General features: G+C 46.0%; 1 protein-coding gene across 1 annotated transcript; it reads right to left on the bottom strand.

The window, feature by feature from the left end:
• Positions 1-13,626: 13,626 nt before the first annotated feature.
• Positions 13,627-47,272, bottom strand: LOC144138029 (fatty acid synthase-like). The gene is made up of 25 exons (XM_077670079.1): positions 47,206-47,272; positions 46,602-46,742; positions 44,082-44,408; positions 41,682-41,882; positions 40,413-40,535; positions 39,461-39,694; positions 39,067-39,368; positions 38,282-38,668; positions 35,464-35,653; positions 35,022-35,251; positions 34,241-34,444; positions 32,503-32,760; positions 31,195-31,411; positions 30,526-30,783; positions 27,567-27,740; positions 25,826-27,050; positions 24,890-25,044; positions 23,296-23,505; positions 21,373-21,702; positions 20,843-20,962; positions 19,892-20,247; positions 17,810-18,163; positions 16,994-17,237; positions 15,622-15,858; positions 13,627-14,737 (listed from the first exon to the last, which is right to left on the bottom strand). The coding sequence occupies exons 2-25, from the start codon at positions 46,732-46,734 to the stop codon at positions 14,493-14,495; spliced, it is 6,714 nt and encodes a 2,237-aa protein (XP_077526205.1). The 5' UTR covers positions 46,735-46,742; positions 47,206-47,272; the 3' UTR covers positions 13,627-14,492.
• Between the last annotated feature and the right edge of the window lie 24,817 nt (positions 47,273-72,089).

Below are 72,089 nucleotides of genomic sequence, written 5' to 3'. Positions count from 1 at the left end.
ATTCACAAGAATGTAAAACCGTGTAATGCAACAGGCTACAGCGGGAAGCAGACAACGTTGCATGTGCACCTGCATTAATCGATCTGTTTATTCGCAACAACTGTGTAGGTAGACTTGATAAAGATGTTTAGCGCATTACTAGTCCCAGCGAGGTTCATTTATTCTTCTTCTTTGAAATGTCCGAGAAAAATTACACATGGACCACTTGACCACTTGAAATACCTCCTTCTTTGTTCCTATATTCCTGTTAAGATTCAGAAATTGAGGCATTCCCCTGCCTCGATCTTCGCCGCCGGAGTGTATAAAAAAGAAACAACAAAGGGTTGCAAGCTCGAAAACACAAGCAGAAAATTATGGGAAGATTAAATAGCGCAGCAGCTGGAGGTCGTAACCTTGAAACGTTCGCTTATTATCTTGAGCAGGACGTACACAATAAAGAGTTTAGTGAACTGTTTTCGCTGGTCCGCTCCGGCATCGGCGGTACGCTTAGCGCAACCGGAGCTAATGCCGTTTGCGGCCAAGCGAGCCACGGATGCGCAATGGCACTCCCGCATGCTATCATAGCTAAACCGACCGGGAAAAACGGTCAGCTAAAACTCGAGCGCTTGGCGAAAACTGCCTCTGCGCTGTTGGAAGCACGGGGCCTGCTCTCGAGACTGACGCGGCACTCATGCGCGTCGTTGCTTTTATCGCAGGCACGCGAGTTCTCTCGCTTCGGCTACCGCGCCACGATTAGCTCCACAACGCGACGTCTTTGCAGCATCCGCGTCGCAGCGACGACCAGTGTAAGGCCAGACGGGCGAGTTCGCCGGCTTTTGGTCATGCGTTCTCCATGTTCTGACTTATCCTCCCGCAGAAAAGTTTTTAAATGCAGAGCATTTCAGTAACTCACGATGTCACCCGCGTTGGCGTCCGTAGTCCGCACGCTCACTGCGCATGCGCGTCGGGTCGAGGCGATAGCGAACACTCTCTCGCGAGGGGCATTGGATTGGATTCGAACACTCTCTCGCGAGGGGCATTGGATTGGCTTGGCTTGGATTGGATTGGCTTGGCTTGGCTTGGCTTGGCTTGGCTTGGATTTGGATTGGATTTGATTGGATTGGATTAAAGTGGATTGTGTTGGATTGTGTTGCATCATAGCCGCGGCAGACACGCTGGGGCCGGCGCATGTGCAGTACTCTCTCTTCCGCGGTTTCCTCTCCTTCAGGCGCGCTGCGCATATAACCGGTGTGCCGTTCTCCGGCGAAGCAACATCCGCGCTTGGCTCAAACACCTAGCGTCCACGCCGCTTTACAAGTACGCCAACGTCGTCGACTGGGACCGGCTTACGCAGTCCCCTCAACGTATATAAGCGGCGGAGCGCGCGTTCTGAATTCAGTCAAGGGCGTCTTTGCTTGGCTTTCGCTTGACGTGACGCTTTGCTTGACTCGAGTAGATGCGACGCATTTACTCGAGTTCCCCCCGTGGGAAGATGCGGGCGGCTTTTTTAGTTTCGATTCAGTTCGGTTAAACAAAGCAAATAGAAAAAAAAATGGTGATCATCATGCTCTGAGGAAGTGGATGTCGAGCGGAGCTGCTGTAAACCACACAAATACTGATTGCAGAGGGTATGAAATGTTTTTTGTCGTCTCGGCGGGCTTGACGCTTGCGGTCGCCTTCGCTGGCGGCAAAGCCTGGGTCCTGCCTAGCTGGACGCATGGCGTCTTGGGCTCTATTAAGGGACACTAGTCCTGCCTAGCTTTCAAACGAAATCTGCCAACGTTATCTTTACAAGGAACGCAAAGGTCTTATTGTTCACCGCAATCATCCACAATACTTGTCTGGGGTTTCTTTTAAATGCAGAGCATTTCTTAGCCTCGCCTCTTCCTGCGTCGGACGGCGTCCACAGCTCCGCGTCCGCAGCAGGTGCGCCTCTCCTCCTTCCTTCCTCTCTCTCAACAGCAGCTGGCGCGCGCATGCGTCGTAGTCAGCCCGTTCTCTCCGTCGCGGTCTCGGCGTAACAGGTGCGGGATAGCAGCGCGGTGGGGCGTGGAAGGGCGTGCGCTGCTTGCGCATGCGCGCTCTCCCCCCTCGTACCGCTCTCCCTCTACTGCGCGCGCTGCAAATATAAAGCGGCTAGCGGTCGCTCGTGCTTCAGTCACTGCGTTGCTCCTTCCTTCCTTGGTTGACGCTCGCTCCCACGTTTACTCGTGTCTGCTACTCTAGCATCACGGAAGAAGCGATGGAAGCAACACTGCCTTCAACCAGTACTGAGGCCCCAATGCTCTGCATTTACTCGTGTTCCCCTCGCGGGAAGGCGCGGGAATTTTTTTTAACGAATACTGATTAGACTGACGCATGCGCTCGGTTTCTTCGGTGAGAACTGCCGGGTACTGCCCGTGGTTTTAAATGCAGAGAATTTCTTTAACTCACGATGTCACCCGTTCTTGGCGTCCGTAGTTGTCCGCATCGCTCGCCTCGACATGCCCGGCTCAGACGTTTCGCTATCGGCGCGATCAACATTCGATAGCGCGCCCAGGCACGTTTCAAGGACACTCTCTCCCCTCTCTCGGACTCAACGTGCGCCGGGGCTGCCAATTTTACTGCTGACGAGCGCTCTCTCGTCAGCAGTTGCCACAAGTGCAACAACATTAACGTAACGCAAACTACTTAACGTCGTGCGCCCCCGGAAATGCTCTGCATTTGATCGTGCCCCTCGCGAGGGGGATGTTTCACTGCGTCGCCATGCGAACAGTTTGCCACGCTTTAGTTTCAGTTTCGTATCTCCCCGCCGCGGCCGTGGAGAGAAGGCGGCTGGCCGCGACTCTCGCCACCGCGGCGCTGCGGTTGCGAGTTGCGCTAGGAAAGCGAGCGTCGTCTGCTAGCGGGGAGCGGAACGCGTTCCGCTCGGCATCTCCGGTCTTCGCCACTTCTGGCTGCGCACTGCAAAAGTTTCTTGATGGCACAATACCTCTATGTGACGAATTCCTGTATGTAATGAAGTTTGTCAATTCCCCATTTCCAGCTCCATCGAAACTTACGTGTTTGCGACCTCTACGTAACGAAGACGTTGCGGCGGTTAACCTTAATGTAACCAACTCGCTAATTTTTTTGCTTGCGCCAAGAAGGCTTCCGACCAAGTAGAGGCTGACATCTTTGCTGTAGAAGGCAATTCTGGTTATCAAAAGATCAACAGGCAAGGAACACACGTGCGAAGGCCGCCGCAATCTCGGCACGCACACAAGGCTTCAGATCAGTAATGGGAGGGCACGGAAAGCGGGAAAACTTGAGGGCACCCGCTTGCGGGTCGCGTTGGTCTCGACACCCGGTGCCTTTCCTCCAGAGTGCGCAGCGGCAGGTTTTGCTACGCACTCGCGTTGCCCCGGAATATTGCGTCTTCACCTGTATACAGGTGGAGACGCAATATTCCTATGTAAAATGTCCTTGACATGGGCACGCGTTGAGGGGTGTATTTATATATGGGACATTTTTCACTGCCAAAGGATCGATAAAAAGCAGAGCTGAAGGTGGTTTCTCCCAGCTGAAAAACATGACGGTGTACCATTCTATAAAAAATGACAGGATGAAAGTGGATGACGGGGAGAAATAATTGAAAAATAGGTAGCCTTTAGTTGCAATAGACTTGCAGTATTATCAAACTTGTTTTTTTTTGCTACAAGGCTGCGCAGCAAGTGCGGGTGGGACTGCGATTTGTGCGTGTTATTTTACCCTCTCTACTGCTGCTCTGTAGATGGTAATGTCGAAGTTCAATGATGCCGCGAAGTCACAGGCTGTACCCCTTATGAACATTGAAAGCGTAGAAAAAAATGTACCTTGGAAAAACCGAGAGCCTTAAAGGGACACTGAAGTGAATTTGTCAAGCTCCCGTTTTTGCTTGCACTGCGTAGACTGGCTCAAATTAGCTCACTTTTCATCGTTTATCCGGTTGACAAATCGGTAATTATTTTACAAAGCGCGAAAGAAGAAAAACTACCATGCGCGGTTTGCGGCGGCCGCACCAACTAAGGCTGTGACGTTGGGAGGAGGGGGGCACCGTGATTGGACGATACCCAAGGTTAGCAATCAAACAAGTTTCGGTTTCGGTTCTGTAAAACACAACCGATGGCGTTGTTGGATGGGCATTCTCAATATCTCAGTAATCATCGTACCGCGCTTGTGCCATGTTGTCGGCTGTAAAATGCGTAAGATAAGCCTCCCAGGACGGCTTGGAATCGTAGCATTCACTAGCCGAGGCCTACGCAGTGCATGAACGCCCTCTGCGTCCCCGCAGACGCTCAAATGCCATGCGCTTTTCCCCCACATTTGGAGCTTTCCTCACTCATGCCTGTATCGTAAAAAGCGTGTTCGCACCAGGCCAAGGGTCTGTTGATTCTGGCCTGTGCCCACTGCCCGCAAGCAGTCGGTGCTTATGGCAACAGCACGCCAAAGAGAACTCGCCAGCGCGCCAGTGCCAGCCAGCCTGCGCGCGTTCTGGGAACTAGTTCGTGGAGCAATGAACGTTGCGGCCCAAAAAAAAGGTAAACTCAGTATAGAAAACATCGGCGGAAAACGAAAAAGTTAACTTATAAAAAAAATAAAGCACGTACCCGCGGGGATTCGAACTCGCGACTTGCAAAACACTTCCGATGACATACGTAGCGCTCCAGCCCACTCGGCCACGGAAAACATCGGCGGAAAACGAAAAAGTTAACTTATAAAAAAAATAAAGCACGTACCCGCGGGGATTCGAACTCGCGACTTGCAAAACACTTCCGATGACATACGTAGCGCTCCAGCCCACTCGGCCACGGAGCAGGCTCAGCTGTTCTTGGTAATATAAGGTATATATTGTAAGTGTGTTGCGACGATAACTGGAACACTTTAAAAAATGTTCCTGAGCGATCCGCCGCTCTGTTCGCGCTCAAACTTCACACAAAGGTCGCATTTTGTGGTCTATTTTGTTTGACATCGGGAACAACAACGGTAGTTACCTGTTTATTCTGAAAATAAATAAAAACGATTTTCGCCTATGGGAAAATGGCGGCGATTTGGACGTGCGAGCCCGAAAACCGGGTTTTCGGATCGTCTGTTAGCTCATTTCTAGGTGCATTTTCTGATCGTCTGCTGCACCATTTGGCTCCGTACGTGAATCCCAAACGTGCGTTTCACTCTGCAGGTGGTTCCGTCGTTCCAACATCAACTTGCGCTGGCTCGCACGTCCAAATCAGCGGCCATTTTCCCATAGGCGAAAATCGTTTTTATTTACTTTCAGAATAAACAGGTAAGTACCGTTGTTGCTCCCGGTGTCAAACAAAATAGACCACAAAATGCGACCTTTGTGTGAAGTTTGAGCGCGAACAGAGCGGTGGATCGCTCAGGAAAAAATTTTAAAGTGTTCCAGTTATCGTCGCAACACCCTGTATAACCAGTTTACACTTTTATGTAGTTTAAGCATTCCAAGCAGCTTAGGTGACTATTTGTTGTTTTGCGCTCGTGCAGTAAGCATCCCCCAAGTTTCCACAATATCTCACGTCTAGCAATTGCATTTCTTAGACGGAAAAGCGTTCGTACATGCGTAGTCGTGCTGCTGGCCGCTGTGCTTGTTCGCCCAGCGCAAAAAAGTGCTTCCCGCACCCTAGTTTTACGCTGTACGGTAATAATATCAGTTGATTTTATTTCATTAGTACCTGTATTGACTTTGCTGACTCTTCTCCCGCCTTCAAGAGGCCTTATATTTTCCTACTGGCGTACCAGTCAGCGAAGCGTCGCTTGTGCGCTTGTGCAGCGCTTGTGTGAAGCGAGCTTGACTTGGAGCTAGATGCAGTGTACAAACTAACCAAGTAAAGAAAGGCACATTCTTCCATTCACAAACGTGTCCTGGCTTCTTTTCAACTGAGCGAACGAATTGCGACGACCCGTCGGCGGCCGGCGGACGAAACGCTGGGCCAATTGGCTCTGAAGGCCGGGGAGCCGTGCAGTAGCGCAGCCGATTGCGAGCTCGGCTCCTCCCGACGTCCCACGAAAACGCCACAGAAAATGGGCAAGCGTATAGAGAGGAGGACAGCATTTTCGAATTAATTTTTCTACTAAATAAAATCGCGTAAACGCGCCCAGAGTGGTCGAAACATGGCCTGGGGACTCCGGACTACAATTTGCGCTAGTAATCCCGCAATGTTCACATATCACTTCAGTGTCCCTTTAAGGGTGCTTTTTTTACCCTTTATTTTTCTAGCGTTTATTTGAACGTAACGACCAATGAACTGGTTCAACAGTTCACTGAACAAACAACGTAAGATTTACCTTGAACCAGGTTTCAACTGTGCGCTGATTTAAACGTCAGCGGCGGGAGTCGTAGCGGAACCAATCCAACCGCACTGAGTTTTATGGGAGGAAGACGTGGAGACTGTAATGAATGGGCCCAGGATTGGCGTGAAAGTCACGAGTCAGTGGCCAGTGCGTGCGCAAGTAACGTTGCTTTATGCATGACACGAAAGAAGCAGAAGTTAGGGCACGAAAGCAACTACGCGAGACGAAAGATACAAGCGTTACGAAAGGCAAGAGGCTAACGGCAAAATGTCCGCAATAAAGAAAACAAACGTCCTACGGGGTTTTGTCCAAGCCCCTCGAGGTGTTGAAGTCGCGAGCGTGCGGAGTCGACGAGGACGTCACGGCGAGGCTGGCTCGATGACTGGTTCTAGGCCCCGTCGTAACCAGGCGCGGGACGTCGGGCAGGCATCGTCGACCTTTCCGATGAGTCACGGCTCGAGGGCGTAGCAGCGGGTGTGAGCGGAGGGTTCCACCTCCAGGTGAGTCCGGACCCGCGCTCTCTCGCCCAGCGCGTCACCAGCTCCAGGCACGCCCAGCCCACGGGTTCTCGGGATCAGCGGCGGACGGCTCTCGGGAACAGCAGCGGTTGCGCTCCGGGTCTTCCCCGAAACGATCACAGGGCCGCGCTCTCAAGCCCAGCGCGTCGCAGGCGTCCCCTGATCACCGGCCTGGTTCGATTTTTTTGCACGCACTCCTCGCAGCCGCGCGCTCGGTCCTCTCTTCCTCTTCGTCCACGGGCACTTCATCACACTGACCCCGGGTCTAAGAAAGTTGTTGGGGAGCCACAACTATTCTAAGAGTTAAAAAGGCACGATGGAGTCGGGAGAAGTTCACTGTACCGACGGAAAAGATTTTGCGCACAGTCCACAGAGCACAGTCAATCCTATCGGCACACTTCACCGCACAGCACACGCGCGAAGGGTATAGGAAAATACACTGAAGCAAAGGTAGTTCCACAATTACGCGTTACACACAACTGTGGACCGCACACTATGTACAAAAGAGATGGCGACAGGCGAGGATTAAACTCCAATCGTGTAGTCAGCCGCCGGATTGTCGATGCCCTTGTATTCGCCAGAGGTTTCGTGCGGGCGACCCTCTGACTTGCTATCGATGATTCTGCTGCAGGCGATCGCTTCATCACCGCGCCGACGGTGTCGCTTGCGGTCAGGTCGCTGCCCTTGAGGCAATGGAGCATGGGGTTCTGCTGGGACGGTCTTGCCTTCTCCTGTGACTGCTCGGCGGTAGTTCGGTTTTCGGGCCGCATTTAAGTCTTTCAGGCTCGTCGACCGGTAACTGGGCAAACTTTTGTGAAACGGTGGCGACTCAGTGAATGCTGTGTTTAATGCGGGTTGGTATCCTGGTCGTTGGTCCCTCGACATGCTGCTAGGTGCCGCGTTGCACATGCGCGATGGCGTTTTGATCTTGAACGCTTCTGGGTCTGGAAAGTCTTCGTCTTGGTTGCAGCATGTTGGCATGCCTCGTGGTAGTGCCCAAGATCCTGTCTTTCTTTTCTGTACATTATGCCGACAGGTTCCGCACGTTCTGACAAAATGTCGTACGTCTCGACGCAGGTCTGGCCAGCAATAGTCTTGTAAAACGCGGTAGGTCGTCCTTCGTACTCCTTGGTGCCCCGCCATGATGCTCTCATGGGCCGCTCGAAGGATCGGCTCCCGCAGCTTCTTGGGGACAACGACTTGTTTAAACGCTATGCCCGTGGAAAGCTTATAATGACGGTACAAGACGTCATTTGATTTCCCGAAAGAATATTTCTGTCCTTTTCTGGAGGTGAAATCCTTTCCTAACTTGCGAAAACAACGTCGGAGAGTTGGGTCCCCTTGTTGTTCCCTGGCCAGCTCTTGTCTTGTGATGTCTGCGCAGCTGATTTCGGGTACCTTTAAAGGTGAAGCCTTCACCGAACTTGACTTGGCGACAGCAGACACCAACACGTCTGAGTGTATCTCTGTGGCATTTCTGGTGAGGGCTGCGTTCGGGATATCGCTGTTTTTGAGCTGCCAGTCGGGATCTGGCATGTGGGGTTCCCTCACACCAGGAATGTTACCAAGCACGAGATCATAGATCAGTTGATCCACGCAAGCGGCGATAACCTCGCCCACAAAGTACGGGGTTTGCACGCAGACTTTGGCTTCGGGGAACTTCTTGCCTGTTTCGTCCAAGAACAGTACTTGGGTAGCTCTTCCCGTTAGCTGGTTTTCTGCGACCAAGTCTCGCCGGACAAGAACGGTATTGCTCCCAGTGTCTCTCAAAATGGTGACGGGCTTTCCGAATAGTCTTCCTTTGACTACCGGCATTCCTTTCCCTAGGCAAGAATGTTCCTTTACGATGCCACACGAATACTTGATAGCAGGATTCTCATCGTGCGTGTCGTCGAGCTTGATGCACTGCTGTTGAGCTTCCCGGGGCTCAGTGAGGGCACAAGCAGCAACCTGCTCTGTACCCCTTAATCCATGTCCGCAGTGCTCAGTTTTATGCCCGTGGCTACCACAAGTAGCGCATCTTGCAGGTTCTTTCATGGAGTAACGGCACTCTTGTGCACGGTGTCCTGGTCGGTTGCACACAAAGCATTTTGGTGGCGCTTGCTTCCGCGAGTCGATTACGACTTTCGTTGTATCGCGGTCGTCTTCGGACAGCTTTCCAAGGTTCGAGAGGTTTTGCGCCTCTAGGAAACGATCTCTAGCCTCGGCCAGGTCGTTCAGCGTCTTACACTCTCGCTCCTTCAGGAAGAATACGAGCTTGGGATGGCAGCAGCGGATGAATTGTTCGCCGATCATTTGATCGCGAAGAGCATCGAATGTTTTTTGCACATTCGCCATCTCAATCCAGTGATCAAAATAACCGGTAAGCCTTGCGGCTAGTTGTTTCCCGGTTTCTCCATCCTCAGCCCTCGCCTTCCTGAACTTTTCTTGGTAACCTTGGCCTGTGAACCGAAACCGCTGCAGCAACGCCCGTTTGACCTTGACGTAATCAAGGGACTCTTCGGCGGTCATACGGCCTATGATTGTAAGAGCTTCCCCGCTCAAGCACATGCTTACAGCTAGGGCCCATTTGTCCTGAGGCCACTGCTGTCCGGTTGCCACGCGCTCAAACCTTTGCAGGTACGCGTGCAGGTCGTCGCGTTTCTCATCGAATAGGGGAAGAAGTTTCTGCGGGTTAATTGCAGGCGGAGTTGCAACAACTTCCCCTCCCGCGGCGACATTTGGTTGGCTGGTACCACCACTCTCTTGGAGTCGGATCCTTAGCAATAGCAACTCCTTCTCCCTTTCTGCAGCATCTTTCGCTCTTTCAGCGGTTTCTCGGCTGGCTTCCCTCTCGGCGGCTCTAGCGGCGCGTTGCTCTGCCCGTTCGCTCTCTATCCACGCCCTAAGCTCTTGTCCCGAGAGTCCCAGCTGAGTCCCCATTGCCATTAACTTCTCAAGATCCATGCTGTTGCAGCTAACGTTACAGGCACACTCGTGGCTCACTGACTCCTTTCAGCGGATGTTAAGAAATCCTGGCAGGCTCGCCACTTTTTGTAATGAATGGGCCCAGGATTGGCGTGAAAGTCACGAGTCAGTGGCCAGTGCGTGCGCAAGTAACGTTGCTTTATGCATGACACGAAAGAAGCAGAAGTTAGGGCACGAAAGCAACTACGCGAGACGAAAGATACAAGCATTACGAAAGGCAAGAGGCTAACGGCAAAATGTCCGCAATAAAGAAAACAAACGTCCTACGGGGTTTTGTCCAAGCCCCTCGAGGTGTTGAAGTCCCGAGCGTGCGGAGTCGACGAGGACGTCACGGCGAGGCTGGCTCGATGACTGGTTCTAGGCCCCGTCGTAACCAGGCGCGGGACGTCGGGCAGGCATCGTCGACCTTTCCGATGAGTCACGGCTCGAGGGCGTAGCAGCGGGTGTGAGTGGAGGGTTCCACCTCCAGGTGAGTCCGGACCCGCGCTCTCTCGCCCAGCGCGTCACCAGCTCCAGGCACGGCCAGCCCACGGGTTCTCGGGATCAGCGGCGGACGGCTCTCGGGAACAGCAGCGGTTGCGCTCCGGGTCTTCCCCGAAACGATCACAGGGCCGTGCTCTCAAGCCCAGCGCGTCACAGGCGTCCCCTGATCACCGGCCTGGTTCGATTTTTTTGCACGCACTCCTCGCAGCCGCGCGCTCGGTCCTCTCTTCCTCTTCGTCCACGGGCACTTCATCACAGAGACGACCAGTTACAAAATAAAATAAAAAGGTGAGCGTGAAAAGCACTAGAAAAAGTATCACGAAACCAGACTGAGAACTACGATATACCTGTTCCTTTGGTACTGCACTCTAGTAGCGTTTTTTTTATCGCTTAAGGTTTATCATTTTCTTCGAGAATCGAGAAGTGTTCAGGTTAGGTAGCGCAAGAAGGTTAAGAAATACACTTGCTGCGTTTATTTTATTCTAAAGTGTCAGTCCAAACAGACTCAAAAGAACGCCCGCTGCCGTGACGACTACTTAGGCCTCTCAGTGGCTAAGGCGTTGCGCTGCTGAGCACGAGGACGCGGGTTTGATTGCAGGTCGCGGCGGCCGCTTTTCTGGTGGAGGCGAAAAGCAAAAACGCCCGTGTGTACCAGATTTCGGCGCAAGTTAAATATCCCCAAATGGTCAAAATTTATCCGGAGCCCTGCAGTACGGTGAGCCTCATCGCCTGCGTTGCGTAGGCGCGTTAAACCCTACAATCAATCACTACTTAGGCCCGTGCTATTGTCAGTCTCGCTTGTTCAATCTTGTCTCTATGACATAAGTGCAGTTACGTAGTAGGTCCAAAAATGCTGTTTTAAATAAAGATAATCTAGAACCACTAATATTTGTTCCAATTTTTTGTGTTATGAAAAAATTGTTATGGAAAACAACCCATAGTTTGATTGATTGATTGTAGGGTTTAACGCGCCGACGCAACGCAGGCGATGAGGCGCGCCGTAGTGGAGGGCTCCGGATTAATTTTGACCACCTGAGTATCTTTAACGTGCGCCGAAATCTCGTACACACCGGCGTTTTTGCTTTCCGCCTCCATTAGAACAGCGGCCACCGCGGCCGGGAATCGAACCCGCGTCCTCGTGCTTAAACAAGCCATAGTGAGAGATCGACGTCTCCTCACTTCAGGCTGGTGGTTAAATGACCACTAAAATGTTTGCAGTCTCCTTTGTTTTGATGTCATCTAATACTCGACAATCACACACTAGTGATTACTGTGTCCACGGTAATCCCGCGCGACTATAACGACGGTAGCGAAAGCCAGAAGCGAGTATTATGTGAAGCTAGAAGCATACGCAGAGACTGCTGAATGTCTAAAGGTGGAGCTATGGGTGTGGACGGACGTCGACAAAGGCTTCACGGCGAAGAGAGGAAACATCATATTAGCAAACGCAGCGCGTGCTCAGTGAAGCTCGTTCTTGCCGCGTCGGTACTCGCGCCGATCAGGCAGTGCTCCTTCTGTTACGCCCTCTTTTCTCACCACGCTGATAAAACCTTTCATGATATCTGTAAACTTACTGTGTCACGTGTCTACTCTACAAACTACACAGGCGAAGAGGAAAATATAGTAAGTCAAGGGGGAAGGTGATAATGGAAACACGCAGCAAATAGAAATAGATCGCGGAAATTTCAGGCCGGGAGAGCTTTTCAATTTATTGCATGTTTTTGTGCTTAGTGCGGGGTATGCTGAAAAAAATTACGCCCACCTCCCCTCGCGGGAACCCTGGTGTGATGCGACGCTGAGGGGGGTTCAAGCGCGAGCGGAGAGCAACCGTCGACCGAAAACTCGCCGGAGAGCGGCACACCGGTTATATGCGCAGCGCGCCCGAAGGATAGGAGACCGCGGAGAGAGAGTGCCGTGGCTATGACGCAACATAATCCAACACAATCCACTTTAATCCAAACCAATCCAATCCAATCCAATCCAATCCAATCCAATCCAATCCAATCCAAGTCAAGTCAAGCCAAGCCAAGCCAATCGAATCCAATCCAAGTCAAGTCAAGCCAAGCCAATCGAATCCAATCCAATGCCCCTCGCGAGAGAGGAGAGGGGGAGAGTGGCTGCGGACAACGGACGCACGCGGACAACAGCGGACGCACGCAGGAAGGACAGGGCCGCCGACAAGAGATGCTCTGAGCGTCGCATTTAATAGCGATTATTATCTCCTCTCAAGCCCCCGCTCACCCATGTAAACACACACGTAATTGCGCAGAGCACGGGTGTTCGTTTTTTTTAAAGTAGAGTTCTCGGTGGGGCAGTGCAAAATTGCGTAGAATGTATACTGCAGGTAATGCGGCTTGTGTGATTTCGACCGCATTTTGAGCCTTAGCCGGCAAACGTAAGCCGGCACAGCATAGCGCACTGCACCCGTCTCAGGTATTGTTGTTGATGCATTTTGTGACAGTTTTCGAAAGATAAGTGAACCTATGGTGTTAGGACTTCAAGTGTTTGTAAGTCATAAAATACATTTCCATCGGCTTTGAGCTACGCGTGTATATAGCCAATACAACTCACCATGGTAGAATAGGTTTCCCGCGCTTCTGTAGAATGTTCACACAGAACCGAAGAATTCCAAACTTTAAAAGGGGTATCTCTGGGCAAATAAAGTTGCCCAATCAATAAATGCTGAAGGATTGGTTGAGTCTCTTTTGAATACGTTAAAGCCACCGATTTAGCAAAACTTCAAATATCGCGACGATTCACGTAATGGGCATTCTCTTTAAAACGAAGCCACTAGGGACAGCTGAAATCTTCTCAGCCGCAAGCGCGGTACATCAGACAACAACGCGAAACAAGGGGTGTTGGCTGCAATATGTGTCTACGAACGATATCTCTCCGGCTGGAGGGCTATGTTTATAGTTGTAAGGCGGCCTAAAACGTATATATTTTTTTAAATTTTGCAGTGGGGCCAATGTTCTTTTCACTTCATGTGTTACCCTTAGTCACAGCCTTCGCGGTGGAACAGTGGCGAAGGCGTTGTGCTGCAGAGCCCAAGGACGCGGAGTCTCTCCGGGCCCCGGCGGCCGTTGTTCTGATGGAGGCAAAAAACAAAACAAAAATGAAGCGCTCGTGTGGAGGATATTTAAGCCTGACACTTTCATGTAAGCCTGCGTTTCGACACGCAGTAGGGTGCTTTGCCCATTATATATATAGGCAAAGATATTCTGCTTCCGCAGGGGAGCTTGCGCAGACGCCCTGTCGCACGCTGTGTACCTTTCCCAATTCGGAGAGTACCATTCAAAGCCTAGTTGCGCTACTTTGGCTTACGCATTCCATGTCATGGGTTTAAGCAAGTGAAGGACCATGGCATACCATGTTAAAGCTGGTGAATGTTTATTGCGAACAAAAAGACAGACTCGATACAGCAGCATCATCACCACTAAACGGTGTATAGTAACACAGAGAATAATAAAAATTCACCATCGGAACATAAAATGCATTTAAAAACATCTCGAAGCAATACAGCAGCCAATAAAAACTGAGAAATGCCTTACTGCTGCATATTTTATTTGAGCTGCTGAAAGAAAAAAAACACTTCTTCACGTTATTATTATGTACCATAAATATGTATGCATAAATATATAGATAGAGCTTGAGACATGCGTGAATATAGGTTTTGCCTGCGCACCGACGGTATTCTAGACGCTACCTTTGCCATTCAGGGTTCCGCCAATTAGGCTGATTTATCGGCCTTGTGCGCACAGTCAGTTCAAAGCTTGCGAGAAATATTTTGCCTTTCTAATACAACAAACCTTTGTTGGGCATAGTGGCATATATTAGGCACGAAACGAGCACAAAACTAAAAAAAGTACGATACAACAGAGTTAACTATAGTTTATGAAAGTCCAAAGGTTTTTTTTTTGAACTAGGAATCATGCAACTTTGTAACAAATCACCGGATCACGCTCATTACACAGCTATAAAACAATATCATAACGGAACGAGATATCCTTGCTCAACCAGTGGTTAAAAGTTGCCGTGACAAAACAAATATTTCTTTGTTGTAAAATCTTCTTGAACATTGGGAGAGCAACGTAGAAGCTGTTGAAAGATTGCAGAAACACTGTCAGGTTGCAGGTATCACTTCAAAGCAGAAAAGCACCTGCCGGACATTGTGCATCCCCATACTAAGTTCACGGCATCAGCAGTTGCGGCCACATGAGCAAGATTGTCATTGGTGCATCACGCCGACGCACGCGGGACCAGGGTTTTCTGGGCTGCGGCTTCTTCTCTTGACGAGGCCGCCTCCGCGGCGGCTTCGCTGATCTCTCTCAGACGGTTCACGGTGAGCTGCCGGACCTCTTGCATGGACAGGGCGCGGTCGTGGTCCCTCTCGACGACCTCCTTAACCTTGACGCTCATCAGCGAGTCCATACCCAGCTCGCCAAGGCTCATGTCTGGCTTCAGGCACGACGGGTCTTTCACGCCTGCAAGGTTAATGCCGAGATTTACTACGGTCGTAATACGAACTGGAAGCGTCTCGGACAACGCAGCACAATTAGTGAGGACGTTCTGTCCCTAGACTGGTCCATTTACAAGGTACACTAAGTCTGCACCCACAGACCCACAAGAGCAGCGTTACCGTTGCTCTTGTCCATTCGACTGACAATATGCATTATCAGTTTTTCACGTCGAACGGACGGTCCCGTACGCGCCTGGTCTTTCGTTTTACATTCGTACTCCATAGGCGACTTCTTGTCGACAAGATTCGCAGGTCTGCTACATCCGAAAAGTTAAGGGATGTCTAAAGGATTGATTGAAATTCAGTCTTTTGTTTTATTGAACGCGGGTCTGTCACTGCCCATGAGCTCATAACCAATCATATTATCCGGAACGTGTTGTTGCCACCCCAGGTTGAGACAGCAATTAAAATTACTGCAGGTGTAAATTTAAATTCGTAACTCAAATTTAATCGTAAGGAAACCTGAAATCCGAAAATGAGGTAATAATGATGGAAACATTTACTAAACTTGAATATCGAGAAAGGAGTACACTTGGGAATAGAAAACCTTTGGTACACGGAAATTTTTTTTCCTTAACGTAACTTCTTCACCCGGAATTTCTTACGCTGCTCTGAAGACTTTGCTGAGCATTTCATACGTCAGCATTTCTTTCAAGAGTTTTATAAGCAGTTTTAGGTATTTTTTCTGGGTGGTAGCTCGGTGGTATAGTGAATTGTGTCGACAAAACTTTTTTTGAGACTGCGGAATCAATTCATAGGCAACATCGCGCATTAGAGTCATCCCGAATTTCACCCGCGAGAAAAAGTTGCTGTCCTCATGAAGACTGCAGCGTTAGAATCTCAGCTCACCGAGGATGCTCATGATGGATAAGACGAGGTCATTCTTGTCCTTTGTTTCCGCTTTTGAGGTCAAGTCTGCCTTGACGAAGCTTGACACTATCGGGTGGCTCTGCTTCAGGAACCGATCCATCACCTCCAAGCAGGACCTCATTTGTTGCGGAACAGTTCCGCCGACCACAACGTCAGCACCCATAGTGTCGTGGAGCACTCCGACATCACCGATGGCACCCCACTGTATCGCGAGACCTGTAATATAAAACGGAACAGGCATTTTGAATCGACTGCGGAAGAAATCTTTACCTTCTAATGTGTTAACAGACATTAGTCTTAGATAAAGCGAATTGAATGCCATTTTTTTCTTAGTTTGTGCGAGGCTATTGCACAATGGCAGAAGAACTATAGGTGAGTTTCAACCGTAAATTATAAGCAAACAGTTTCGCAGCAACAGTGACCAATGACTTCATTCCGTAATTCTTCTCAGCTGTTTAAATGCACCTAACCAAGCGTCGCATGTGTACGGGGAGGATCAGTTTTGACATGGAAGGATTTTTTTTTGAAAAATACAAGAATAGTAAGTGTTGATGAGAATAATCACAAGGCTAGCAACAATAAGATGTTATAAAAAAACTGGCGCAGAAAACGGGTCGGTGGTGAGGTAAGAAAAAGGGTACTCAAGGTTGACAAAATATGACTGGCTCAAGCATTGCTTGAATGGTAAATTAGGAATAGAATCTCTCTAGTAATTGGCAACAAACTACTTCAGACCTCTAAACCTCGCGGAGGCACTTAAAATGGAAACAAGCTGCATGACTTTGTGATGTCGTTAAAGGCAGTTAACTTTGCGATGCGCGGTGCCCACGGGCACAAATAAGGAAATCCCTCAGGCAGAACGCCCCAGAGGGACCAGGGAGTGGTTTGACAAGCAGTATTCTTATGGGTTTGAACGTGCTGTTTTTCGCCGGTGACATTGTACATGACGTAAGCATAATGTTTTGATAATCACCCACAACATTTCGGCCCGCAAAACATCAACCCCCGAAAAACACCAACCGAAAGAATACGAACAGAGACTTTACACTTTGGTTTGTGTAGACAAGCTTATTCAGGCTCAACTATTAACCAAGTGCTGTGCCCAAGCCATCTTTTTTTGTGTTTTCGGCAAAAACTCATTCTCGAGCATTGGGTGTACGATACGCATCCGTCATAGTCGAAGTCAAAGTCATGTCTATTTCAACATGGAATATGCTGAGGACGCAAGCAATAAGACATCTTGGGCTTGACGAGGCCTGTACCTCTTATTTACAGTTCGAACAGCAGTTGCAATGTTCTAAAAGTTCCAATGTACACAAAACTTCCTAAGAAGAAAGCAAGCAAATCTCACCTGGCAGACCTTCTGCAACGCGCCGCTCGCAGAGGCGCTCCATAACAGAGTTTGCGTAGCCGTAGTTGGTCTGCCCTACGTTTCCGCGACCACAGGCTACGGAAGAGAAGGCTACAAAGTGGTCTAGCTCGGGGCACAACTTCCGAGACAGTTCATCTAAGTGTTGGGTGGCCTGAACCTTGGGCCGGCAGGCAGTCTCGTACTCCTCAGGCGTTTGGTTTTCGATAAGTGCATCTCGAAGCACCTGCGGATGCAAAGCAAAAATAAATGCATTGGGTGCCTTCAGCTGCATTTTCTGGGTATTGCGATCGAGCCAAGCAGAGATCACCTGAATAGCAAACAATGTGAAAAGGAATTGACATCGAAAAAGTAGGTCATTGGAGGGCTATTCAACATTCTGCCGTAATATCTAAGATTGCATAGGTAAGTTGTTAGTATTCAATACAATTAAAAAAATGTCCCACCATAAATTTATAGGTATAGGCGAAAAAGAAAGTAAAATCTACAGAAATAAGATCAGCCACTATGCTAAGATACTGTTAACTCCCCGGCCAGCTTGTGTATCGCCTTATGTGTTGGTGGACCAAAGTGAATGTTTTTTGGAAGTTCGTGGATATGTTAATCCTCAGTAGAATCTAGTCTCGGAAAAAGTTTGAACCGTGCGCATAAAAACCACGAGGGAGGTATAAGGTACCTTATTATATATTGTCCCTGAAGGATCAGTGTAGTCTTCGGGAGCGCATTTCTGCCCTGTACATTGGTAGAATTCGGACCGTGTAAGGGTACATTTATTCTCAACAAAAACGGGACACTTACCACAGCAAGGTTGAAGATACCACCCACTGGTCCAATGGCCGCCGCTTCCTCGATGATGCTCAAAGCTCCTTTTTCCGTCGAGGCGTCCGCTTTACTGACGAGCACCTTCACTCCAGCCTGTTGCCACCGGTGCAAGCACTGCCTCTGATAACCCGTCCGCACCCCGGACCGGGCGGTAAGGAGAAGCTTGCGGCATCCACGAGACACCATCCACTCCGCCAGTTCTAGACCAAAGCCACCGAGACCACCCGCGAGCACGTACGACTTGTGGCCGTAGAAGTAGGTGCGGGCAACGGCCTCTACAGTGAGTGGTGATGGGACGGCGGCCTCACTCCGGTTCTCTTCCGGTCTCACCTGAATTGCAATAAGAAGTGATTGAAGCCAAATATCGTAATGTCAATTGGTTCTTGCAGAAGTACAGTTTTCCCTTTTTATGACTGTATGTACTGGGCAATGGCTCTTTACATATTCACGGCGTTTGCGACACAGACGTATCTCTACTCATCCCTGCATGCAGCTCTGCAGATCGTCTCCAAATAGTTCTGGGGACCCATTGAAACTTGTGAAAAAACGAAGTATGAGGGCTTCCAGTTACATTTGGTTTCAGCTGGGTCTGACCCTGTTTGATACGACATATCTGCCTTCTAGTTATCGTACGCAACTGCCATCCTGTGCTATCGAACCTCTGTGTCCACCCGGGTGTTTTAAAGGAAGTATATAAATCCATAAATACACACATAAGTACCGCGGAAGCTGCAGATGTGCTTAAGATGACAGTTAGGATATCGTAAACTTACCGAATGGCCTATATGTACTAAAAAAAATTTCCTTTCATTGTTTGCACGACAGGAAATGGAATTTACGCAAAAAATATCAGTTTGGCAGAGTAGGTGGTAATCGTACTCATAACCTAAAGGGTAAGCGCGCCGTTTTCTGCCATTACTGGTGGTCCGGCTGTCACCATTGCTCGGCTTCTACAGATGTTTATATGCAGAAATGTTTAGCGATCAGATATAAATGTATATATATATATACATATATATATATATATATATTGCAGGACAGACACGTACGGGAGGAAGCAGTTAAAACAACATATCAAAGTTGCAGTCCTTATTGGCAGTGCCATTTGGCGTTTGGCAGGGTTTTTATAGTGCCGAACAAGGTATGATTGCCGTTTTTGTGATACAGGGATAAATAAGTTAAATAAAGAGCGCAGAAAAAAAATCAGCCGTTTTACCGGAAGTGGCAATACAACCCACAACCTCCGCATAATGCGTGCGGCGCACTACCAATTGTGCTATTCTGTGACGGCTCCCTTCTAGACTTTACAGCGGGCGTTTATATTCAGGACTGCTGTGAGGCCGGTCAACTAGCGCCACCCCTCGACCATCGCGGAAGACGTAGTACGTGTTTTCCCCGCGGCCGCCACGGAAGACGGGGTTGGAACTCGGGGATCGCCAATGGCAATTTTCGGACTGCTGCAGCAAGAACCCACGTAATGCATTTTGCAGAACATAGATGTACAGGACGAGGGATTCCGTAAGGACACATATCAAAGTTGCAGACCTTATTGCCAGGGCTATTTGGCGTTTTGACAGTATTTTATAGTCCCAAATAAGGTATTATTGCCATTTTTATGATGCAAGGATAAATAAATAAATATATCAGTCGAGTAAAAATAAGCCGTCGTCCAGGAAGGGCAAGTTGTGGTACGGTTCCAGCCTTGGGGAAAACAGCGGATTTTTTCTCGACTGATATTTTTACCTCTTTATTGATTGACTGATTGATTATAGGGTTTAACGCGCCGGCGCAACGGAGGCGATGAGGCGCGCCGTAATGTAGGGCTCCGGATTAATTTTGACCACCTGGGGATCTTTAACGTGCGCCGAAATCTTGTACACACGGGCATTTTTGCTTTTCGCCTTCTTTACCTCTTTATGCTTGTATAAAAAAATGGCAATCATTCCTCATTTGGCACTATAAAACACTGTCAAAAACTCCGATTAGCACTAGCAATAACGACTGCCTTTGCTATAAATATATAAATATCCTGGCTAGTTTACGCAACTAGTTTCTCACCTCCAACACCACTTTGCCCACATGTTTTCCAGAGGCCATGAACCGGAATGCCTCCTCGGCTTGATCCCGCCTGAAGCGAGTAACGTCCAGTGGACGGACGACCCCTGATGCGATGCCCTCACGCACCAACTCCGACACGCGGTGCTTGTCAGCCACGGCAGATATGTCTTCGCCGAAGAGTGCGTCCAGCAGGATGCCGTGGATTGTGACGTTCTTCAGTAGTACCGACATTCCAAGAGGTGAGTCCTTGGACAAGTCGAACTTGCCGATCTCCAGGAAGCGGCCATGCATCGCCAAGCAACGAACGCTGGCTTGGAGCATCTCTTCTGCCAGGGAGTTCAACACGAGATCCACACCTGGTGTTGAACAAAAAACAACAACAAAGACAGCTGTAAGCTAACATCTAAACTAAAAGCTTGGAAGGCCCTTGAAAACCTCTTTCTACAACACGTGTCCAAACAGCAATATACATAAAATTATCGTGTAATGTTTCCTTTCCATTTAGTGTCTTGTGTTATTGCGCAATGGGGATAGTGGACGTTCTCCTTGAATATACCGCCGTTAGGTTCCTGTATAAAATAACTGAAACGTTTATCTAAAAAAAGGGGACCATGATGGAACTGTCCAATCAGATTGTTAAAGCGTTGCCGAGAACAAAGAGTTGACAACAAAACACCATGCAGCAATATAAATTACATTTGGTTGGCTAATTAGGTCATTACCGATAAGGTTCAAACAGCGCACAGTTTGACCATACCAGTATAAATACAAGGAGCCTAGTGTGTCGGTCTTTTTTGTGTTGGCTACCGCCATGGTCGTAATATTTCCATTGTTTTAGTGCTACCTGTGGAGAACGCGTCATAAGCATGCGCCATTTTTTGTAATTGCGATAGATCTTTGTTTTGCTGTGAAAAACTAATTAAAAAGAATAAAAAGGAGAGGAATACTGACCTCGGCCATTCGTTTCATGGAGAATGTGCTCTTCGAAGGAGAGGTGCCTTGAGTTCGCGAATTGGTAATCCTGGAGTTTCGGGAAGCGTCGTTTGAGGAATGCCTGTTTCTCTGGAGAACCTGTATAAGACAAAGAACATCACGATTTGAGAACATACCTCAAACTACGTGTCGCGTGGCAAAGAAATCGAAAAGTGGTGCGAAGACAATAGTCGCTTCCACGTCTCCCCGTCACACCCAGCTCTGTCCCTCTGGACAGAGCGGCCTTGAAATTACCTCTCGCCTATGCGGTTCTTAAAGGTCCTGGCATTTACCTGTAGTAATGTCACATTCATTACATAAAATGAAGTAGTGACCGCTTAATACTAGTCAAGAGACAAAACAAAGGCAGATACTTCGTTAAAAATCTCGAAATTATTGCACATTCACTTTCGATTTTTTCGTTGGAATAAGTAGCGGTCAGTCAGCGCTGAACTCAGGATAATGGCTTGTCGATCGGCTTTGACAATAAAGAAATAAGATGTGCTCACCGACTGTGGTGAAGACCGTACATCCCATTGAAAGGGCGATGGAAATGGCGGCTTGTCCAACGCCCCCGCTGCCCGAGTGGACGAGCAGCGTTTCTCCGGACCGCATGTTGCCTCGTACAATGAGTGCGTAATAGGCGGTCAAGTAGGCTACGGGGACCGTGGAGGCCTCCTCCATACGCCAGGATTCAGGAACCTCCCACAGGAATTCTGGGTCAGCCGCCACGGCCGTGGCCATACCCATGGCTTCCACCATACCCATGACCCGACGCCCTGATGGGTCGCGGCCTGAGAACTCCATGCCGAGGACGCACTCAGATAACCTCAAGTCTCCTGCACACCAGAGGGTAAATAGACTGTAGTAAACGCATCTCTAGATCACGTTATTTAATAGACATACTGAAGAGTTTACATTTTAATGCGTAAGGTGTCTTAAATTATGTTACAGAGTCGTTTAAGGTAAACAGTGTAATAACGCCGTGTACCTGCGCAGCAATGCGGGATAGCGAAGTTAGTACAATTAATGGTTATGATAATCTAGGTGTAAAACGCTGTAACAAGAAAAAATGCGAAATAGTAATATGTTTAGCACAACACCCGAAAATGTTGGGTGATTGGACTGCTGATGGTGAATTTAAATCTGCAACAGGAAAATAAAATATGGAAGCGAAGCAACGAAATCGCGAATGATTAACTAGCTGGGTGCCATGGCAAGTTGTATAACAAAACAAAAAAGTAAGAAAAATATAAAATGAATAGACTAGCTATCCACAACACTTCACAGGTGTATACATCCTAGGGCCGCTTCGCGATTAAAAAAAACGTAAAATTACTAAGCTCGAAAAGCAAATATATAAACCTAAATGTGTGTCGGTGTATGTAAACAATTCTAATAAATTTGCATCTTTTCTTAAAAAATCTTATTAATAGGCGTGGACATAAAATCCTTGTTTTTGTGTAGATACAAAAACATCTATTTATTTGTTTGCTTGAAATCTTGCCAAATGTGCACGTTGCTGCAGGGCGGTATTGCGGTCAAATAAAAGCGCAGCTTGTTTCGGTCTTGAAGGTCTAACTGGCATTCATAACTTCTTGTAGATGTTTGCTTTGTCGTTAAATCATGGAAATCTTCTACGAAACATCGCCTGGCAAGGGTGCGTTTATAAAATGGCGCTTTGTGCACCCCTAAGCGTCTCTTAGTTGGCGTTTGTGTGGGGTGATACTTCATCCTGGGTCAGCTTCGTATTAACGTGTGTCGCAGCCGAAAGTTTCAAACCACGTCATTGTCATTCAGAAACTACTAGGAATCACAGGGCAACATTTGTGGTTGGGATGCATCTGATTGATTGATTGATTGTGGGGTGTAGCGGGCCGAAACTACAAAGTTCGGAGGCGCGACGTACTGGAGGGCTCGGGGTTAATTTTGACCACCCGGGGACCATTGCGCGCGCCGAAATCTCAAACACACGAGAAGTTTTGCTTTTCGTCTCCATAAAAATAACGGCCGCGCGGCGTGGAAGCGAACCCGTGTCCTGTGGCTCAGCAACACAGCGCTCAAGCCACTGAGCCACTGCGGTAGGTGGGATGCCTCTGAACGTATGCTGTCTTGCAGCGCACTGTCAGGTGTATATTTTTACGGGTAAGTGCCTGCCCGTTAAAGTATACCTAGGTATATTTTGAGACATGTTCCTGATAGCGCAGTAGTGTGGCACTATGTACCTTAAATATGGAGCTTTTTTGTGGTAATGTAACCCTTCACAAATACAGATTTTAGTATTGCGACAAGTAAGCAAGTTCCTCGTAACTCTACGTAGTCTGTGGACAAGCTCTAGGTCAATAGCATTCGGAAGCTGTGAGGGGGACAGACTCAGACATCAGCGATTTCCTTCCGTTTCCACAAAGTCGTTTGCTGAACAGTGCACTCACCGAGCAACGCATCCTGGGAAAGCTTTCCGGTGGCCAGCATGACATCGCGGAAGTTCAGGGCAGCATAGTATACGCTGCAGACGACCTCTTTAGCCCCATTGGAAGAGAGGCTGTAGGCCAGTGGGGATTCGTACCATTGCAAGCTAGATAGGTCGCCGCGTCTGTGCAGGTTGAGGAAGGCGAACGGTGTGGTCGTCTTGGGGTCGTCACCTGGTATCGATAAAGCAAATCCAGTAATGAACCATGCAGACATATGAAGCCGATGAAAGCAGTTTTACGTAAAACCCGTTATGCAATCGCTTCCGAGATTCCCTTTGATGGTTATGAAGAGAATCTACGCAGCTGGTTTTAACCACTGGCGTACTGATTTTCCGATGGCACGAGTCGTTCCGAGGCAAGCAACGGTATTCTACCGGAGTGCGAAGCCTCTGAGTCAAGGTTATAGGGGGAAAATGGCACGGCAGCAAGAGAACGCGTTGTCAAGCAACACCCATAATAGTCGGTATGTGGCACAGTGTTGACGCGCGTTCCAAGCAATTCTAACCATTATCTATTACCGAGCATCATGAAGCAGCTCTGATCCGCTCAAGGGGTAGAGAAATGATCAATCAACAATAATATAAATGCTCGTTTAAGCAATAAAAAATTATTTTAGAAACATTTAAGTAAGACGAAGTAAGCTGACGTCAAATGTGGGTTGCCTTTGTGGAATGATCTTTGAATTTTTTGTTGTGGAGGTATTTCAGACGTACCTATTGGAATCCAGCCATGTACCACGTAAAATAGCTGAAAGCTCCGCGTTTTTGTTTTGTAGTATTTTCTAACATTCGTAATTTTTTTGGGGTGCCCTATGGTTGTATAATTCTAACCATTATCGTTTTAAAACCACTGAAAGAAACCGAGGCGTTTTTAAGGAGCTGTTAAAGAGGCTTGGGCAAGGCAAAACAACCAGCATTGACCTGGGAGCGTACGTCCTGAGGGCATTGCATTATGTTAGTTTGCGTGTTTGTACCTATGTTTCAGGAAATGTGTTATTGGTCATGCACGTTTTGCAAACACCAGTAGCATTGGGTATTCCTGAATGCCTACCATATTTTATTGCAGTCCTTGATTTTTAGTGCCGTAACTAGTAGTTGTTGAGTCATTAGTGTGGAGGTTCGGTGCGAGTACTCAGTTCCATTGTTTGCCATTTCTTATGCTGCTGCTGTCGCTATAAAAAGAAGCCGCACCTAAATGTTCTGTTCTTTCAACAAACATCAAGTGACCAATAAAGATGTTCTGTGTGCCTCGTCTTCCTTTGTCTAACCAACAGCATTCATCTCACATCATTTGCTAGCGATTCTGCACCTGGTCTCTTTCCTTTTTATTTGCGTAATTGTTTGGGGTATCACGTAATATTGATGTTTATCCTCGCTATTTTGTACAATTTTGCATCAGTCAGCTGAGCGCACGGAAGGACGCAATGCACACAACTCTTGTAGAGTTTTTCTCGCTGTCAACACCGAACCGATGTTAAGAGCTCCCACCCGTCACTCCCCGCCAGCAAATCATGGCAATGAAATGGCTTACAGCAATGGCAGAAAAGGGTACTCACGTAACCCGTCCGTGACATGCCTGAAAGAGCCCCAGTGTCCGTTGCGGTAGATGTTCATCACTAGGTCTTTCTTCAGTAGCTCCCTGTATGACGGGTTGTTTGGTGTGAAGTCTGCAACCATGTTCTCTCCCTTCAAACTAGTGTCGACGATGCATCTGTGATAACAGCAGAGATTAAATATCAGTACACCTCACTAATAATGCAACTAAGTGATGGGGAATCAATGAAAATACGTTAACAGTGTTCCGGGACGTTCATGATGGGTGTGAGCTGGCGTGCTTGATTTGTCAAGCTAAGACTTTTTATATTCGCTTTGCAATGACAAAGTCGAGACGTCATGGGTTTCCCTTCAAGTGACACTCTGGAAAACACCTTCGCGCTGGAAGATGAGGCCCCACAGAAACCGCTAGGTGCCTCATAAATCGAACGGGAACCGGGGAATTTCGGAAAACACTTCATTTGCAACAGTGTTTGCGGCAACGTGGTTTATATGTGAGAGAAAAAAAGTTGGACACATGGGAAAAAACAATAACAACGCAGACTGCTCACGTTTCGGCCACTGGACTTGCTTTCATAACAGTAAATAGAGACTTGTTTTACTGAGCTCAGTCTGTGCCGGGTTTACTGCGTTTACTGAGAGCAGTGTGCTTTAAATTCACTGAATTTGGTACACATTTGCAGACACTAAATGTAGCTGCCGGCGTTTTATTAATAGGGCCATTAGGTGCAGAATCCTTTGTATGTTTTGAACCGTTGTTGTTCCTATCTCTCAAGAAAAGGTTCATAAAGTGTCATCGCAATTGAAGGCCACAGAATGTTTTAAGCAGCGTCACACGTTTTCACAGTAGAGAATATTTTTGGAGTAGTGTTGGGGGTACTGTGCAAGCAGCAGAATTTAGAGCGAACATAAAGATATCGTACACTCAAGAGGCATACCTGATGTGGCTTCCAATGGACTCCTGCCGCAGGCAGGTGGTGAGACCCACGACACCACTGATGTCAACGTCGTCGGCGAGAAGCCAGATGTTTTCTCCTGCCGGTCTGCTTTCGTACTCGAGGGCCTTCTCCTTTAGTGTATCGACCCAGCTGTATTGAGTGTTGCTTACCTTGACCAACTGCTGTTTCTCTGCTTCAACGACGTCTAAACTCTTCCTGAGTAGCATGAGCATGGAAACGCTGTTAGACTTGAGTCCTACCAAAGAAAATCCGTGGGCTTGGAACACCGACTCCACTGTCTCACGGGGATGGACCCGAAGTGGCAGCTCGCCTACGGTCGACAGAAACTTTTCGGGCGCAGTAAGGCTGGTACGTTCGGCTACAAGTATGAACGCCTGTTTCTTGCACTGCGAGGACAACTTTTCAGTGAGGTTTTCGAGGCTCGTTGACGATCCAGTCACCCCAGAAGCGACAATTAGATCCCAGTCAGACATGTCAACACCGGAGAAAGCATTTGAGTCCCAGGTGACTATTTTAGTGCCTTCAGGAAGGTTCTCCGGCAGGATGATTCCAGAAGAAGGCTGCGCCACTGTGTACTCAATCTTGAGCATAGCATTTGACAGAGACAATAGGGGAATTACCCAGGGAGCCAGCAGTGCGCTACATCCTTCAAAAACTAGCTCCATGACACGGATCTTCTTTAGGCTGGTGTTCTCTACGACTACGTCGAGCAGGTGCTTCAAGGGATCTTCTTCAAAGAGGGCCGTGTTCAGTAAATCCCTGACAAGGTCAGCTTTGTGGGCTGCAACAGCTGATTTCACACTGTCGACAACCAAGGAGATTGAACTTGGGGCCTGCTTTTGGATGGAGGTGAGTAAGCGGAGAAGGCCGTGGTTTTCGGCTGGGCTGTCGATGTACTGATGGAGAACCTGCTCGGACGCTTCGCAGAAGCCGTTCATTACGTCCGAAATTTCGGACTTGTTCTTGCCGCACGACTCCAGTACGCACCGGGCGACGCGGCTGCAAACCTGGACGTACTCCCGCACCTTTGCTTCCCGCTCTTGCATGGCCCGCTGGTCGTCCACATACGGGACGAAGTCGTGGCTTTCGAGTAGAGGAACCTGTCGTATGGGTCGTCGCGGTGCGATGCCATACTTGATGCCTCGCATTGTGACGCCTCCCGCGCGGCATGTGCTGAGGCAGGTGTCATACATGATGTCGACGCCTGGGAAAATTGAACACAAAGATTAGAATAATTGAAGCACGCAACGCCGATATTACACCCCACATGATGTTACGTGTTATTTCTTTGTAACCGCTTCCCAATCAATAACAGAAAGGGTTCATTGCTGGGTGGTAAATTATCGTTTACTGACGTTTCAGGGAGAGGACTCTCTCTCTCTCTCTCTCTCTCTGTCTACATATATATATATATATATATATATATATATATATATATATGGAGAGAGAGAGAGAGAGAGAGAGAGAGAGAGAGAGAGAGAGAGAGAGAGAGAGAGAGAGAGAATGTTTTGCAAAAATGCCAAATTATTTAGTACACAATATTGCGCGAGGCAATACCCCTGCCGCACCTTCTCAGTCATGTAGATTTGTCAACACCGAGCGTAGGTGCACACTCAGGGAGTGATTCAACTCAGCTGCCAAAACTTTTCAATATTACAAACTTTGCGATTTTTCCCTAGGTTTGGGCACCTTCGTATAGGAATATAGGTCAGATACTCACTCGTGCCGCCGAACTTCTCCAGCATCTGCGCTTGGATGTGTGGGTCCACGTGGCAAGACTGAATTCTGACTGGCATCCTCAGAGCCCGACGAGTGTGGGTGAGGATGGTGAAGTGAAGCATAGCGTCGATGAAATTCAGCCAGCTGTCTTCCCACTTGAGTTGACCTACGCGGTCTGGAAAAATAAGCCACATACAACCGTAAGTCGAGGGCCTTTTATAAATTTTGGGCTGGGAACACGAGATATGTGTAGCGTTGGTGAAGTCAAATGTTGATGATTTCCTGATAGCGAGTGGGCTACATTACTCCTAGACACCGTTAGGGAACCAGGTAGTCTTCTGGACGGATGTTTTTCCGAAAGAAATAAATGCCCCAATAAGCGACGATGCGGCTTCGGAATCCGGTGGATTTTAAATATTACCCGAAAAATGTTGGACAGCGCTAACGTACTAAAAGCTAAGAAAACAAAATTAGGTTAGTCTGGGATTGCAATCAGGGACGAATAGTATGCGTGTCGAACACGCATTCCCTGCGCTATCGCCGTGCCTTAGATTCAGCAACGGAAAGTTGGACATAGGAAATGCATGATGGCCTTCGACTTCGACTTGGAAATGAGCTTTAGAGAGGTGTACTTAGGGTTACATGAATATTTTAGACATGCTGATTAAAGTAGTAAAAAAGAATGCTTTCTCGATAGCGGAAAGGTTGGTTTAGAAGGGTCAATTGAAAATAAAAGACAAGAGGAAAACAATCTTCTTTCGTGTATATGTGCCCGTTCCCTGAAGGCGGCGACGATGAAGAAAACCGATCAGAAGGCTAACACGACGCAATGAGAGTAGGGCAATGCCGATGGTAATGATGGGACATGGTCGCACCACTAGAGGCCTACAGGTGTGCTTTGTGCATTCTAGTTAGGAATGTAATGAAGCCTTTTCGCGTTAAAATCGTATATTTTGGGCTGTACGAGAAGATTGGCCAAGCCTTTCAGTAATAGTAACAAGGAAACGCAAATGAAGGAACGAGACAAGGATGATAAGGATAATATAAGTTGGACGTTGCCCGTCAACCACAGGTCTGCATCAGTAATTTCAGCGTGCTAATCACATTAGTTGCACGTCATGCTTACCCTAACACCGTATATGTGTAACTAAATATGGCGGTCAACCACGCCTCTGAATTATAAGCACACAGAAGAAAACGACGCAACCGGAAATATTTAATGGAAGTGGTAATGCCGCTACTGCGATGGGCTCGTAACCGTGTGCCTCAGTGGCAGCTGTGAAACGTGAACGCCACGGATGTACGGCTCAAAAGAACATGCAAGGAAAAACAACGCTGAACTGCTAGCCAAGAGGCAGGCGCTCGCTGCAGCCTAAACCTCTACCAGCCGGCACAACCAGAACCATTGCGACGGGAAGTTCGCACACCAGGCATATGTCCCTCTCGTGACGACGCCATTGTCGCCACCAATAAGAAAATAACTCCCCAGACATACCATTAGACATACAGGATCACATGGCTTGAGATAAATCATAACACTTTCTTAATGACACATCTCAGCACTCTTGGAGCCTGCCTGAACCTTTTAGATACTGAAAAACAGTGTCTCCATAACTGTTATTGGGGCTATGAATGGTCCGCAGATCTCCCTCCTTTTGTACTTCAGTTTCATGGAATTACTATACAGTCACTAGAGGTATGATAGTACCTAGGGGACAACTGTATACGTAGTCAGCAGGGATCATGCAACGACGCTAATTTTAATATAATAGACAGGATTCCTTCATAGGGCTCACAGATTGACACTGTAAAAGGAGTGTGAGCACGGCCCTGGTATTAAGGGTCATGTGGCGCTTATGGCTATAGTCACAAAACTGTACTATAGAGGGCACAGATGGCACAAAAGAGAGGTACCGTGAAGGTAAAATCTTCCCACGTAACGTACCCGGCCTGTAGTTTGGGGCGTTGTAATATAAACGCGGAATCGCGGCGAGTATCGTGTTTGCAAAAGCATCGACAATGGCGATTGAAAACGGATACTGGGAGACCAAACAGCACGTGGTTTAAACGTTTTTTGAATATTTTTTTCTTGGAGGTGTATGCCATAACGCCTATTAAGATCAATTTTCAGCTATGGCGCCGTCAGTTCTCCGCCTACTAACGGGGTCCCTACTAGGAACGACTGGCAACTCTGAGGGAGTGTGACGGCAAATATACCCACCTTGGCTATGTGTTTGGGGCTAATGCCACCATAGAGCAGAGAATGCGTTTGTTTCGGCGGCACCAATAAACGGGGCAATTGAGACCTTGAAATATTTAATGCCTGTCTTGAAAACGGGCTGTGTACATGCAGGTCAAGAACTAATATTTTGTAATTACTGTTAAAAACTGCCGCATAAATTTGTGTCTTCATTTTCAATGGAAAGAATATGTTCATAACTGTTATCACGGACATTTTAGGACTCACGTCGATGGAGGTGAAAAGCAAAAAACGCCCGTGTGTTCGAGATTTCGGCGCACATTAAAGATCCCCAGGTGGTCAAAATTAATCCGGAGCCCTCCACTACGACGTGCCTCATCACCTGCGTTGCGTCGGTGCGTTAAACCCTACAATCAATCAATCAATCAATCAATCAATCAATCAATCAATCAATCAATCAATCAATCAATCAATCAATCAATCAATCAATCAATCAATCAATCAATCAATCAATCAATCAATCAATGACTCACGTAAACATTCCGGCGATTTATTGGAGCGTCAATGCAACTTCAGGATGACAGTAATCGGGTCATACGTTAATATACAGCAGATCAAATTAGGGAGACATTAAAGCGTATCATTTTTGGTACACTAAGCTTTTTGTTTCGAAGTCTAATGAGAAAACTCCGACAAGTGTCCTGTTCAACTCCAAATTCCGCGCCCAGAGTCTGTAAAGGAAACAGACAATCGAACTCACGGTTTATGTCAGCGCTCTGGATGCCCTGGAAGGGTCCGTAATATCCATAGCCTCGCAGTCGGAGCTCCTTGTAGATGTCGTCAGTGTTTAGCTCGTAAGACGACGTTACGTCAGCAGCGGCACATGGAGGCTTCACATCATGTAGCTTCTCGCACTCCTCTGCCAGGCGAATGCGGCCGCTCGCCACCAAACTACCGGATTGGCACACCTCGAACTCTCCCGAGGCTCGCATGATGTTGACCAGGAAGCGTACGGGACCTGCGTACAAGTCAAACATTTGAGGTGTCGCATCAGTTTAACTGATGCGAAGATGCATAAGCGTTTCAGAAACAGTTCTTTACATTTTGTCTAGAATAGAAAAACTCCAGTTTTATGCTGAGTCAAGAACAGCTGATAATTTCTGCATGGTTCCTGAGGAGCTGAAACCATCAAGGTAAGCCTATGAGCAGCGATGTTTAAGGGTAGTAGGATAACGGCAGAATACTTTTGTTTAGTACAAGGATCTTTTGGGCAGTTTCATGCAGTACAAGGTGATATGGCGTGTACTAATTGCACCATCGGACTGGGTAAGTATATGTAATCTAGGGAGATGTCTTTGCGATCTGAAAGCCAAAATGTATTATATAGATAGAGAGAGCGACTGAGTGTACTGAAATGTGGGTGGCTTACCGCTTTCAGGCAGCATGGTTGCACGGTGAATAGCCACGTCCTCGAAGATCACAGGTACCTGGTCGAAAGGCTTCCCAGAACGCTTTGCCAGAGATTTCCAGGCTAACATCATGTATCCGGCCGCAGGAAACACTACGCGCCCGTCGACCTGGTGGCCGGATAAGTAGGCATCTTCTTCGTTGGCTTCTAGGTCGACTTCCACGATTTCCTCGGACACCTGCGTAGGCAGGATTATCAAGACATATATAGAGCCAGAGTGCGGATGGTAACAAACATCTTAAATGCGCACCAATAGACGCATGCATTGACATTGTGTCATATTCATCTTAAGCATGACCCGCCGCGGTGGCTCAGTAGCTCAGGCGTAGTGCAGCCGCGCTCAACAGCCGGCTTCGATCCCTGCCGCGGTGACTGCTATTAAGATGTGTTCGAAAAGCAAACACGCCCCTTTGTCATGATTCAGGCGTCCCAGGTGGTAAAAATTAATCCTGAGCCCTCAACTATTGGAGCCTTGTAGCTTCGGTAGATTAAACCCCCAAAATTCGAAAAAAAGTATGTGTGAAAATAACAAAAGATATTGTGAAGGGTGGAACTTCGTAAGGGGTATAATTTGCAGTGTGTAATTGCGATCTACATTTTCTACCTACCTATATCCAGCTAACAAAACTCTCCTTCGGGAATTATTCAATCAGAAGTGATTGAGTGGCATAGAAAAATTTCGGCGCAGTTTTTGTTGAGGACACAGCCTTTCTTCTGTACAGCGTAACCAATGGGAAATAATTATATCATATTTGCGCAAAGTAGAAAATATCAGACGTAGTTTTGGGTCTGGAACTTTTCCCACAAAGAGTAGCAGAAACGGAGCGAGCTTGGCTAATACTACTCCACTGTTAGTGTATTTGGACATATTTGACTTTAATATGACGTCAATTTGGTGATGAGGTTTTACTGGGATTCTGAAAGGTTCATGGTTTTTATGTAAAAAGGCTACCTGTTATTGTATTTGCGTTGTTATTGTCACCATGACCGTAGTTTCTGTATTTTTGATCATAATTGACTTCATGGGCGTTTTATGCCCCCCGCAGAACGAACGTTTTCCCCAGAAATATATAACCCGTGAGTCATGCGTTAGCGTCACTTGTTATGTTCTAAGCGTGGCACCAATAATCCTCCTAGTTGAAATACGGTGTTGCATACTTTTGGACAAATAATCAAATTTAGGTTGCAGCCTAGCACCAGGCTTTCCTGCGTCCAAATAGGCCGTTGCCGGAAAAACATCTAAGCATTTACATGAGACTACAGTTTTACCTTTGCGGAGGTGTTGAAGTCGTTCCATTCGACGACTGGCCAGCTCTCGGTGTGATCCCAGCTGACGAGATGGGCTATGCTGGGCGTTCCACGTGGCACAGGCCATGGCACCGCCGGGTAGAGGGGAGTAAGATCCAGCTTAACACCGAGTGTGTGTAGTGTACCAATGGTGTTCAGGAAGAAGGCAGGATTGTCGGCATGGCGCTTCATGGCACCCAGGCAGGTCGCAGTAGATCCCATGGCACGACGCAAGATGGCCTGCAAAAGGTGTGCATACCAGGATGGGCTATACATTCTTGTGCATACGATGCAGATGGAATAAACCGAGTGCACAGAATAGAATAGCTCAAGGCCAGTTCAAGAACAGGCCGAAGAATGCTAATATGGTGTTGTTGTTCCCAAATATGTCGCATTCTTTGGCATTAGGGAGCGCATGTGATTGAGTTACAAAGGGTGGGGATCGTTTGAAAATAATATTTTATGATAACGTCGTGAGGTCCATTCCGCAACACAATTGTTTGGATTCCGGCAGGAAATCCGACATTGTTTCGACGTCACCTACGCGACTGGCCGCACGTCTTCATGGCGCTCATCAGTTTAACAACTAGTTACTCCCATGATTTACGCTCAGTTACCCGGAATCGGTTCAAGGGAGAAGAAAAAACCTGCGAAAAACTCCCGGTTTTGTGGCACCAAAAACGTTGCTGTTGCTCAATGAAAGCCCACAGAAAAGTTGTGAAAGCAGGAATGTTTTGTTGCAATCCTCTTATATTAGAGCGTTTTTTCGGGAAAGTTTTGTCCTACCCTAGGCTACCGAGTAAGTTCACTTCAAAATATATCCCATATTTCATCCAATGATTTGCCCCGGGAGTTGTTCCCGTGCTGTAACTGATTTCAGAGCGTGCATGCTGCCAAAGAGTAACTCTGGTGGTGTCCGGTTATATATTCGGCAGTTCTAAGTCTCATAAACAAGAAACGAAACGGCGCAATTACGCGAGAATCTGGCATAAGTAGGCTGAGAGATGAGATTCCTATCCACATAGAGACTAGTAACAGGCACGCCCGTCCGCTACCTATATATATATATTGTAGTGCGAAAGACGAGCAAGTGGCGCGCAGCCACCATGCGAGCACTACCGAGCAACTGATAAGCTACGCGGCCACAACAACCGTCAGCAATGTCATTGTGATTGGCGTACGCCACTCAAGAAGATTGACCACTTGAATTGTGCAGATGACGACGAGGCAGCACGGTGAGCCACCGCAGCGGCATCGCCATCGGCGTGAAGCTCGTGAAGTGCTCGAGATATACTGCCGGCTGGAACACTTATCCGCTTGCCACTTCTGAGTGCCCCTCCTACTCTCCGCTTTCAAGGCAATAAACCCGCATTACAATATATATATATATATATATATATATATATATATATATATATATATATATATATATTCAGGCTGCATGACCAAGAACCGTAATTGTAAATTGTGGAGTGTTGCACAACCACCTCGCCCGAGCCACTGACACTGAACAGGCGCTTTTGATGTTAGCAGTTCTTTTTATTTTCTACTTCTGAGGGCCGGTAGCGTGAACCATTGTACGCACCACTGGGACAACAGAAAATGCGTCGGTGTTCGGAACACACAACACCCTTTGGGCATTTTGCGAGTGATCATTGCGACTTCAGTTAGTTTACCTTAAATCGAGACGTAATTATTTGTTTCGCGCACTGGTGCTCACCTGTAGCAAGCAGTGAGGCGCAATCTCCACCAAGATGGCATCCTTGGGCACGTGCTGGAGGCCTTCACGGAAGCGCACCGGAGAAATGAGGTTGTTGGCGTAGTACTCAGGCGAGCAGGACTGGGCGATGGGTTCGTGCCAACGGCTCTCTGGTACCGACGTGCTGATCCAACGCTTGGTGCGGGGCTTCGAATTCGGTGCCACCTGTGCGTGTATATAAATAGGGATATTGGTTAGAAGAAATGGACGTGGGCAGGGCATGTAATGCGAAGGCAAAATAACCGTTAGTCGTTAAGGGTAACAGAGTGGATCCCTAGAGAAGGCAAGCGTGGCAGGGGGTGGCCGATAGTTAGATGGGCAGATGAGATCAAGAAGTTTGGGAGTATAAATTGGTCGCAGTCAGCCCAGGACCACGGTAATTGGAGGTTAATGGGGGAGGCCTTTGCCCTGCAGCGGGCGTAGACAGGCTGGTGATGATGGTGATGATTAGTTACGACCGAGGGAAGCAACAAATGTTTCAGTTCCAGTTTCGGATCTCTTGTCTATCTCTTTCCGATTAACAGTGTTGGCCGGTCCACGCGTACCCATACAAACATTTGCTAATGACGTTCCCGATACCTCTGTATATTACTCCGCGTATGAAATTTCGACTGTGTGACAGGAAAATGTTTCCATCGATTCTTTGATTCCATAGCTATTACACGTGATTAGGCGGTAGCTATAAGCGGTACTAGGCATAGTTGCCTCACAAAATTCAGGGAGAAGTCCTCTCATCATTTACCTTTTGCAGGGCATCCCGGAGTGCCGGTCCGATGCACAGCATGTGAGGACTGTGGAAGGCCACGTTCAGGCTGTCAACCTCGCGGGCAAACACGTTGTCAGCCTTGAGCTCATTCATAAATTTCGCTACGTCCTCAGCGATGCCGGACACGGTTACCGAGTCCTCGGCGTTGTGGCAGGCCGGGAAGACGTTCTTTGGACAACGCTTTGCAGCTTCTTCCCAGGTGAGCCCTACAGATGAACGATGGGAATCTGTATTGTCGTTCCTTTACAAAGCAGTGCACTGTGAGGTTTTTGTACATCGAACTCTTATAATTGATAATGTTGCTCGAATCAAGGAACCTGAACATTGTCTTGGAATTCCATTGTATGCATTGCGGATTTGTGCATAATTGTAAGAACATCGATAGTTAAAATCTGTATGAGAGACACAGGGTACGTACCGACGGCTGCCATGGCTCCTTTTGGTACGCCTCCCAACTCGACGCAGCGCCCTCGCCAGTACGCGTACAGGAGAGTCTGCTCGGCGGTAAGACCTCCGTCGGCGTAGCCACAGCCAATCTCACCCACGGAGTGTCCTAAGACGCCGTCAGGCTCGACACCCAAGGCACGAAACATGTCAACAAGCGCCACCTGCAAGAAATGACGGAATTGAAAAAACATTCCTACAAAAATCCACAAGCAGACCACCGCCGCTGCCGGAATCAAACCCGCACCATTGTTTTCGCAATACCACGCCTTCAATATCAAGCTTGACACACTTGACAAGAGTTTTACATGTCACAGTAATTCAACGACCAAGGCGCCATGCTACTCAAGAGGAGGACGAGGATTCTGTCTTATCGCGGCCGCCGTTTTTATGTCGCACAGGATGAACAAAAACTTTGTTGTGTTAACATTTTAAACCTTACTACTTAACCTCATATTTCGAGAAGTGGAGCAGAAAGCTGGACTAGTAGCGATTTAGATAGTAGAAGAGCAAGTGCCGGGGAAGTTTGTTTGAGTCGTGTCAAGTGGTGTCCAATGAACACAGATGCTTTTACAACAATCGGCGGTTCCGATGTTGTGCGAGCAGTTTTAAAGAAAAGCGTGTCGTAACCGTCATGCAATGTAACACGACATTTACCCGCAGACCTACGTGTTCCTCAGTACGAGAAGTAACAAGACGTACTGGGCAGAAAAGGACTACTTTGGGACACATCTGTAAGAAGTATTTGGCAATGAGATCTACAACCACGACGTGAGCGGCTGTTCAATTCAGCGAAGAGCTGTAATAGGCTTTTGCATATAATATCTGAACACCCTAACGGGGATGATATTGCGCAATAGTCACAATAAATGCCCCGCTTTTCGAGTGCTTCTTTGAAGCACACCTGGCCCTACTACTTGAAGATGTCTCAGTGCACAGCATTGCTTCTAATACCCAGTATAAGTAATTACTATAAGGCTGCTGATGAATGCATTCTAAATTGGTGTGAAATTTGGCGCAGCCTGCACTAGTCCTGCAAGGCTGGATAAACGGCGGAGCCGGTCCTCCACACGGACAGCAGATCCCCCGGGGGTAGGAGGCTAGGTCTACCCCCAGCTCTGCTGTTTCTCCAGCCCTGAACCACTAGTGCAAGCTGTGGCATTTTCGTAGCGTAAGCTACACTGGCCGAGATTGAGCAGTTTCGCGTGGACCATGAAGGGACGTTCTGCGCAAGCGCGAGGAGCATTGGATTGGTTTGGATAGGATTGGATTGGCTTGGATTGGATTAAATTGTATTGTGTTGGATTGAAATCCAATCCAATTGGAGCGCACTTGTGTAGAGAATTGAGTCTGCACATTCGCCGGTCTGCGCATTTGAGAGCAGTGACGTCATAGCCGCGGCAGAAGCACTGGCGCCGGCGCGTGCCTAGCTGTGTGCCTCCGTTGCGCAGCACCTAAGTCTGACGCTGCGCAGGAGCCGCTTGATAGCCGTTTCGCATGGAGCCCGGAGAGCCGTGCTGAGAGAGGAGCCATGAGTGAGGAGCAGTGACTGGACTGGACTGGGCTGGACTGGATTGGTTTGTAAATAGTCTTAGCAACAGTAAGCATGATAATCAGCAAATCCTAGGCAACTAGAAAACCTAAGAATAACCAGCTGAACCTTAGCTCACGCTACGTATATCCTGACATAGCCGAGCTAGACTACTGGTAATTTTTTTGGGTGACTAAATGACATGACTACCACCTCTAAAATGGCATAGTAAGGGTTGCGCATACGCACATGCCCCTTGATCTCACACTCGAGCAGGCGCGAAGCCGGCTTCACTATTATAATGCCCTGCCTTCGGTGTTGCACCCTTCTCATATGGCAGAGTTTTGTTCTCTGTAATTTTTCGCTAGCTCCACCAGACCAATCTCAAGCTTACACTGCTTCGCTGCAAAAGCAAAGCTCTGAAACTGTTTCTTTGTCTTTCGAAAACCTCTCATATAAGTGATATCGTTTGAAGGAAGGACAGAGGGACGCGTGTTGGCGCGGTGCGATTTCGACGAAGGAGCGCGACTGCACCGATGCGAAACGCCTTGCGGGTTAACAGCTCTGTGCAGGATTAACAATGCCGCGCGTTCTGAGGAACCAGTATTCTAATTATATCAGATAACTGACTACTTGGTTCGCGCTTCGTACTGTCAGCACGTCTGATCCATTGTCCTGCAGAAATGGGGAATAAGCTATGTCAAGGCACGTGAATTTAATTTGTACCCAATTGCATCAGCGCTATTATTCCGGTGCCATTTTCTCCCAAAATAAGCTGCCGCTTCTTAAAGATCACCCTTTAAAAGCTTTCGAACGCCCTACAGTCGATGCGAGAGGCCAAGAGATCGTCGGCTGTCTGTAACATTATTAGGCCACCTTAGCAGTTACGATTCCAAGTATGGCTATTATTTTTCCCAAAATGCGTTCTCTGGAGCAGTTTATAAAGCGCTTTTATTTGTAGGCCTCCTGAAATGTAAACTCTTGCAATATATTGTGCCTGTATTTGTCGGCTTTCTGGATTCTAAACTCGGAGCAGATGTTGTCCCTGGATGTGAAGCCCTTCTGGATTTTAAACTCGGGCCAGATGTGTTTAGATGGGCAACCCTTCTGAATCGTAAACTTGTGCAAGATACTGTGCCTCTATTTGTAGGCTTTCTGAAATGTAAACTCTTGCAATATATTGTGCCACTATTGCGCCCCTTCCGGATTTTAAAGTCATGACAGATGTTGCGCCTCTTGGAAGCAATTGTGGTCGACGTACCTGAATTGCGGCGACCGAGACGAACGGGGACACCATGGTGGCATTGGAGGCGTTGTCGCTGGTCACCAGGTCGATTAGATCAATGTCGAACTGCTTGACGACCTCATGCGACTTGCGGATGGAGCGCGCGAACACGTCAAACTGCATCATCTGCTTTGCCATGCCATTCCACTGGCATCCCATTCCGGTGAAGACGAACCACAGGGGCCGCTTGGCAGCCGGCGCCTGCTCGGCGAACTTTACAACATCCTTCTCCGATCCGTCCACGGGAACCAACGCGAAGCCTCGGAACGGAAACTGTTTAACACTAGGCTGTCCCACTTGGTTGAGGAGAGCGTACGCAGAGTCTGGATACGGTCCTTCAGCTTCCAAGCGGTCCAGGTTTCTCTGCATTGATGGGGAGTGTGCATAAATATGCAGGCATCACAAGAACGAAAGAAGGTAGAGCAAACAGACAGATTGTGTCAGATACCGTACTGGCATATTTATAAGAAGTCACTGAAGTTGATATACACATAAAAACGTGTAAACTGAGTTTTTGGCCTTTATGTTAAACGATTGTTTGGTATCAACAACACTAGGGGATATGAGGTCAGCATTCAAGCTAAACATCGGCTAGTTTCCTGTAGACAAAATTGCGACATTTTAACTAATTGGGTAAATGTCAGATGGGTTTGAGAAGTTTGAGGAGCGTACTAATCCTCACCGGTTTGAGAACATGAAAGAATTCCTTTATCGAACGAGATAAACCACTACCCGTTGTTCCTCGTCCCATCTGAACTCACCGTGAGTGACTCCTTGTTTCTTCCAGCCATGAGAACAAGCCTTGGCAGTTCGCACTTTTCACGCAAGATGCTGTCGATGTGTGGGCCTGGGTTTGACTCCAGTATGGTGTGCACATTGGCACCGCCAAAGCCAAACGAGTTGATTCCCACAAGGCCGCCTTCGAAAGGCTTCGGCCTGTCCACAACCTCAATGCGTCCATCGATCAACGACGGGATGTTCGGGTTCGCTTCGTTGTAGTGAAGGTTTGCTGCGATGGTGCCAGTCTCCATGGCCAGTATCACCTTGGCTAATGAGCAAAGCCCTGCGAATTGACCGGTGAAGGAGTGGGTGCTTGTTAAGACATTGGGGATTGTGTGACAGCAGAACTGCGGATGGGTTGCAGGAAGTACTCACCGGAAGCGCCTTCTGGATGTCCCATGTTGCTCTTGACTCCGCCGACTTTGAGTGGCCTCTCACGCCTCGGAGTGCACATAAGATTAGCAATGGCACCCAGCTCCTGAGGATCCCCGACCTTGGTGCCAGTGCCGTGAGCCTCGACGTACGTGACTTCACGTGGATCGACTTGCGCCTCAGCGTAGACCTCACGCATAAGCTTTTCTTGCTGCTGGCCAGACGGGAAGGAAATGCCTGCGAGAACGGGAAAGGGAAGGCTTATTTGAATTCACCTTGGATATTAGAGTGCTTGCTGAGTACAGTATTGGTACGAGATTCTGCTAAAACTGTACCTGGTAGTTAGAGCGCAAAACAAGAAAGCACACAATGAAAGGGTACAGACAAGAGCTTGTTTGCATGAATTCATTGCGTTCTGTCTTGCTTTCTGTTGTAATGAGAAATAACCCTTAACAACTGGCCCAGCTGACCACAACTGTGCAAAAAGACTACGTTCCTAAACACGGTACACAAATACTTAGTGTCTTGCCCTAGATCAGCAAACTACATCAGCAATCAGCAACTACACCAGCAAACTATTCCGAGATATAGCCAAGTGAAATTTCATTTCGAAACGTTGCTCACGCTTAGAGAGAGGGCATCAGGATGCGTGTAACTACTCAGCTGTGGCCTAACGCGTTGCTGCGCAGGCGCTGCACACTATAGGCTTAGAAACCTGTGCTCTAACGATACTGTCTCTGAGTTTGCTACAATCCTAAATTAAATCACACTGTTGGCAAGGCTTTCGCAAACAGTTCGCGCAAATAAACATTTGCCTGATTGAGGCCACATACGAAGCATTGCAAATGCTAAAAAATTCGAAGATATTCTTTTACGCTTCAAACGAATGTATTTTGAAATGCTTGGCTGTTACAATAATGATGTGCGTCAACGAGATATTCCGACAAGCACTCACCGTCCGTCTTGTAGCCGTCCGAGTTGGCCTTGACGTGGACCACCTTTGCGTATACTCGACGGGCGTCGGACGCCCATTGAAGAAAACAGACTCCCACTGTTTCACTCCGGACGTAGCCTCTACCTGTATTTGGACGTACAATAATATTTTAGCGTAAGGTAATTTTTGAATGGAGCAGCCGGTGGTAGCTACAGCTACACTTTGACATACTGTTTAACGATGTGTGCTGTGAAGTAAGAAGAACTAACACCGGCTGTGGAAATAGGTTGAAAGTTTATAGGTTCCTGAGAAATAAGCTACAGTATACCTAAATAATTTCGAACGTGCTCCATGCAAGACGTTTTAACACCGGTTTTTGAAATAGGTTGAAAGTTTTAATAAGTTCCTTAAAAATCAGCTACAGTAGGGACAAAGAATTTCAAACATGCTCCATGCAAGAAGTTTTGCTTTTTAATGGCTTAACAGCGTATTCATTAGGCTTGCCATATTGTAATACCCCGGGTTCCTGTAGAAAAGCCTATTCGTTTAAAGTCGGTGTGCATGCTTGGTAGTAAAAATATTACCGATTTTCGGGATATCTGAGCGGATGAGCGGAAGTATAATATATATTTATAAAAACAGTTCCGAGATTATCGCTCGCTCTTGCTCGTGTTAAAAAAATTGGGCACAGAAGTCGCACTGTTTTTCTAACAGACTCGCAAGCAAGAATAGTCGCTTCCGGTGGTAGCACCCACTTGCTCTCAACAGTTTTTTTGACCATCTGAGTTTTTATGTGATTCTGTGATCGCTTAGCTTATTGTTGATTCTGCTGTTCTTGTACTTGCGTTCAGCACTTCTGACAGTGCAATTTAACGGCACTGCAGCACTTTAAGCTTCAACACCAACACTTCGCGCGCGCGTGAGTGGAAACTTGTGGAAGTAAGGAGTGCGCAGACAGAAAGAGTGAGCACCATTTAGGTGTGCTCTTATACCAACCGAATTCCCATTACTTGGAAGCGAATTTCTCTCTGAGTTTGTTAATAACCATTGAAAAATAATTCTTGTCGTTTTCTTTTTCTGTTACTCGGTAGTTTAGGGTAGCGCTGTTTCAAGATAATGTTCACCTGTGGATCCGAATATTTGCAATTATAGCGAAACTGTCCTCGAAGTTGTCTGAATGATTTGTGCGCTAGCTACAGTCGTGTCTAGCCAAGAATACGCACGAAAGTTAACAGCCTTGCTGGGTGGAAGACTTCTCCTCAAGAAGGAATAAGCAAATGTGTTACTCACCATCACAGTCGAAGGGTTTGCACTTTCCGTCGTCAGAGAGCAGTCCCAGGCGCGAGAAGTTAAGTGACGTGGTCGGTCTGAGGAGCAGATTTGTTCCGCCTACAATGGCTGAATCGCACTGTCCGGAACGAAGAGCCAACACAGCCTGGTTCAATGCCGTCATCGCCGACGAGCACGCCGTGTCGACGGTGAAACTTGGACCTGCGTTCCCCAAGGGGAAGAAAGGGACTGCATATCAGTTCGCTTTCCACGTTGTTGTGCAGAATCTAGAGTATCCAGGCGCCTGAATGTCAGTCAGGTACGAAGTGTTTTTGTTAATGTGAAGAACCTTCCTCGGGTACACTGAGGGGCTTTGTTTGTGCTGAATGGGGAACGGCGATATCTACAGGACGCAGTAAACGAATCCTTACAGATAAATACAAAAAAAAAGGATGATTATGGGTTGATCGCGATCATTAACGGTTGAGGATGGTGTAACGAGAATGTTCTCATGAGCGGTATTAAGTAAGGTAAATGGGGAAGAAAGTTACAGGCAGTGTTCTCTAGCTCTGTAATCTCAGAAATAGAAAAATGATGCCGTTCCGTTTAGTTTATAACTCTCAGTTACCTTGCTGGGGGCTGCGAAGTTGTACCATGCGCAGAGAACGTTTAGATATACGAGTGGCGCAATGTGGTATTGGTCAGAATTCTAACAAAACGTTTGCAAATATTCGGCCGTTACGTCCGTGTTTATTCAAAGCGATTATGGCCATGTCCTCCGAAACAGCACTTTACCAGACTAATAGCAAACTCTTTTATTTATTTTTCCACATATGTTAAACAATAATTTGCATAATAACAGCAATAGACGGTGTCATAAGCTGTAGAATTTTTGACATTCATTCATGCATTAGCGGCATGTTGTTTGACCGTGCACATGTGTACTCACACGCGCATGAAAATCATAAAGTGTAAGCAATGTTTGGTTTTAGGTCGTTCTGGAGTTTTATTTCCTCTAAAGGAAAACATGAAATTTCTTCAGTTCTTTGACGCAAATTACTTGACAGCGATGCGTTTAGGAAACGCACTAGCTTTCACCGCTGTACCTAACTGCTCCTATGCTATTATGCGTGGGTATGTTCACTTATAAAAATCGTCTGCATGATTTTAGGATGTGAAAAGTTGTGCAAAGCAGTGACGCAAAAGACAACGTGAAGTTACCTAGGTTTGCGCTTAAACCACAGTCGTCCTAGAGTCACGGATATATTTTTTTGCGCTGTGAGAGTTCTTGTTAATTAAATTAGGCTTACCAATACTTTTGATACCGCAAGAGGGTTTTTTTGTAACTTATCGGCCGTGAATGTACCTTAACGTATTTTTCAGAATAAATTTCTGGGTAAGTTGCCGGTAGGCGCTTCTGCAGCTTACGTAAAATTTATCGAGCCTAGGGAAATAATAATAGACAATTCCTGCCCAATGTAAAAACACCTGTACCTCAATTCTTTTCAACACAGGCGAACTACCCTGCAGGTTTTCCGAGTGCTGTGAGCCCAAGCAGCCAGGGCGTCTACAGCAACGCGCGAACTAAAGGACGTCAGGCTAGCTGCGCGCTTTGTTCCTTACCAATCGTAGTACACCGAACAACGACGAGTAAAAATTATGCTATTTTCACTTTTGCTGATGCAGACAGTGCTCATGCTGTGTTCCTCTGTTTTTTTTTTCGTCTTTTGCGCTATTCAAGCATCGTTTTACCATACACTTGAATTTATCTGCTTTTACTGCCCGTTTGACCATCTGTTGCACAGTCGCCGGGAGTACCTCGCGAACTACTCTGGCTGACATGAATGAACTGTACAAGCAGGCTAAGAATTTCTTTACTTTAAAACGCAAAGTAAAATATAAGCGCAATAATTTAAAAAAGGATGCTGCTTGGGCTCGAATTAGGGCATTGAGGCCCAAACACTACTATCCTTGATGTACCCAACTAAAGCAGGCAGAACTGTAACGTGCTTTTGATGGTAAGTCACGCTTGTGCTGAACACAGAGACGTAAATGGGAAAAAACGTATACTTCCACGAAAAGGCGGTGCTGTCTTCTCGTGAAAGTATACGTTTTTTTCCCGTGTCCGTCTCTGTTTCACAACAAGCGCAACTTATCTTCAAAAGCATGTTACACCAACTAGCCCGGCATCAAGCTTTACAGAACAATAACGGTCCTTGCCTTTCCACGTGAAAACTTTTGCAGCATTTCAAAAAATTCCACTGGATTGTTTTGTGAGCGCACTGCTTCCTAAAGCAGAGAGCCTGAATTGATAGGGACTCATTGCTGCTCACGGTTAGGTGCTGCGTATATCGATTGCCCATTTATCATCGCTATTATCATCTTAATCATCATCATCCTCATCATCGTGAGTGCACGTACCGTGAAGGTCCAGCGAGTAAGAAACGCGGTTGGAGAACATGGAGCGGCTGCACCCGAACAACGCGTAGCCGTCGATTTTGTCCGTGTCTCCGCTCAGAGCCTCCTCGGTGTCCGACTGATGGCAGCCTATAAAAACACCAACTTTGCGGCCTCGCATCGTCGCCGGGTCGTAGCCGGCGTCAACGATTGCCTCGTACGAGGTCTCCAGTAGCAGCCGCAGCTGAGGGTCCATCACGTGCGCCTGCCTTGGGTGCACGCCGAAAAACTGGGCGTCGAACTTGGATAGGTCGCGGATGGTGCCCATGCGACCGGGCAAGCCCAAGTGGCCTGAAAAAAAAAACACATTATTTAGCCGATCAGGGCACTATGATTCTGGCTCACTTAAACTATTTTGTTGCTGCTGTAGCCGCTTGCGACATGGGGAACACAGCAAGAATTGAAACGTTTAAGTGCAAGCTTGCCGTGGAAACTTCATTCATAACGGCTTACATTTCCCATCATGCATATTCACATTTTATGGGTAACTAACTTAAAGTAAAAAAGAAAGCTTTTGTGACCAGCGTTATGCGCGGAAGCATATCTTAAAAACTTGGGAAATAGTTTTGTAAGCAGCAGCAGGACTCAACCCGTGATCTTGGAAAGAAAACATATCCAAGCTGCATTTAGGTGCCAATTTATTTTTGTCATGCCGCAAGGAGCCAGGTAATCTGAATGCGAGGATGTGCGGCATGCAGACAGATATTGTGGATGGTTGATTGACAGCTACTAATCGCTTTGATGTCTCATTCCGAAAGCCTGCCGCTTCCGTGGGGGGAAGACAGACTGGTTGGCGTGGCAGTGATTGGCCTGTTGCCTTCAACACTGGTCTAGGTGATTGCCCAAACAAGTATTGTGAAGTTTCGCCCTAACGCAACCATATTTGTTATTTTGTTGCGTTAGTGCAAAGCATTGAGATCCGCTTGAATTGGTCAGACTGCGAGAGATAAATTGTCTTTGTTCTGCGTAAGTTTTCTGTTGATTCGTATTTCACTTTTCTCTCACTTTTGGGTCACGCAAGCCAAATGGTTATATGGTCACACCCAGTGGCGATGCAACCGAGCTCATACGAGCATGCGTAGCAAATAAAGGAGGGATCATTTAATGCTGAACTTGTCATGGCCTATTGACATAACAACGTTAGGTTGTTAAATGTGAAATATTTTGTGCTTACTATACCAAACTGTGCATAACAGAACAACTGATATCCGTAAAAATGCTGATCGAACTATAATAACAGTGCTAGGTGGTCTATGTCCTCAAGGCGGGCTGCTTATACGTACGACAGCAGAGGTACACAATCTCTTCAGCTTTCAATTAGCTTTTAGATGGCCAGTTTAAATTCCCCTCATCTGCCCCGCCAGAATCCACTAAAGTGTAAATGCGACTCGCTGGCATCATCGCCTGCTAATTAAAATGGGACCTATGTTATGAATTGTTTATCAGTTAGTTTTTGTAACTTTATGATTGCACAGGTCTCCACTTAATTTTAGATCTTTTGAACACTGCCATAACTCCTCGTTTTTATTCGCAGTGTGAAGGTTTTTAATGTTTGTAATGCGTTGTATTCGTTTATATTTGTGATGTTTCTATCAGCAGAGTAATGGTACATGTTCGCGACTTCATAACGGAACTCTGCTGTCATTATGTTCAACTCTTTGTTCTGTTTCCCTTTGGCCGTACGTCCTCTGATACCAAGCTGTTTTTAATGATGGGCGGTAACAATGCGTGGAACCCACACTTCCCGCTTTGGGCAACCATGGCCATATTTTTTTTTCAAAGTTATTTCATTCTTGTTCCGGCCTGGATGTTTTAAGGCAAAATTCTTAGATCTTTATGTTCCAAACTTCAGCATTGTGACATACGAAAATTGGGTGGTAGAAAAAAGTTGAAGTTGTGGTCCGAACGAGTGCATCAAGAGGATCACGCGCTTCGGAGGGTGGCCCCCAGGGTCAGGGAACGTGGTCACTGGTACGGCGCAAAGTTCAACAGAAAGTGTAACATCACATCAATACGATACTCTTGGCGATGGCGAGTGAGGGGAACTAGCTTCGGATTGGGCTGCCCAGTGTGCTGGTCAAGTTGTGGCGGTGACCAGAATGTTCGACAGATAGTTCTACAGCAGATCAAGAGAACGCGCGACTAAACTTTCGCTTTGACATTTTTAGAGCGTTTTAAGCATTCCCTGTAATTTCTTCCTCGTGCCGTCGTCGCTGAAACAAATTGCAGCCTGTGAGCTAGTGTGCATGTATACAGAATAAGCGCCATAATACTTCCTAAAGAAGAAAAGCACGCCATCACGCATGGCGAATGGCGATGGGTAATGTAAACGTATTTTGGTACTTCGTGGCGTGTACCATTTGAAGCGAACAAGGGTTTGGTGGCTGCGTCCTTTTTGGTTTATGACTATCTGCGGTGTAGAAAGTTGCCATGCTCGTGCTAGGAACGAAAAGGAAAAGCAAGTACAACAAAATTCTGACGCACCACGGGGCCAGCGAGCCTCATCGTCTGTGACCATATCGACGCCAGCGTAAAGCTTTTCCTTGAATTCATTGAGATGATCGGCTTTCGGGAAGTAGGCCGAGAAGCCACTGATCACAATGGGGTCCTTCGACATTATTCTTGCTGCGAAAAAGAAAATTGGTAAGGGCAAAATAAACTTTAGTCAACAAAACAATCAATATTGAACACAATAAGAGTGAATTCAAAACCGTAGTACCGTTATTTCGCCAGCGCCATTCAGAGAGCTGTTTGTTGGGTAATATGGGGTTTTGGTCAAAATGTTGTCGCGTGCGAATTTCCCGTTTGAAGTATTTTATGCTGGTTGCAGTTTCTTGTATGCATGATGTTCTGTAATGCGTGAAAACTGTTGCCTAGAACACCGTATTCGGTGTGTCCGTTTGCACTAATCTCCTAAAGCCATCCCATACAGCTTTACCATGGCGTTGCTAGCAGCCTGGCGAACTTCAGTCATAGGCCATTTGAAAATTAAACATTAGCATCAGCCCGTTTACCCAATGCAAAAACGTAAGCTCTCAAGGCATTTGGGAAAAATATTTTTCAGGACAATAAAAATCGCGGTGCGTACCAGAGCTGAAGCCTCAGTGAAGTTTTGTAGAATGTAGAGCGGCTGCCTTTCACTGAGATCGCCGAAGTGAGTTTGAATAACAGTGTAAGAGCAGTGCAGTATATATAGGAGAAGTATAGCAATATTTTGCAGAACTGACTGACATCTCAGGTGACACGGAGGGCAAAAAAAAATAGAAAAAGGGCGTCCGGTACTGCCGTAACAGTATTGCTCCTCTTTCCAAGCAAACTGGATCACGCACAATCAATGCCAGTGTGCTCACTCTGTAATTGTTCTAAAACAGGCACACGTGCCCGAGGTCAGTGTTTCCACGCAAAGTAAAAGCCGCCACCTGCTCTCGGCGTGTGCGTGGAAGCACGCGTGCGTGTATCGATGATATAGTTTCCTGCTGTGCCTTGACGAAGATGCTCTTTTTATGATTTTAGAGGCGTTTTTTTTCCTTTCACATGGCCGGGAAAATTCTACACGTGGAACCAGGTTCGTTGACAGTGGCAAGTCTCAGAGACTTCGTCAATGAATGGAGGCATTCGGTTTGTGTAAATACAGCGACCAAAAGTGAGCGACACTATCATGAGCTGCGGCGCATTTTTGACATAGCCTCCCGCATGTGCCACATTCCTTTGAGCACGGCACGCAATAATAGTGAAACATTCCTGAAAACCACGAAGCGAAAATTCCAGATGCCAAAGCGATCGAGTCACTAACCCAGAGTGCTGCGTCAGCACGTGCGCGTGTGCGTAGTGCTTGATTGTTTCAAGGGCAATTCGGGATACTCTTTGAAGAGAAAAATCTGAGTTAAGGCTTCTTTTTAAAGAATCAGTAACAACCTGGAGTATGGTGGAGGTCGTAGGTGATGTACATACGACAATAACACGCCCATGCCCGTACAAACAGATATGTGAATGTATATGCATTCATATATTAAATACCTTTGTGTGTGCCCCACATTCTAGCTTTGAGTATCGTAGGTTGGAGACACTACATTTCTTAGCTTCTCTTTGCGCCACAATATTTCCTATTTTTATATTGAGCATTGACATTATCCCACTCTCCCCTACAAACCCAACCAACGATGGTGACAGCGATGGGGAGGATGACGGTGAGCTTGATTGTGATTTTTTTATGAGAATATAATCACGAAGATGGTCATCGCGCCGTACACGCGGAGTGAATTTCACTTAGAGCCAGGCTAGGTAACGTTCTATGATAAATTTTGTGTAACACACAATGAGGTACATCTCACAGTGCCTGCCCTCGTCTGGCGTTTAAGAAGCGGAGTTTACTGTGCAATTTCATGTCCTCACGCGCCGATGTTTTTTCGCATTTTATGATTTAAGAAAGTACAGGAGACGAGGTGGCCTCACCAAACACGAAATATTGCGCCAAGACAGAACAGATTCCCGCTTATCATGCGTTTCCGCACTGCATTGTTGGTATATCTTTCTCATGGTAGGCAATACTCTGATAGGCCTCAGGGTAAGGGGACCAATCTTTTTTGGTTGACCTTCCTGGTGTGGGGGCTGATATTTACCGATTGATTGGTGTAACTCCAGCTGTTACTCTACCAATACGGACTGTAGCAGCGTACAATGCTGTCGGTAAAACTTGGGCAATACTCCCCCTTGGGTTTATGGATGTAAGTGAGTATATACCGCTTGTATCGGTATGTATCGACCACAATATATCCATACCAAATAGGAATTCCATCAATCAGCCTGCAAGCACGTTAGCATTTCTTCGCAGCTCCCGAATGCTGATTGACTTATTATAGGGTTTAACGCGCCGACGCAACGCAGGCGACGAGGCGCACCGTAGTGGAGGGCTCGGGATAAATTTTAACCCCCTGGGGATGGTTAACGTGCTTCCAAATCTCGTGCACACGAGCATTTTTGATTTTCGCCTCCATCAGAAAAGCGGCCGCCATGGCCGGGAATCAAACCCGCGAGCTTGTGCTCAGCAGCACAAGCCTTAGCTACTGAGCCAACACGGCGGGTAGCTCCCGAATACGAAACACCATGTAAGACAGAAAGGTACAGCCTTCCTCTAGCTGATTACAAGCTGCACGACGTTTCGGGCAGTCGGAGGGGGGGACCAGGTGCATTTACATTAGTCTGTACCAATTACAAATACTGGTTTGCACACTGCTGAGGTTTTCAAGCGGTTTATTCTAGCATTATTTTCTTCAGCTCGTTGTCTGAGGTCCAGTTACTGGGTATGCAAGTAAAGTTGTACGCTTATTAGATAGGTTTGTACTTCGGAAAATTTCAAACCCAATTGAAAATACCACCAGCAATGTTGCATCGAGAACGTGTTACCCAATCTTTTTCTTTCGAACAGATTACGAACAAATGCCGCATTACAATAGGCTCACGCGAGCAGCTTCCTAGTGAATTCTAAAATTTGCAGCTCACCCGCATTACAGGATATCCTTTCGCATTGAGTGTAGGCGTGATTTTCGTAGGCTCGTTGAATTAAGAAAGAAATAAGGCTTGGCAGTCAAGAAAACCTCGGAACGAAAAGGGGAGAATGCGGTAGGTCATAGAAACAGACGAAGAATTTTTTGAGACGAAAAGAAAGTGGTGGAAAATTCCCGCCGGGTGGAATCCAAACCCACGACCTCCAGAATACCGGTCTGGTGCCATGACCACTACGCTACCGGCGGGGCTGTTCCCCACCACTTTCTCGGGTATTTATGAGGTTTTTTTTCCCGGCACTTGGGGGTGGTAACCAGCGCCACTCTGACTACTCGGGGTGAAGGGGACCTTCTTTTTGACCCCCGGGCCGTGACTCGACTGTCTACGACATGTCGAGAGTGGTCGACCAGCGTTGAACCCTCTTAAGCTCCCTATGGCACCAAGTCTGCCAGAACAGAGGCCCTCGCTATGCATGTAGCGAATCAGAATAGCAAACAAGGGGCTCGTTGAATTAAGACAAAAATAAGAGTTGGCAGTCAAGAAATCCTCGGAAAGCAAAGGGGAGGATGTGGTAGGTCATTTAAACAGATAAAGAATTTGGAAAGAAAGAAAGTGGAGAAAAATGCCCGCCAGGTGGGATCCGAACCCACGACCTCCAGAATACCGGTCTGGTGCGATAACCACTACGCTACCGGCGGGGCGATTTTCCCCTGCACTTTCTGGGGTATTTATGTTTAGGTATCTTTGTTTCCTGTGCTTGGGGGTGGTAGCCAGCGCCACTCGGACTAGTCGGGGTGAAGGGGGCCTTCTTTTTAACCCCCGGGCCGTGACTCGAGTGTCTTCGACATGTCGAGAGTGGTCGACCAGCGTTGTACCCTCTTAAGCTTCCTTTGGCACCAAGACTGCCAGAACAGAGGCCCTCGCTATGCATGTAGAGTCAGAATAAGAAATGAGGGGCGCGTTGAAAATAACACAGAAATAAGAGTTGGCAGTCAAGAAAACCTCGGAAAGCAAAGGGGAGGGTGTGGTAGGCCATTGAAACAGATAAAGAATTTGGAAAGAAAGAAAGGAAGTGGAGAAAAGAAAAATATATTTTATATATATTTATAAAATATATATAAATGCCTGTCTTCGTACTTTTGGGTGGTAGTACCTTCACAGCAGAGTGGCGAAGTGCCACTTAGCCCTCATACCAATGATATTGATAACACTGGACATTGTAGCTGGAACGGAGAAGGGCTGATTCCGCGAAGTGCGACTTAGCCCTCATGCCAATGTTATTGATAACACTGGACGTTGTAGCTGATACGGGCTACCAGGAATCGTTTTGGACCAGTTCAGAAAGGACTTAGAAATCCTCACATGTCACTAGCCGGGAATGTGCTGTATAGATGCCAGGCAGAAACTCCAAAGGGTATAAATAGCGTCCGACAAAGCATTTTGTAATACGGCCTTTGCAACCCCCGATCAGTTTTTAAGCAATCTTCCATTCCCTTGTACACAAATTGCGCTGCTGTAGGAGGCTTTGAGCATGCGCCATGCACATTCTTTGATTAGGCAACTTGTAGCCTTTTGGAACTTTCTCCTGTTGAAGAAAATTCACCTGTTCTTGAAGGACAGTAGTGCCCACAGTAAGGGCCAGCGTGTAGCTCGTGAGTGAATTTTTTTCGATGATATTTATTTGATGATATTAAGAGGTGTAAAAATGATGTGCATAGTTGTGTTTGTGCACTTTTGTAACGGCAAATGTAGGGCAGCAAAAATTAGACATCTCCATTCTTCAAGTTAAACACATAACACTCACAAATATACTACCCACCCTGAACACTACAAATATATTACGAACTGAACTGCAGGGGTACATCTCGTCACTGCGGCAGCATTACAGGTTACAATAGTAGTGGTTTACATTTTGATCAACGATACCATTGGCTGTGAAAACATTGGTACACAGTTACTGAAACCTAAAGCATTCGTTGACGCACGATGGCGGTTGTGGAACCTCTATTGGCAACCAATCGAAATCTCTGCAAAACTTCGGAATGCCTTTAGCTAGCGCTATTTACCGTATCACATAAGGGTCATGACCTGTCACGTTGATAGTTGCATCGACCTATGGAGCCATTGTATTGCTTTTCGGCTTGCCGCCTCTGGCAACCCATTCCTCTGCATGCCGTTACGTTTTGCCCTGCAGTGTTTCGTCACAAATTGCGTAGAGCTAAGGAGTACTTTTGCAAATACCTCAGAACTATTACAAGCCAACAACACTCTGGCGGACGTAATTATTATCAAGCTGAAGATCAAGTGGGTACGAACATTAGAAGACAGGACGTTGAGTCGACCAGGTCATGCGGCACGCTCTTGTGAAGGTGGTGGTGAAAAACGAACCCCTAAAATTGTGGCTTTTGAAATAAAAAGTTGCCATTCAATTTAAAGTTTCTCGAAGCGGAAAAACTGCTCAGGGATTCTACGCAACCTTCCGATTCGTACAAGCCTACAAAGTTGGGAAACATTCAAAAACTAAAGCTGACGGGTTGAAAAACAGTTTTGCCCCAAAATAAAAACCGTGGTTGGGGATAGTTCCTGGTCGAATAAATGGCAGCAGGGCTGATATAGGAAGGAGAATGTGCCACATAACGAGGAGTATTTTGTACACAGCTGAACGCCAAACATCCGCGCTTGCTTAGACTGTTTTCAACCGTTGCTGGTTCGTCTTCCGGTGACTTGTTATAATTTAGTTACGAAAGGTTTTTTAAACTAGGGGCAGTTAAGCAGTTAGCACGTGGTAAACAGCTGCATGTGCAATGTCCGTGTTTGCTTTGATTGTTTTTAATCATTGCCATTTCCTTCAGCTTACGACCCATAACATTTTAGTTGCGGAAATGTTTCCTAGTAACAGCTGCGCGGTTTGCTGGTCAAGACTGCGCATATGCCGCGCACGTGGCTATGTTTTGGTGCATGTGTTGATAAAGCTAGTCTGGAATTTGTAACAATAGGCGTGGGACATTTTGTTAAAACTATGGAGCGGAAAGTTAAACAGTGCAGGCTAACGAGAGAGGAGTAACCGTAAACCCAAGGTGAAGTAAACTCATTCGTTTTCAATAAATGCACCGAAACGCTTCATAGCTGGCTGCATTACAAGACGCACAGAGAATCCCTTACTCTTTCTCGTCGAAATGTACAGAACAAATTACACGTGTATCGTTGGGCGGCTTTAAAAACCGCAAGTGTGAGACATTTTGTTAAAACTACGGAGAGGAAAGTTAAACAGTGCAGGCTAACGAGAGAGGAGTAACCGTAAACCCAAGGTGAAGTAAACTCATTCGTTTTCAATAAATGCACCGAAACGCTTCATAGCTTGGCTGCATTAGAAGTCGCACAGAGAATCCCTTACTCTTTCTCTTCGAAATGCACAGAACAAATTACACTTGTATCGTTGGGCGGCTTTAAAAACCGCAAGTGTGAGACATTTTGTTAAAACTACGGAGAGGAAAATTAAACAGTGCAGGCTAACGAGAGAGGAGTAACCGCAAACCCAAGGTGAAGTAAACTCATTCGTTTTCAATAAATGCACCGAAACGATTCATAGCTTGGTTGCATTACAAGTCGCACAGAGAATCCTTTACTCTTTCTCTTCGAAATGCACAGAAAAAATTACACGTGTATCGTTGGGCGGCTTTAAAAACCGCAAGCGTGAGACATCTTGTTAAAACTACGGAGAAGAAAGTTAAACAGTGCAGGCTAACGAGAGAGGAGTAACCGCAAAACCAAGGGGAAGTAAACTCATTCGTTTTCAACAAATGCACCGAAACGCTTCATAGCTTGGTTGAATTACAAGTCGCACAGAGAATCCTTTACCCTTTCTCTTCGAAATGCTCAGAACAAATTACACGTGTATCGTTGGGCCGCTTTCAAAACCGCAATTTCAACGTCTGTTAGGTCTGCCTATTTCGGTAGTGGGTTTTATGAACGCCGACATTGTGCTGCCAGCCATCCACCATAAAACAAACATGAGAAATCGATTGGCTTGTGGGCTGGGACGTGAATCAGGGAATTTCCGGATGACGAAATCGCGCGGCAATGTACACGCGTGGGATAGAACCGGCCATTGTCTACCTTGACCAGGTCACACGTACACGTATGTCAAAACACCTTGACATTAACACGCCTCACAATGCGGGTTTCGTTGGCAGTACATTTTTGTTCCGTCGATGGCCCGGAGGCACGCGAAAAAGCTGCTGAAGGTTGTTTCTTTCAACTAGAAAGAGATGTGTACCTTGTGACGTCGTACGAATATGACAGGTTGAAACTAGATCAAGCCGGGCTGCTACAATACTACCGCCTGCCGTGTGTCGATAAAAACATAGAGTGGGAGGGGAGTCGTTTTCCGCCACAAGGCTGATCATCAATTGCCCATGTTACTATGCTTCGTTCGTTTTTTTCAAAGCCCTCTTCTCATGCGTTGTATATGGTAGTTTTGAATAGAATAGAATAGAATAGAATGTTATTGTTGTCACAGAACGGTACATCACTAGAATATAGTCAATACAGAGAGGGGTACCAGTGGAATAAACTGTAGTGGGATGGCTTGTCCCGCTACAGTTTATTACTCTGGGGCCGCTTGCTGTATCGACTATATTCTAGTGATGCACCTTTCTGGGACAACAAGAAACTTACATTCTACAACTACACAACATCCTCTATCCTACACTACAATCTCAATGACTTCCCAATGTATTTTCTTTACCGCTGTTGGCATGGGGAAACGCAAAAAAAAATAAAGGAGGAGGAACATTGCGAATACAAGGGGTTTTTTTGCTTTTTATCTTCTGTTTTTCTGCCTTTCGTGAAGCCAATGGTCAACCAACCGGCCGTAAAGCTGGAAATGATAGTACACCGTTGCAGCGGACATTATGCCTACACTGCGATATCTGCGCTACTGTCGGGTGACCTGGTGATCAAACTTCATTTTTGCAGTCGTTCCAAAACCTGTGTGTAGTATGTTCATTATCAAGAGGCAGGAAAATATCCTTTTGAGGGTTCATAGAATCTACATAAAGAACGCCTGGTGAATGCCCAATTAAGACAGGTTTAGAGCCGGTTTCTTGTGAGAGCGTCGTAAGTGCTGTAATAATAAACATGTATTATTTGTCCCCTCTTAGTAGACAGTACAGCAACTTTTGTTGTAGCCGTGCGTAACACCATCCAAATTCAGCCCGGATGTGTTGCCTTGGGAAATTAACTGACAGCGTGAACATTTATTCCGGTGACCTGCAAGGCAATTCGCGCTGGCTTTGCTTCCGAATGAATAGTACCCCAACCCTGATAACAAAAATTTAATTGATGGCACGTCGACACAAAAACACTAAAAAGTTGTCAAATCGCTTTTTATGGGTCATTATTTGAAACCAGCTTTTGCCCAAGGCAAAGGAAAAATCTTGCACGCATAGTTTGCAGCGATCCCACAAAGCAGAACACAAAAAATGTATGACCCCTAATAAGTCATAAAATTAGAACAAAATAGCACGTTGTGAAGGGAAAACACAATTGCGTGTGCCTCACGAAAGTGAGAAACACTCGCAAAACGCAAGTCCTCTGTTTTTCAAATAAGTGCTGAGCCCCAAATAAATATGTTGTTCTCTTTTGCGCATGGTGGTTGCATGCCCTTGTAAGCGCTGTACACATTTATGTTGTACGCGTTTTTTTTTACACTATTCCCTGTACTGATGGCCGATCAAGTGTGGCTGAGTCGTTCCTAGACTCTAACTATGCTTCAGCGTGTTTTAGTGTGGTAACTGGTGTCGGAGCCGCGGTTCGAAATGAGATACTGTGTGGGATGCGCAGTCGCGAGAAAGCAGCGTGAAGTTTATATTATTGAATGATAAAGTTTAGCTGTGGGGTCAATGCTGCAAAATAAAGAGTAGTACTGTAACAGCTGACGCACAAATTGATCTGTTATTCCGTGACCAGTGTTGCGCATGTGTGCTGGTGTTTGAAGCTTTTGAATATCTATTGGTCGGTGGCATGCACCCGTGCCAGATTTTAATTAAGCGCAAAGCACCTTCAAGGTGTAGAGTTCGGCCGTTTTTTTGTACGCATATTCTGATGCATGATGCTGATAATAGTTTATTGCATATCAATAAATTTGCTGACAGGGCTAATGTACATTGTCCAGTGTGGGAGCTGATGGCCATCTTTTAGCAATTACCGACTGGAAACCTCGTCATTTGTGCGAATTCTACAGGTTTTAATGTGAAATCACTTGTATGCTGAGAAGGTAGAAAGTCTGGTATCGGGACGGAAAGTGGCAGCCAAAGTAGCGGGTGGTGAAAAGATGATCAATGTACTATAACTTATTGAAAAACAACGGGTTAAATTCGCATCTGCAAAGAGAATAGGTGGAAGCAAAAAGAGTTTTGGAAACGGGGCATTATATGGAAAGTTTGTTTTTATTCACAGCTGTTTGATCAGATAACTTTTATTTCTCTAATGCCATACTAAACGTTTGCATTATTCTCGCGTGGCTAACCCCCCCAGACGTTTTTTTCAAAACACCAAAAATATCCATCACGCCCATATTTTTGTTCTAACTATTGTTAGTTATTTCAGTGTTATGTTTAGCATCGATGGGTCTCTATCTTCCGTTTTGAAATTGATATGTTTTTGTAGGTGCGATATAATTACGTCAACTCAGAATTAACATACGCACGCTGATAACTGCAAAATTAATTTGAAAGATCTTGTATAATTGGGTTGGACCACAATTTCTTTGTCATTTTTACTCGTTCTTTGTGTATTATTCGTGCATTCACAATTTCGTATTTGTCTGGCAAGCTACAGAATCTAAACTGATATTTCTGATGTAGCTGGTTGTTGAGACTACTTCTAAATTGCCGTGGTTCTATATCGCCGTCACCGTTAACAAAACTACTGTTGAGTTTATGTGAAACATAAAGGTTCGAAATCCGCAGTATGAAGGAAAAATTTGCGAATATCAGATGTAATCAATATTGTTGGATGTGAACAGTCTGTAAACAGCTAATGGGAGACACCATACCGCGAAAAGACATAGCTGAATTTATTCACAAGTGATTTCCGGGCATGTGGCATATCCTCAATGTTGAGCTCACTATGAGAGAACACCACATTTCAGTGTATACTGCAACCTGACACTACTTTTCCCACCTCGGGCATAAAAGTGGATGGCTTCCTGTCCCTCAATTTCGGTGCCTTCTTCTAATTCAGGAAGTTTCTAGTTCATGGAACGGAAATTGTGAAATTTTCAGAAGTGGCCACACAGGACAGCGCACTCTTGCCCTCTTTTAGTTTTCAGTACGTCGCCATTCACAGAAGAATCAATCTACAAGCCGTTGACTATTTCAGCTTGAGGTTGCAAATTGATCCCCATGTCATTGAGAAAACACTTGCAATGCCAAGCAACTAGGGTAATGCTGTGCATACCTGCGAGTCACTGAATATTGATTAGGCAGAAGGATCGTTACGCTCTGCCGTTATTTTCGTTATGACGCGTACACCCAGAATTTAAGGTTGGCCTTTTCGCCTCTGGTTGGTTGGGTATTTTTATATCATCCGTGCACGTGATAACATCATACAGGGTTACATACCCACACAGCAGCCTATACCCCCCGATGTGCACTGGCTAACGCTGAAACTTTAAGCCCAACTTTACGCTTTCAGTTTTAAAGACGGTCACAGGCTTCCACAGCTTGGAGTACCATGAGGGCCTGACGTTGCGTGGAACTCCGCTAGGCGCAACCTAAGGGACACATCATCCTAAGCCTAAACAACCCCTTAGTTCTAACCCGCAGACGGTTACTCACCGCTTGACCCACGCAAGTTTTTTGTTTCACGGGATTTTCAATAATCACACAGCGTTACATAAGCACAGTGCAGCCTTACCCCCAAAGGTGCATCAGCCAGTACTAACCGCTAGGTTTTAAAGCAAAAACCTTAGATCTCTGTGTTTGAAAGTCGCGGATTTGTAAGGTACAGGAATTTGTGAGGTGTGAATATTAGCGGAGCAAAGGACCAGGCAACGGGAAATAAAAACAGCATTGTTTGGCTCTGGGAATGGACGACAGAGCAGAGAGCCAGAGGAGGGTGGGCCGCTTTCGCAAGTGCAGTACGAACAGCTTAGAGAGGTGAAGATATTCGCAATGGTGAACAGGGGCCTGCTCGCGATGGCGAGCGATTGAAACCAGCGTGGGTAAGCGCAGTCCAGGAACCAGGGATGTGGTCAAATGGTGACGGGGGCTGCCGTAATGATCAAGAGGAAGTTAACAGCACATTAACAGAATTTCGAGCTAAGCTTTTGCCTTCACGTTCCTAGAAAGTTATAGGCATCCCGCTTGATTTTTCGTTTCGTGCCAATCGCAAAACCTAAGCCCCGTACAAACCTACAGAGCAGCACATACCCACATAGGTATTTGTAGCATGCTTTCCTTAGGAGTTTTTTTTCATGCGAGTTCCACAACTCACAAAATAGCGCCAACGTATCCGTTAGCGCCTGTATTTATAGGTGTTGGAACCATGGCTCGAACACCTATGTTTGTGGCCTTGGTCTGCGGCCTTGGTCAAAGCAGTTACCAAGGCCGCAGGCTGCTGGTATGTTTAGGGTGTAAACAAAAGTAACGGCTTGCTGGTTGTTCATGGTTCCACCACACGCGGGGAGTCAAAAAGAAACATCGACACCTTCAGGCATACGTACATGCGTGTCAAAGGTAAAAAAAGCACAATTGGTTATATTCGGTGACTTTAATACTGACATTGTAAAACAAGACAAAAGTGAATGGTTCCTGACTTTTATCTTTAAAAAATCTGGATTCTAGTACTGGATTTACGCCAATGAACCAACCACTTGGGACAGACTGCATTTGAAATTTCTGGGCAACATAGCGATTGCGACTACCATCCTTCACAAGCAGTTAGGCACTCTGTCACCCCACCAGCGGCCATAGGATTGTTCTAACAGCACGCTGTACATCCCCTTTCCTTGTGCCAGGATTTTGCTATAACTTTTTCTTTCTGAAACGCCCATTGTCTCAACTCTGACCCTTCAAGCCGATCTGAATAGCAATAATAGTGAAAATATTGCAAGGTTATTCAAGCAAAGAAATTGGTCATTTATTGTCATTTCGTTCGTAGGACTGCTTCGAGAGCCATGCCATAGTGTAAAATATATACTGGCACCTTCAACACTTCCAGTAGCTAGGTGGACCTTCTTGCAACGGGTCCCCCTTGTGAGTTATGCAGTCTCATTTAACTGCTCCTGCACTGAAAAGTACACCTGCACTGCTAAACGTAGTACGACGTCTGTCCCCCCGTTAAAATACACGTGTGGCAAACTGCAATCCAGCAAACAGTCCGGGGTAAAAGAATTAAAAACCCACAAAGCCCAAAATGGCAAACAAGCTGCCTTATTTTTAGAAATAAAGTTCGTTATTGCTGCAACAGCCAAAGACAAAAAAGCTTTAAAATATCGGCCATGCTAGCTTTCGTTCATACGAATGGAATAGGGAGTAATCAAAAGCGCATATAGCGTGATTGTAACCTCGGCGGACGCACCGACAAACATATGGGGAACAGACGTCACCGCGCGTGGGAGCCGCATCAGTCATATTTTTCCGCGTATTTTCCTCCCACGATTGAAAAGCAGCAACCTGAATTCCGTGGAACTTTAGGGGGTGTTTGTTAGCCGAAGTGTAATTTTTAGTCAAGTCTTCGCATGACGGTAAGCTGCTCTAACGAATGAACGGTTCCCACGAAGTGAAATATCTTATACCTAGGCTGTTGCTCATTGTAATGTCTACTGTTGCAGGTTAATTTATAGTGAAAGTTTTAGGCACACACAAAGAATACAGGGCATTCGGTGGTATTGCTTTTGTGAAATATTGAAGAACTGTGCTTTGTATAAAAAACAAAGAATAAACTTAATTAAGTTTTATGGTGTAATACTAGTTATTGCTATTGTTCTCTAAAGTGCGTTAGGTCACTGAAATTTTGGCGGGCTTTCTTACTAGTGACTGAATAACTTCATTGCTTTATTGCAGCTCAAGATATGATATCGCCTCTTTTAGGGTGTGATGTTTACCTTGGTAAAATAGTCTTGCTTGAAGTCATTGCAACAAAATCAATGTGTTATACTAACCATATATATCAAAACTCTGTAATACTACGTGTTTTCTACTTCCACCAAAAACAAAATATTATATAAAACACTGCGAAATGCCAAATTCGTAATTTTATATATGAATGAAACCCGCGAGGCGAATGGGGACGTTAGGCGTCACAAAAGATTTTCTAACAAAACGCGACATTAAGATCTCAAATGGAGCTCCTAAAATTTGCGTATTCATTTTTCTGAAAAAGTCTGCTGTCGCGCAAACACGCACACACATACATCACAGTTACACACTCACACATACATCAAACACGCCCATACACACGCCCACAAAGCCACATGCACACATTTGCACGCAGATGCAATGAACAGCCATAATCATCACCCCCATGCTAACCTGGGAATGTGTGTAATTCCAAAAAAATTAAGTTATCATAAAATAATAAGTGTTTATAAGTAGTCCTAAGGGAATTCCAACAGTTCTGGGAGTATTTTTTCCCATTTTTAAGTAAAGAGGTCAAACCACAGGAAAAAGGACAAATGAAAAACAAAAGAACTTCGAATGCCAAGTTTCTCTCAACATGGTGACACGGCACTAACAAAAGGAAACAGCGTGAGAAGGAAGACTCAGGTTTTTAAATGAACACTCCATTCGTATGATTACGAAACATGTTTAGGTAAATTTCTAGCAGTAAAGCTGATTAGGAAAATGTAAATTTTACTGTCCGCAGTTGCAAGTACCAAGAAAATACCGAGCGTGCGCACGTGAGCGCGTGCCTCGCGGCGACCACCTGGCAGTTAATAAAACCAAAAATATGCCGAGCGCTCGTGTGTGCGTTTCTCGAGACGACCGCCAAGCGTCCCCGGCGCATGTTCGTCAAGCCAAGCATGCCCAATTAGGGAACTTGGCCAAAATTGCCCCCAAAACTCCTTAGGCGTGCCAATATTGTCTCGAAACAAAAAGACTCCAGCGTTCACCACAATTGTGACACAACTTCATCGGTAAGAGGAAGACGCGTCATAGCGCACTCTTCTCTAAGGTGATGTCCAATGAATATCGCTTCCGGAAAAAAAATGAAGGAAGATCACATTTATTACAACAAGGATAGAGTAGAGGTTGTTGCGGCAGCGAAGAAGAAGCAAATCGGCTGCAATCGTAGAACTAAACTGTCCCGATGGTCGTGAAGGTTGCGTACAGCTTCGCTGCCTTCAAGCCTTGCGCGTTAGTGTGAGTCTCCTTCATTGTTTAAGCTTTCAACAGCTGCATAGATGCCACCCGGATATACTGGACTGCTTGTGAAAATTTTTCAAATTTCGGATTTACGTGTCTAGGCTGCTACGGGGGTGGTTACTGTTCCTCAACAGCCTTATATATTACCTAAGACCACACGATAGCATTCACTGTACCAGTTTATATTTCTTACACATGGTTGCCCTACGAGCTTTACTTCCTTGCTTATGCACATTTCTTAGTGAAGTAGCCCAGGCGGTCGGCGTCTTAACGTGTCTGGAACGTGAATATTGCTGAAGACAACGTTCCCATCGTCGGACCACGTTTTTGGTGGTGCCCTTCCGGCGGCGCGGATAGCGCGCGAAGCTGGTTGTTGTCGTAAACACAAATCCTCGGGGCATCAGGTATTACATATATAGGCTGGTAGTTGTCACCGCTAAAAGGACAAAGATGGCGTACCAACTGTGGTATCTTAAGCATGAGCTTGTGGAGAATCGATTAAAAGAGCGTCCTTCTCTGAGCCATGGCCTTGGGTCCTGTTCCTCAACATTCTGGTGCCGCCAAACCAGGCAGAAACGGCCCAGTGGACCACGGATGACAGCGCAGCGCGACTTCGAGGCACATTAGGCCTCGGAAACTCTTTGATCTCGTGATGCCGGAGGCCTTGCCCTCAGAAGGCGCCCGCCATGGCTGGCTGCGCGTGCATCGCACGGACCACATGGAACACGGAGGTGTCCAGCAGCAGCAGCAGTGACCAGAACTCCTTATCCTGTCAACATCAGCCTACCGAGAACAGCTAGGTCGTGAGCTAACTGGAAGAGCTGAGGGGCACACCCAAGCCGAGATATCTGAACTCGCGAAGACCACAGATTACATAGCGGACTCAACAACTTCTGAAATACGTAAGGTTGATTCCCTTCATGAATCTTCGCGGGTCTTCGCTGTCTAGCCAGCGTAATCGTGCGAACAGCAATTAAACTTCGTAGTTCGGTATCTCGGAGTAGGAATGTGCTAGAAGAATTCTGCCAAATGAAACTGCAAAGAAACACGATTGCGCCAAACCTTTAAATACAAAAATGCCTGCTTACTGCGGCCACTAAAAGGTTACTTTTTCAAGTTTATTCAACTAAGACACCGACGTCAATAGCCACCACCTGATTCTGTGATCTCCTAGCCCGGCGTAACCTCACTGTAGAGGTGGTGTTTATGTAAATATAGGCGCCTAATTAAAAAAAAACTGTACACGTTATTGTGACCACGCTGTATATAAATGTATGTATATATATATATATATATATATATATATATATATATATATATATATATATATATATAGTAAGGAAATGAGGGGCTCGTTGAGGAAATACAGAAACATAGGTCGGCAGTCTACAACGCCAAAGGAGGCATAGGGGTGTGGTTAGGCTCTATTTTTTACTACGGTTAATGAAGTTAAGATTTTTTTTAAATATCAGGAAGAAAGAAAGAAAGAAAAACACGCGCCCAGAGTGGGGACCGAACCCACGCCTTTCGATTCGTGGGTTCGGTTCCCACTCTGGGCGCGTGTTTTTCTTTCTTTCTTTCTTCGTTATATTAAAAAAAAATCTTAACTTCATTAACCGTAGTAAAAAATAGAGCCTAACCACACCCCTATGCCTCCTTTGGCGTTGTAGACTGCCGACCTATGTTTCTGTATATATATATATATATATATATATATTTAAATATATATATATATATATATATATATATATATATATATATATATATATATATATATATATATATATATATATATTGATTGAGAAGATTGATTATGAGGTTTAACGGGCCCACGCTACACAGGTGATGAGGCTCTCCGCAGTGGAGGGCTCCGGATAAATTTCGACCACCTGGGGATCTTTAGCGTGTGCCGAAATCTCGAGCACATGGGCGTTTGCACGTTTTCGCTCTTGATTGTCGCAGTAAGCTAGATAACGAAGGGGCCACAGCCCGTGGTCGGCGATATTTTTCCGCCGTGTTTTCTTACATGCATGGCCAAGGATCCTAAATGGACCATGAAAACGGAGCCCTACCGTGTCTTATTTGAAAGATCTGCCTTTGGTGACTAGTTAACGGCGTTGTATTTATAAGAAGTGGTGAGAAACACCAAAAAATCTTTTGACTTTTCTGCCACCCAGCATCAGCAGTGACGTAACAAGGCAGTAATTCAAGCAAAATGGGCAAAGTCTTCACTCATTAGTAGCATCCAAGCAGTACAATAAGGCGAAGCAAGGAGCACCAATTATTAACACGCTCATGCCTTTGGCGTTGGCTTTGTGTAGCCTCTAGGACGACAGTAGAGGTGGTGAAAAAGAGGCTGGTACATTTTCTGTTTCAGATAGCCTTGATTTTCAAATGTTACAGTAGTATTGCAGCTCATTTTAAAAACCACTAGTTTGATTTAAGAAAAAATACTTCATTGTTATGATGAATTTAAAGTATACAAAACGGATTTTTCGCACTTCGCTAATTATATATATATATATATATATATATATATATATATATATATAAGGTTAGTAGAGACAGAGACAAACGAGAAAGACGTAGAAAATAAAAATAAGTTTACTGACGTTTCAGGGAGAGGACTGCCTTTCTTCAGAGTACTCTGAAGAAAGGCAGTCCTCTCCCTGAAACGCAGTCCTCTCCCTGAAACGTCAGTAAACTTATTTTTATTTTCTACGTCTTTCTCGTTTGTCTCTGTCTCTACTAACCTTATTTTTTTCGCGCTCTGTGTGAGTTTTTATCTTTTCAGTCTATATATATATATATATATATATATATATATATATATATATATATATATATATATATATATATATATATATATATATATATATATATATATGCCTAGAATGTGGACTCAAGTGCAAGCGAGCTGTTTTGATCGCCGGCACGTGCGTAACATTTTCCCCTGTCTGACAGCGACAGCGAACCGACAGATAGTCGCGCGAACCTTAGTACGCCGCCTGTCTACCTGATAAGTATCACACGTGGCAAATGGCAGCCAACAACTCATCAAGGGGGAGCAGTGAAAAACACAGAGGCAAAGCGAACACAACCTAAAAATGTCGGGGCAATCGAGCTCCGTTTATAGCGAGGAATGTGGAGTACACAAAAGCGTGCACAGCCTAGTAGTAACTACGAGCCGAGACCCCGACAAATATACGTAAGCACAGACGTGACAGCGCTGATAGGAGCCGTGCCGTTTTTTACGTATTTTGTGACCCTGGGTGAATAGCAGCGAACTCAACATCCTTGAATCGCAGGTGGTGTTTGTAAGGCGTAATAGATTTTGTTCCCGTTTTTTGTGTGAGACCTATCTGCCGTGCCTCGAGGACGGTACAAGCGGCCTGGCATGTTTTCTATGTTTTGTCGAATTATGTACGGCTGAAAAGAAAATATCCTTTCTTTAAAACTTTTACGGAGTGTATATCTTATTTAGCGGTTTGGGTCACAACATATCATCTAATGATTGAACTTGCGGTTTGGCTGCAAGGAAATATGAAATGCAGAAATTAGTTGATTTTCTTGTGTTGTTCTAGTTATCTTCAATTTGTCCTGAAGTGTAACAGATCACGACAATTATAAATGTTTATTTATTTGGAGGAGACCATGTATGACTGCCATACCTTGGCAAGTTGGGCCGGTCATCTTTTTTTACTATGAAACACCTGCCTTGAAGCCTATACCTCTAGCTTTCGTGTCTATGCGATGGGTGGTTCCCCTTTCTTCACATTGGTATTTCAACCTTCCCGCTTGTTTCCCCTCATTTCAACCTGCGCAAACGAACCTCCCGTTTTCTGTTTTCCCATTTTGTTCATATGCAATTCAATTCCTCCACATTTCCACCTTCGCATGTGTTTCCGCTTGTTTTAACCGTATAAGTAACGAATTTCCCGTTTACCTCCTTCCTGGGACAACGTATTCAATTCTTCTCGTTGTACTCGGACAAAGGGTGCGAACTACTGTTCGAAATTCATTCAGCCTGAAAATACCTGGTGCTCACGTGTATTCAATTAGAGAAAAGCAGATCAGTGTCATTTTAGCAGCGCTGTTGCTATGATGTCACCGTACCATCTTGCTCATCTCGCCACTCTTGTGCAGATCAGTCCAGACCGCTCCTGCCCCATTCCCTCCCCCCGAAATTTTGACACAGAGAATTTTCTTGTAATACGTAAGCGTTCTAAAGCTGCTGGTCTTAATTGTTTGTTTTTTATAGCCGATTTGGCTAAGAGTCACCAAATACGTTGTGGTTTTTTCTTCTTTATACTTGTTGCTTTGTTTCTTCTTGCCAAAAATATACACTTGCACTATTATAGCTACGAACGTCCTTAACTTCGCCGATAATGTATTTTGTTCAGGTGCAAGGAGTAGTAAAAGGGCCGGATGAACTAATTTACAAATAGTCATGACAAAATCTCCAAAAAGCGCAACACTGAACATGCTCGACAAACACCACAACAAGAGGAGGTATCGTCCTGTTCTGTTTGTCGCACGTTGTCAGCGTGGCGCTTTTTGGAGGTTTTGTCCTGCAAGGAGTATAATACACGCTTCTTGCATGTTGACAATTTTTATTCATGTTTCCATCATTCCTTTCAGGGATTTTATACTTTCGTCTTTGTTTTGTAGGGGTGGTGTATATGATAACAAAATTTTGTTTCGTAGAATATTTTTGATTAATTCATTTTTTAACTTTTGTTGTTGTTTTTACATTCGGTTCGACCAATTATTGGAACCCCCCGTGTTTATAACAATTTAATGTGTTGATCCTGATAATTGTGCTGTTTTCTTTCTTGAAATGCAGAGCATTTCAGGGTTGAGGCTGTGGGGTACTTGGCAAAGAATACTGCACAATAAAATCTTTTAGGGACACGTCTTAATATATGTAAAACTGCTCAGGGATTGATTCTGGGCTACTGTGTTTAATTGCTCATTCACGTATTTGCTTTTTTTATTTTGACGCTGATGATGCCTTTGAAATTGCTCTTTTAAGTATTCTCAGAGCCAACTTTTCCTTCAGTGCGACTGTTTTGTTTCTGAGGAGAGCCATGAATGAACGAGCGAACTTTAATGATTACGTATAGCATTTCTTTTTGATAAACATTTGAGCTGCATCAGCGGAAACAAAGCCTCCCTAAGAGGCCCTCACTTCAGGCAGGGTCCTTCGATCCTGCTGTAATTCAGTCAGGCAGTGTCCTGAAGGCGGGGGGACTGCTTCAGGCGAGCAGATGTTTTCAGGAAATGGGCAGCACAAAATATAGGCAAGCGTTTTGGGGGATTTTGGAGCGAACTCTCTAACAAGGCCAAGCCTGATTCCAGATGCCTTAATGAAGAAACCTCCCGTGCATTCCAATATATAACTCACTTGCTGATAGGTCGATGCGCCCCAGAGGGAGGCGTGAGAGGGCCCGCCGCTAGGCTTAACGCATTCCATAAAACATACTCTAAACTTTTTTTCCTCCCATATACTCCCTAGAGGTTCTTTTTCACCTGTCCTCTAGTGGTCCTCCTTGTAGGAGTTTTTTTACTACATGGAACAGGGAGGTTTTGTTTACCTCCTCAAAACAGGGCGTTTTTATGTTATGAAAAGGAGGTATTTAGGGAGTGTAAAGAAATGTTCGGGAGAATTTAAGGTCAAAATGGAGTATTCTTTACTCCCTGAAGGGCGTTTTAAAGTGATGTTTATGGAATTTTTAGGCGGTCGAATAGGAGCCTATTATGGCTCCCTTTGGAAGTACTTATGTTAGTTTAGGGGCGTTTTTAGGAGGTTCAAGGGAAGCATTTACTTCTTTTTAATGGAGTTTGACGAAAGCTTGGGGAGTTTTGTAGGCCTTCCTAAAGGAGGTTTTCAAGGCCACAAGGGAGAATTTCTAGTTCCCTGCGGGAGTACTGATTTCACACGGTCTTTCTCGATTTCAGGTTTATTTCAAACGAACTTACGCAGACAAGTTTACATGGTACATTGTGTACACAACGAGGTTCCGAAATAAATACTTATGGCGACCTCATATTAGAAATCACAAACGGTACATTGCTAAATAACACGCCAGTTCGGAATTGAAGACAGCAATACGATGCTAGTTGAACAAACCGTAGAAACAATATTACTACAAGAACTGGAAATACGCGAAAAACAAAGATAGGCACAAACACAACCGCATGGTAAGTGAAATAATTATAGAATACTAGCGGATTGAGAACGCGTCAGTACTTATCAGAACTTATCAGTACGCATCAGCGCTCAGTACACAATGAAAAAAATGGCTGCAGTGGTTTACAACAACAAAAAAATTCAGTAGGTGGTGAAATGAGCGAGAGCTGTCTGCTAGTTGAACAAATTGTAGAAACAATATTAATACAAGAACTGGAAATACTTGAAAAACAGATAGGCAGAAACACAACCACATGGTAAGTGAAATCATTATATAATACTAGAGGATCCAGAACACCTCAGTATTTATCAGAACTTATCAGTACGCATCAGTACTAAGTACACAAAGTGAAGAAAAAATGGTTGCAGTGGTTTACAACAACGAAACAATTTTTAAATTTGTGGTGAAATGAGCGAGAGCTGTGCTACGATTTGGTATTGAAAGGTAACAAGCATTTTGTAGGTGGTAAAGGCGCAAGAGATAAATAATGTAGGAGACAGACTGCAGTGAGATGGCTATGGATGAATGAGTAATATAAAGAACGAAAAATATGCTGCGGAAAATACCAGTGCGTTTTGATAAAGACACAAATGCGCCAAGAAAAGTGACCGAGTCTGAAGGGTTAATTGCAATGATATAGAACAGAATGGGTGGTATCGCGACAGCTTCTTTAGAGTGAGAACAAAAAGCCATGAAATTCGAGTTTTTCGGATAATTTTTAGTTTATTCATTTCGCACCAGTTGCCAATATTATTTAGATAATTGTTTCAAGTTAAATTAGTTTGTTAATATTATTGCTTCACTGAAAGATAGCTGTATTATCAGCATACAGAACGGCCCATCAAATATCTCCTTTTCAGTAAAAAAAGAAAAAAGAAAAAGTCAGAAATATAATACGGAATTCTTTTTGACTACTATCCAATGATTACAGGATTGAAAACAAATATTAGTGAACGATATTGATGCGTTAAAGGTAATTAGTTCTAAATCCTTCACACGTGGTTTGGTGCAGGCAAGGTCCAAAAAGGCATGTTCCACAAACGTTAGAGCTCTGTGTGCCTTCTGGGATATTGAATGTTGAAAACCCAGAACGATGCAAACAGACTACACAGTCCTCCCAGTAAAGATGATTCAGTGAAGACACGCTGGCCATCGATGTGGAGGCTAACTTCCCCGTTCACGGAATGCAGGCAGGGAGTCAGAGGAACATCTGCCTGAAAAAGCAAAAAAGCAAAAAAAAAATGCCCCACACGTAAAATTCAAAACAGACACTATGGTTAAATGAGCTTAATAATTCGGTACAGTAATAACATCGTAAGGCCAGGTTCCCTGCGAATTCATAAAACCTGCGAAAGGCTTCATAAAACCAAGTGCCAGTACATTAACCGTCGTGGCTTTTGCAGCAATAAAAAAGATATTACCTCCGCACAATAAACTCGAGCACAACTTTAAATGACAGTGAAGATAAAATGCAAGTCTCTGTAGGTTGATAGATTAGTTTTTGTTTTTGACTGAAAAACACTTTGGTATTGCATGATTTTGTTAACTGCTGTTTCTTGCTTTATGATGCCAGCTTGCATCTATTCAAGTGAGTGGGCACACAGTTAAAGATGCAAACCCTTACACTGCCTCTCCCCTACCATGGTGGCTCACTTTCATAGAAAAAGTGTAGCTTTTGCGAGCTGGACGGCTGTTGCAAGCCGTGGCAATACTCACTTCTGCAGGAGGGGCCAACTTGGTTTCCGAATGCAGCCTTGCCTTGTGCAGCACAGCCTATCCTGCCATAAGATCTATGAAGTCATTCAACTCGATCATGTATCAGGATCTGCAGAAGAAAATCGTGTCAGCAAATAATGAATTCATGCCGGACAGGCATCCACTTTTTCAGTTATACTTGCAGATACCTCCACCTATTTCCCTCCTGGTGTTACATCCAAAGCTAGTTTGTTACGGCTTGTCTCATCAAGTATTGTCATCTGTCATAACACAGCTAGTCATACAGGAAAGTCCTTCACTGGGTCCGAAAACACTTTCTTTTTTTACAGTAGTAATAAACTAGGCGACTCAGTCATCCGTATTCTGACACCTTGATATTCTGTGTCACCGAGCTGACAAGCATGATTGGTGCATAAGGTTACTTGTAGCCGCAACCGTTACTACAGCCTTATTAGCTAACGCAAACCTCGTTCATGGCACCAAATTACTTGTGATTGCATGGCAACAAAAAAAAACAGCTGAAATGGAAACGCTATTCTCGCAAACGTACCAACGCTGCATGCCACACACACCTGCCCTAGTTAATTTACCGTGATTGTAGAAGTTTCCGTCACGCAAAACCACAGTGCACTTTTTGGAGCTGCAAGCTCCGTGTCAAAATTGAGAGTCAGATGAATCGAGTAATTTTTGTGTATGATCTTACTATTGATTATGACAAAGTTATTACCAACAAAAGAAGAGTATGTGCATTGTTCTTCTAAAAAAATTATATCCTTTTTTATGCCCGGCAGACTTGTGTCATGCTACGGCAAACTCGGTTCTCTTCCATAAGGGCATGAATTTGTGTTTTTAATTACGTGGCATTAGCTGGCGACTGACGGGCCCCGATTGTATACATACCCCTCATTATCATCCGAAAGGGAATACAAACATTTCGGTTTCGAACCACGACGCCGTGGTGGTCCACACTATATGCATTTATTCGTTCGATAGGCTCATAGCATCTTTTACGCATGTCACCGTTTCCTTAATAGGGTACGCTGTTTGATGTGAAGAGTCGACTCAAGCGAGCAAACAACCCCACCGAATCTACAGGGCACAGTTTTCGAAGGGGGTGGCCGTCTGATCTGCGGCTTTAGCCGACCAGAGCGCTAAGAATGAGTCAGAGCCTCGAACGAAAACAACACAAAGACTTATATTTGGACAGGTAAGCCATCAGGAGCGTTAACAAATAGATATTGCAAAGTAGAGCAGTTAACTAAAAAGAACACGAGCAGTTCGATGCATATGAGAGACAGAGTCCCACAACATTCACCGACCGGGCCCGACGATGCACCGGTGTCGGAGGCGATTCGGCTACCTGAGTAACCGTCACGTTGCTTTGAAACGACGCCGCGCGCGACAAACGATTTCATCTCGAATGCCCTGTTACAAACCGGCCTACAAAAGAATGCGAATGCATACCCCAAAAGCCACAAACAAGTACAATAAACGAGTGTGCGCTTTTTTCTTTGCCCGTGCGTGTACGTGCTGTGTGCGGCACGGGTACTTCGCAGTTAACCCTATCCAAACGTTTGACAAAAGCATCGACTGATGACAGACCACTTACCAGCGAGCTGTCCACAGCTGTCGCCGTATCCAAATGTTGTTAGCGGCCGTTCGTCGTGTCACAGGGGCACATAAAAATCTTTCCACCAAATGGCACTACCAGTCCTTCTCAAATAAGAAAAAATGATGGCCCAAGGCGAGGCGCTTGAAGCTCCGGCCGCACCTAGACCAAGTCACCGGCCGCGCTGCATTGATAGCATAGCACTGAGGTTGTTTACATCCGGGCAGCAAGTCGTGCCGCCAGGGCAAGTTGAGTCGCTGCAGTCGGGTGCGTTGGCGCGCTGGCACAAGAATTTAAATTGTCTATATATGCGCAAGCAAGCGAAGCAGATAAACATTGCAATTGTTTGCAACGGCGAGAACTGTCTCTTCCTTATCAGCAGAGTTTGACAACACCTACCGCCAAAATAAACAGATTGAAACAACACGGCCGCGCTGTCTGCTTGTGATCGCGCTGGCTGAAGCATCTATACGGGTGTACGTACGGTATCGGTTTTGTAGCTGCATGCAACCGTCGCGTCCTGCTTTCTCATTCTAATTAGCATTAGTCCACGGTTGAAGTGCTGACACACGGAAACAACACAAGACTAAGATGGCGACCGCCCGCTTGAGATGATTACCCCAGATGGGGAGTATATTGTGGACGTGGTTGTATGCAAGGAACCGAACGCCATCTCACAAATGGTGTTAGTTCGTTTTAAATCCTCCCTTTTGCTACACGGATGGGCAACGGTACTACTATAGAGGTTCGCCCACTTTTTTAGACCATGCCTAGGGAGTACATTTTTTGCTATAAGTACTTTTCAGGGCACATTACTTGATTAAAACTCCATTTCCAGCTAGTTTGCGTTTACAGTGAGGTGCAGCGGAGAAGAGAAAACGTTAAAGGGACCCTGCAACAATTTTTCAACTTTTTTTCGAAATCTAAATGCTTGAACAACGTAGTCAACCAGCGTATACAGTGCTTAAATTACCGGGTCCCAAAATACCTCAGCCAAAAATATCTTCAGTATTATCAGTTAACCTAAAAACTTGCACAAAACATTTTTCTCTCTTTCCCGCTCTTGGCGTTCTTCGGCCGCTGGAATTACATCATTACAGCGCTGTAGCGGCTATTGGCCGGCTTTCCTTCAGTTGCAGAGATAAACGCATTCGATAGCCGCTGTAAAAAGAACGCCACAAAAGCAAATCAGAAGAGGAAGGCGTACCTGCTGCGACGAGCAAACTACGCAGCGCTGCTCAGTGCTTGCGATAACAATATATTTTCTAGTGCTTCCGGACAGGAAGGAAAGAAGGAAAGCGCTTATTGTAAGTGTTTCAGAGTTCGTTTAATAACCGTGTAAGCGAGCAGGTTCATGGCCAGGGTCTCTCGTCCAAAATTACTCTGACGCGGCCGCCCATTTTCGCTCCTTGTGCTAGACATAGCTGCATGTCGAGGCAAGAGCTGTTCGGCTCACGCTCCCACGTTTGAGGTTATGGTTTGTGGATGGGGTGTAGGCCTCATTATTTCTGTGTTCCAAGAAAATGGGGTAGCGTGTAGCAGGCGCTACCGACAACAGCTAACATGATCTCGCCGTAAA

This window comes from Haemaphysalis longicornis, unplaced genomic scaffold (genome assembly GCF_048455015.1).
Source record: "Haemaphysalis longicornis isolate Haplotype H1 unplaced genomic scaffold, Haemaphysalis longicornis Haplotype H1 scaffold_5, whole genome shotgun sequence".
Lineage (NCBI taxonomy): Eukaryota > Metazoa > Arthropoda > Arachnida > Ixodida > Ixodidae > Haemaphysalis > Haemaphysalis longicornis.
Note: the sequence above shows the minus strand (reverse complement) of the source record. Positions and strands in the feature narration are given on the sequence as shown.

Excerpts from the sequence above, each read along its gene's own strand:
- LOC144138029 (XM_077670079.1), bottom strand. The coding sequence starts at position 46,734 with ATGTCGAAGGACCCCATTGTGATCAGTGGCTTCTCGGCCTACTTCCCG. Across the intron at positions 39,369-39,460 it reads ACATCCAGAAGGCGCTTCCG|GGCTTTGCTCATTAGCCAAG; the intron begins GTGAGTACTTCC and ends GTCAATTCGCAG. Across the intron at positions 35,654-38,281 it reads TCTCGGTCGCCGCAATTCAG|GTGGCGCTTGTTGACATGTT; the intron begins GTACGTCGACCA and ends CATTTCTTGCAG.